Raw genomic sequence first — 72,089 nt, forward strand, 5'->3', positions numbered from 1 at the left:
TCCTGGTCGATGTTTTCCAGTTTCAGGATTTTTGGCCCCAATTTGCGCCAAACTTGTTTTGGGTATAACGTTCTGCTCGGGACTCGATTTTTGACGCTATTTCTTCCGTTGTTCATATTTTTTCATTTTGAATCTTTTTTTTTCACAAAGTTTTGCCATTTGAGCACGTCTGCTCAAATTTTTACTTTTTCGGACCCGGCGGGGCCCGTTCGGGGCACTTTTTGAGATTTCTATAAAAGGGGGTGAGATATTTCATTTTTCATCTTCTCCCCTCTTTATGCACGACTTGGAGCTCCCATGGCAGCCCAAGGGGTGCTGCCATCTTCTCTCTCCTCTTTTGGTTCACTTTTCCTTGATGGAAAGTCTTCGGCCTTAACGTTTGTTGTTTCCCTCGCCGTGCTCTACCTTTCCCCCTTATTAGAATTCAGTTTTGACCATTTCTTGAGTTTGGTTTTGAGGTCAAGTTATGATCTTGATGGGGCTTTCATGGGGGTTATGTTCACGGCGTTGTCCCCGACAAAACCTAGTAGTTTCGTCGGATTCGGAGCCGTTCCATTTTGATGGCTTTTGAGATTTTCATCTCAAATTGAGGTAGGGAATGTTTTAGGCTTTTGTGTGTGTTGTATTGAGTGTTTATCATGATTATACAACTTATATATATGCCTTGTATCAAATCTTGAAAGTTATTAATTTTTATTTCTTTGTATAAGATTTAAAATTCATGATGATATATAACTTTGATTTGAATTGTGGCATGCTAGAAAATCTAGTTTTAATATGTTTGTTAACATATATTAAATTAGGATTAATTAAATAAGAAATGATCTTTTTAATTAATATTTATCTTTTGTGAAAGATTAAAGTGCATGGCCGTACCTTGCATGAAATTAAGTTGTAGTATGCTTCTAAATTAGGTTTTGGCATGTTGTTTAACATACTTTAATTTGAGAGCATTTGGACAAGTATGAAAATCTAGAGATTTTAATTAAAATCTAATTAAGGGTTCCGTTGGCCTAATTGAGTGTTTAGCTTGATATTTGTGATAACTATGACTTATGTACTAGCATATGTTAATTTGGGACCATTTAGAGTTGTTTTAGAATTGAGAGATTTAATTATCATGATGTAATTAAATTCTACCTTGTTGCACCGTTGATTGAATCATGTAATTGACATTGATAATATGTTTAAGGCATGATTTTAGACTTATAATGGAATTATGAGTTTATGTTCCAATATTGAATTATATTGTTATAGCGTGTAACGAATCGCACACTGAAGATTGGACATGTGATATTATTATAGTGCGTAACGAATCGCGCTCTGAAGATTCGACATTGTCATCCTATAGTAGTTGTAGATTTAGAGCATGTATTGTGTGGTTACAACCTACTTGTGCATAAATGTAGTTTCGTGTATTGTTTAATACGTATATAAGTTGTTAACTTATTTATTTTAGAGTTGCTTGGGACATTGTTAAGCTGTGATGGCTAGGGTTTGGCTCTAGTACGGGGACAAGAGTCCTCTAAGTCAAAAGTTCGCGTGTTGGGTAGGCTGCCTGGGGGTTAGTAGCTCCAAATTAGCCCTATAAAGTTCGCGTGTTGGGTAGGCTGCCTGGGGGTTAGTAGCTCCAAATTTGCCTTGTCTCAACGGAAATTCGAGCTGTGATGTCCAAGTATTCCACTATTTGATTTCGCATTCAATTCCAAGTTGACAACCAATGTTTAATTGTGACTTGTGGTTTTGGTAATTGGCGATTTGATGTTGTTAAGTACATCCATACTAAATTGATATATTTAGTTGATTTCACACTTTTAGATTGCTAGTTGATAACCTAGAGAATCTATGTCTTGATGTGTGGTATTAGATATTCTAATTATGCTAAATTGTTATATTTAGTTGATGTTGCATTTTAGACTTCAAGTTTATAACCTTGAGAACCACTGTGTTGTTATAAGGTGATTGATACTAGAAATGATCTTAGGTAACTAGGATGCTCCCTGAGTCTCACCTTGACATAGACGTTAGGTGGAATGAACCACAATAACTAAATCATGCAACTTATAAAACTTTAGGTCGATGCATGCTCATTTCCTACGAGTTGCTTTATGTTACTCTCCCCTACGATACTAGGGCATATTTCAGGTACAGGATACAAGATTGGAGATTGCAATTGCTTGGGTGATTTGTTGAGTTGAGCTTCTTTAGAAGCATTCTTATGTCACATGCAAGTGTTAGCATGTTCATGATTTGTCTATGAAATGTAATTTTTCTAACTTGGAGGTTTGACATGTCAAATGTTGTAAATGTATTGTAATGAGGCCATAGGCCATTGTAGCACATCTATTTTATCATATTACATACACTTGCATGCTCACTTTGGCAAACAATACCTTATTTGATGAAACAAAAACCTAAAGTTGCATATTTTTTAGTTTGACCCTATTATGTTACAGGGGCATTTCGGGTATTTCACAATATATTTTTTTTTTCATTTTTCCTCGCGAGTCACGTAGAAAACTTAATTTTGAGGGGGGTTTATTTTTTATTTTTTTCCAGAAAACATCATCTTGGCCCACAAAAATCTATATTTTTCCAGAAAATCCTTGCTGCCAGGTTTTGCAAATTTTTAGTACAAATGTAGTTGGTACTATTCATCGACTTTTTTTTGAAAATCGTCACGACAGATCCGAAACTTCCGGAAGTCTTGTGGGTGCATTTTAAGATTGCATTTTCAATTTAGGAAATTTAAAAACCTTCCGAAGCCCTATTTCTAAAACTTGGGCAGTAGCTCGGATTAGTTTTTTTCCTCTTGACCTGATTTTCTTGGGGGCATTCTGGGCATTTTACAATGCATTTTTTTTGTTTCAGTTTGCGATAGGGGTAGGAAACTTGATTTTACGGGGGTTTCTTCTTTGAGTTTTTCCAAAAAATTCTGTTTAGCTGCCCGTTTTTACTCTTAATTGTAGCAGTGGTGGGTTGTCCTCGTCGGGCCGCCACGACATCATTTTTGTTTTTGACCTTTCTTCCCCGTCCGGACTCCAAATTAAGTAAATTTTTTTTTGAACTTGGCTAATTTGTCATTGTCTTTCCAGTAGTATGCTCGATAGCACCTGAATCCACTTTTTGCAAAATAACCATTTTGCCCCTAGGTTCCTTTTGTCCGTTTTTGAAATGACACTTCTGCATTTGTTTCCTTTGGGTTCCGTGACCTCATTGAGGATCACATTGGTGTCTTAGAAACGCATTGTATCTCTAGAAGCCGTTGTTTCACCTTTCGCTTCCGCATTTCAGATCCATTATCGGGTCATCTTTTGGTCATCACTGTCGCACCGGGTTTATAAAACATGGGCCATCATATATGTAATGAGGCCAAGGGCCAAGCATGTCTACTTTTGTACTTAGACACTTTTGGTAACAAAGTTTTGCTTCAAATGTCTTTTAATCAAAATTTGAGGTTTGAGAAGTCAAAATCTTGTAAATGAAGTGTATGAGGCCATGGGCCATTGTTTTATATTCATTTACTCATATCAAAGTTGTTGACATGTTCACATTCATAAAACTCATTGAAAATCAGTTTTGCACATCCATTTTGAACCATTTCATGAAGGGATTCAAAGTAGAAGTTGGATCTTAGCACCTTAGGCTGTTAGCAGGTTCATCAGTAGATTTTTGTGGTGTTTCGGTCGACCGAAACTCCATTTCGGTTGACCGATGGCATATGGTTTTGTATTTGCACAGTAACATCACATTCTAGTAGCCAAAAACACTGTTCAAGGGTCATTTCGGTTGACCGAACCCTTATTTCGGTCTACCAAAATAATTGAAACCTTTTCTTCATGATTTCAGGTCTCAACATCTTCATTTTGGTCATTCAAAACTTCATTTCGCTCGACCAAAATAGCTAGAACCCGAGCCTTGCTTCTGTTGAGTTTCAGCACTGAACTTCCAACTTCAAAGGGTCATAACTTCTTCGTTTCTAACCCAAATGGGGTGATTCTTGAGCCTAAACTCAATGATTTTGAGTCAGATTTCCAATAGTACTAATTACATTCTCAAATTCCAAACACAATGGGAGTTATGTATGTTTTAGTGAAGTAGTGTCTGTTTTCACTTTAACCGGGACGGTACATTTTGTGAAATTCTTAGCCAATGTTCATGGAACCTCTTAGAATGTTTCAAAATGATTAGAGTAGGTTGTATTAACCTTTTTTGACTTGTTTAGAGTCAAGTTTCTCCTTTTAATAGTGAATTGACCTTTTTGCCCCTTGGATAGCAAATTTTGTCCTTTTTGACCTTTGTTTCCGTTTTTGTCCTCTTTAAGTTCCGTGACCTCATGGAGGGTCACATTTGTGTCTTAGGAGTGACTCCTATCTCTAGAGACCTTGGTTTACCTTTAGCTTCCGCATTTTGGATCCGTTATCGGATCACTTTCGGTTCATCACTGACGTACCGGGTTGGAAAACTTGGGCCGTCACAGATCTATTCCTCGGTGTGACCTTGTGTATGATCCTTGTTTGGTTTTTCTAGGAATGTTCCTGATTTTGGGGATGAAATCTCTTTAAGGAGGGTAGGTTGTAATGACCTAGTCATTTCCCTCCTTTCCCTTTTCCTCAGAATTTTACGGATGAATTTTTATCGTTCAAATTTCTTTTTTGAGTTCAGTTTCTCGTCATTTAGTGTCGTCTCGAGTGTTCGAAAATGGTTTCTAAGACTCTTTCCTTTGGAGTGACAACTTCCTTTGAGGATCGAGTCATTTCCATATTTTTCGTTTTTCGATACTATTCACTTTTCGTTCTTTTCCTTGTTTTGTCCTCTTCCCTATTTTGTCTTTTCCCTGTTTGTCACTTGGTTGGTATAACCTCACTCTTTGTGTTCAGAGTTGGTTTTTGACTTAACATATCTTCATCCTAAGTGGTTTCCATGAAATACGGATCTTTACTTTTGCAGAAAAGTACTCTAGTTGCTCCCGGTGTCCATAGGGGCATGGATGCACAGTTCTTTAGAATCTTTTCCTTTTCTTGGGGTGTTTTTCATAAATATATTTTGAAGATATTTTATTTCAGGGGTATCTAAGAAAATATCTTTTAGAAGATCTTTTAGAAGATATTTTTATTCTGGGGCAGTTTTGTAGTTAACCCTTTTTGCAGGGGCCATTGTGCAATTAACTAAAATTATTGCAAAATACCTTGTTTTGAGCCTGGATTCTCGTACGAGATTCATTTTCACATTTCGTCGAGTCGTATACTCATAGAATTTCCTTCTGGTCATTTTTCTCCAGTTTTAGGGTTTTTGGACCAAGTTGCCGCCGAACTTGTTTGAGGCATATCTCTCTGCTTGGGACTCAGTTTTTGACGTTGTTTCTTCAGTTCTTCATATTTTCTCATTTAAAATCTTTTTTGTTCATAAAATTTTGTCATTTGAGTGTGTTTGCACAAAATCCACTTTTCCGAACCTAGCGGGACCCTTTCGGGTTACTTTTTGAGATTTTCTATAAATAGGGGGTCTTAAGTCAAAAAGTTAGATTTCCATCATCTTCTTCACCCTCTTGGCCAGAAGCCATGGGAGCCCAAGGGGCTTCCTTCATTCTTTCTTCTCCTCCACTTGATTTCCTTAGTGAAAACTCTTCGGCCTTAACGTTTATCGTTCCCCTCGACGTGCTCTACCATCCCCCCTTATTAGAATTCATTTCTAACCATTTCTTAAGTTTGGGTTTGAAGTCAAGTTGTGATTTTGATGGGGCTTCTTGGGGGTTCATGTAGATCGTGTTGTCCCCGACAAAACCCTGAAGTTTCATCGAATTCGGAGCAGTTTCATTTTGGTGGATTTTAGGATTTCATCTCAAAATAAGGTAGGGGATGTCTTAGGTTTATATTAATGTTGTATTGATTTTTATATGAGCATATACAACTGGTAAGCATGCCTTTGTTTAAGTTTTAGAATTTAATTTAATTATTTTCTATGATTAAGATTTAATTCACATGGATGTATGTTGCTTAGAATTAAATTGTGGCATGCTAGTAATTTAGGCCTTGGTATACTTGTTGACATATAGTAAATTGGGAGCATTTGAATAAGAATTGCAAAATTTATTTAATATTTATCTTTTGTGAAAGATTAATTTACATAGTTGTATCAAGCATGAAATCAACTTGTAATGTGATATTAAAGTAGGCCTTGGTGAGTTGTTTAACATATGTTAAATTGAGAACATTTGGATATGTTTGAAAATGTAGGGAAAAATTAATTAATTAGCTTAATTAATTTTATTTTTAGTGTTGTAGCCACTTAAATTGATGTTTGAGGTAATATATGTTAAGACCGTGCTATGTCCTTTAACGTGCATTAGTTTGAGCCTATTTGGAATTGATTTGAAATCTAGAGACTTCCCATATTAGGTAGAAAATCTACTGAAATGTTGTATGTTTAATTACCTTGTGAGCATGCTACTAACTTGTTGTAGAATTAGTACTTGTGGCCTTTAAAGATGGTAATTTGACTTAGCATGATATGTGATATCCTTGTCTTGCATAGCTTGTTTAAATATATCTTAGGTAGGTATATAGCTTATTAGAATATTACAATTGTTTACCTTGAAAGCTTGCTGCTAAATTGAAGCTTACTTAGTACTTGTGGCTTAGGAGGGTAATGTGGTTCAATTGTTGTAAAATATTATTGCTTTGTGTATAAATTGCATATTAAGGACATGACATGTCATATGCTATTTAGACTTGAATTCTAGGACATGGTTTGTGTGGATTGAACCTTACTTGTGCATGAAATGTGATAACTTGCATTTGATTTTGTATAAGTTTTGGACTTATTGGTTTTGGAAAGTTTGTGAGGACATAATTTATGTGATGGCTAGGGTTTGGCTCTAGAACTGAGACAAGAGTCTTCTAAGTCATAAGTGCGCACTAGGTGGTACCTTGTGGGTCGTAATTACCCGAAAATACCTGCTTGGTCTAGCAACTACATGTCCTAGTTTTTTCACTATTTGATTTTGCATTTAATTTCAAGTTGTTAATCGTGGATTACTTCTAGCTTGAGAATTGATGCTTACCTTGGGTATTTGAATCCTATTTTGTATACTTGAAACTATATACTTGTTTTGTATATTTAGATCATAATTAGTATACTTGAAACTGTATACTTGTTTTGTGTATTTAGATCTCATTTAATATACTTGAACTTGTATCCTTGGTTATGTATCTAAATCCTAATTAGTATACTTAAGCATTGTATGTTTGACTTCTGCAATCGGACTTCATTATGTATGCTTGTATGTCATGCATGCTTGTCTTATACGTACTTCATTTAGCTTAGTATACTTGTGTCTGTATATTTGATTCATGAGTTTTCCACGTAAATTGTATGTTTGTATATGCATGCTTAGACAATGCATAACTTGTTTAAAATGACTTAGTGTACTTGAGCATGTATACTTGTATGTCATCGTTCATTTCAATTACATGGGTAGCTTAGGATGATTCATAAGTCTCACTTTGACATAGACGTTAGGTGCATGAGCCCCTTTAACATGTTTCACCTTAAGGTGATAAAATTGTAAAATGCTAGGTCGATGCATGCTCATCTCCTACAAGTAGTTTTATGTTACTCACCCACGTAATGGGGACATTTTTCAGGTTAGGGACCTTGATTTGGGATGGACACTACGCCATGGAAGTTTCATAGACTTGAAGTATCATTTTCATAAAAATGTTGGCGTGAAATCCTATTTGTAGCTTTGCATGAAAAAACTTGTAATTTTGTTCTAAATGTGTAAAGTGTACATAAGTACACCTTTTTGCAATGTATTTGACATGTTTGACACGAGGCCAAGGGCGAAGCATGTTCATTATTGCCCTTGTACTCATTTGACGCTAGATTTTGTCTAGAAATGTAATTTTTCTAATATTTGGAGGTTTGGTATGTCAAATTTTGTAAATGAATTGTAATGTGGCTGGAGGCCATTGTAGCTTGTTTAAAATGTTATTTTACACTTGCATGCATGTTCACATCATCACACAATATCATATAATGTAAATTGATCATGCCATGGGGGATTCCAGTGAGACTTAAGAACTCCTCTTTAATTTTGGTGCATAGCAGGTTCATTCTCACATTTTCGACCTGTTTCGGTTGACTGGTGGCTTGTTTCAGTCGACCAATGCCCTTTTGAATTGTAATTGATCAGTAAAATCTCAATTCCAGTAGCCATTTTCAGTTTCGAGCCACAAACCGGTTGACTGGTTTGTCATTTCAGTCGACCGAAATGAAGGGTCATTTCCCTTCTTCTCTTGGCTCACTTCGGTCGACCTAGGCTCCATTTCAGCCGACCGAAATGGGGCTGCCATGTGGATTTTGTTTGGTTTATTGCCTAAATAGGTTAGCTTCGTTTATTTGTTCCCACAAGACCTTATTTATCTTGTTGGAGCCATTCTGTTGCGCACATGGTCTAGTTTGAACTAGATCTTCCTCTGGTTGTCATTGGGGCCATAGGGTACCAAGTGACCCCTTTTCATTCTAGCTTTCGCTTCTGGTCATTCCTTTGGGTTCCGTGACCTCATGGAAGGTCATCTTAAGGTCTTAGAGGTGTTTTATGCCTTGAGAGACCATTGTCTTGTTTCTTTTGCTTCCGTATTTGGATCCATTATCGGGTCAATCTTCGGTTCATCACTGACCCACCGGGTTGAATAAAAACTCGGGTCGTTATATGAAGCACTGGTGTTTAACGTCTCTAGCAAGACGTTAGGCTTTTTTTAGCCCAAATCAAAAATCTTATTATGCATCCCCTCCTTAATGGGGTGATTGGAACTTTGAACCCCATCTAACAAACCATTCCCTAAGGAACTTGTTGGATTTGGTTCAAATGAAATTGATGTCCCTTTATCAACAAAACTTTTGGGCTTCTATGCCTTTCTAACACTTGATTTGAAACACTTTCTTTTGAAACCTTTTTAGAATATAAATCAATTGAAGTTTCAACATCAAGCAAAGACTCATTATTTTCAAATTCATTTGGAAAACATTTTTCAACAACACAAATATCTTCATGTTTGTCGATAGAGTTAAGGGGTTGGATTAAAAATGTTTAACTTCACTTTCATGTGACTAAGTGAGATCTTCATTATCCCCATCCTAGAATTAATGTTGGCACTGGTGGTAGCTAAGAAAGGACGGCCAAGGATAATGGGAATTTGGCTCTTAGGATTCGGCACCAGTCCCGTGTCAATGACAACAAAATCAACCGGGAAGAAGAACTTGTCAATTTTAATCAATACATCCTCAATGATACCCCGGGACTTCTTAATTAATCGGTCGGCTAGTTGCAAAAATACTGACGTCAGTTTCAAATTACCTAAGCCCAATTTAACATAAACCAAATAAAGGAGAAGATTCACACTCGTTTCTAAATCCAAAAGAGCCCGATTGATAAAATGATCACCAATAGTGCAAGGAGTGGTTGGTAAACCAGGGTCTTTTAATTTTGGGAGGGTGTTGTGTTGCAAGATTGAGCTTACTTGCTTGGTTAAAATAATCTTTCTTGGTGCTTGGTTTCTGTTCTTCCTCTTAAGTGTGTAAAGATCTTTAGAAAATTTGGCATAGGCTGAAATTTGTCGAATTGCATCCAAGAGAGGAAGATTGTTTTTCACTTGCCTAAACACCACAATTATTTCATTAGCTTTGCTTTGTTGCTTTTCAAAAGAGCTGAATGCTTTTAAGGCATCTAGAAATGGAGCTTTAGGCTCAAAAGCTTTTTCAAAATCATTCTTTGCAACATTTTTAACAGTAGATTCTTTCAACTGCAATAAAGGAGGAATAGGGTGTGAGACGGGACGGGTGTTAACTTTTGGTTGCACTGGTTCACTATCTTCATTTGATTCACCAATTTGATTATTAATAATTTTTTTAGTTCTCAAAGTGGTCACCACATTCACATGTTTAAGTGTGTGACCTTCCGAAGAGGAATTGGTCTCTACAACAAATTATTTCTTAGGTGATGGATTCAAAGGCATTGGTGTGTGCCATCACACCAAAGTGGAAAGGCGATCATGTGAGTGTGTGACCAAGTTTAAATTTATAAAGAACTATAACTACCTCTAACTAAAAATATAGCTAGGGTGAGTAGGGATCGTCCCAAGGGAAATGAGGTATGTTTGTGACGGAAATTAATGTTTGATTAGTAGGTTGAGTGATCAAAGATGATTAGTGGTTTGTTTAATTAAACTACAATGCAATTAAAGATTAATGCAAGTAAGAAGAGCAATCTAGAAAGTAGGGAAAATATATGGAAGAGAGGTCTTGGGGCATAGAGACACCACTAAGCTTCACTTCATCAAACACTAGTAATTATTTATTAATGGGGAAATTTAGATTGTAACTTGTGTGTGTGTGACATCAATTGAAACTAACCATGGAATGTAAATAAGTATAGTTTATCTAGTTAATTAAATGAATAGCACAACCTATCAAATGAGACCAAAATCCATTCAATTAAACCACAATTGATACACACACAAATATCTAGAGATATACACTATTTGCATTCAAAAGTATGGAACACCAAGAAACAAGTATGGATTGTTCACCTACCTAAGAAATTAAAGCAATTACACTACAACTAGGCTAGAGACATGAAATTAAGCTAATTAAACTAGAGATGTGACACAATCTGTAATACCCCTAATTTTAAAAAGATAGTCTCGGCATTTTATTGAATGTTTTATTGCATTTTTGGCTTATTTGCTATTGCCTATTTGTTGGGTTGTGGTTTTATTTAATTTAATTATTTGTGTGTTTTTGTTTAAATTGAATTATTTGTTTAATTATTTTTATTTAGTTAAATTATTTGTTTTAAACTATTTGTTTTCATTAATGTATGTTTAGGTGGTAATTTAATAGCCTGTTTTCATTAAATGTTTAATTAGGGTTTTATTTTCTATTTAGGTAATTGAGTTTTTGGCCGACTAGCCTTATTTGTTTTTAGTTTTCTGTCTCTTAATATGATTAGAATTAGGGTTAAAGGATTGGCCTATAAATATATTTGTATTAATTTGCCAAGGGTTTTAGAACCTTATACACGTACTGGAAGCAGAGAGAAAATAGAGAGAGACTTGAGAGAAACAGAGAGAGGAAAACTAGGGTTTAGCTGGGACTAAGGTTGAACCAAGGAAAGATTGAAAGGGTGTCATACGTGTGTGGAACCAAGGAGAAACAGAGGGATTAGAACGGTGAAGGATCACTGGAAAATCTAGGAAGACAGCGTAGAGATTTTAATTCAAAATCTTACAGGCAAGTTATTCCTAACTCTCTCTCTTTGACTCGTGTTCTTTACATGCCTAACACAACTCCAGGACTAAATAGACATTAAAGATTAATCTGGTTCGCATGTTAATTTCAATTATAACAGTATGCCTTTACATGAATTGGTGTTTACTTGTTTGTAAATTTCCTTGCATAATTCATGTTTTAATTGATGTTAATTGATGCATAATGAATTTAATAAATTGTTGGGACTGTCTGGAACCTAGAAAGAGGGTTAGGAACCTTAGCAAGGATAATCAAAAAGTCAGAAAACAGCCGGCGACGGGGAAGACGGAGGCTGGGAAGAGTGGAGGCGGTTCCATTGAAGTGGAGCCGGCTCCACATGATGTAGATGCGGCTCCAAGGGGAGTGGAGCCTGCTCTACCTAAATTTGGAGCCTACTTTACCTAAAATTGGAGTCTGCTCTACCTTAAATTGGAAAAATTGGAGCCTGCCCTACCTTAAATTGGAGCCTGCTTTACCTTAAATAGGAGCCTGCTTTACCTTAAATAGGAGCCTGCTCTATATCTTTTTGGAGCCTGCTCCTTTGTGGATTTTAAATTTGTTTGGAGCCTGCTCCTTTGTGGATTTTAAATTTATTTTTAATTTCAGCAATAGATTTTACTCCTGTACTTGGATTTTGATGTTCCAGTTTAATTAAAAGCTATACTGGAAGTTCTCAGAGGTGTCCTAAGCTTATTTAAAACTCCAAAGAGCCTTGTTAATGCATAATTAATCACCTTGTATTATAGTTTGAAACATTATAAAATTCTTACACAAATTGGTATACTGTTTTAGATGTGGAGGATTAAAATTGTTCATCATTGTTTTAGCAATTTTTTGAAAATGATTTTATAGTTTAAATCATGGTCTAGTGTTATAAATAAGCATGTGAATTTATATATTCTATTATGCTTACTTGGAATTAATTGATGTTTACATGTAGGATCTGTATTATCAATTATTGGACTGTGCGGAGTTGTATCAAATCAGCCTGTTAAATTACAGAATTCTATCATGCTTAGTATGGAACAATTGATATTTATATTTAATATTTTAATTATCAATTGTTGGATGTATGGATTAGTTGATATTTACTTTCATTATCTGTATTATCAACTACTGGATGGATGGACTGTATGCACTGGTATAGGACGGTGGCATACTAGGGACGGATTAGTTTTAAAATACTAAATCCTACCTATACGGAATAAGGGAATGGATTATAAAATAAATCCTACTTATATTTAAGTCAGATCAGCTGAAACAAAGTTGAATGACTAACTCGATTACTTGCTATGGATATGTAAGTCAGAGTAGATGAACAAGTTGAACGGCTTACTAGATTTCTTATGGATGGATAGGATAGGACTTTAATCTATTTTTATGGTATCGCGATATGAGCTTAAGTCTCAAAGTTGACGGTTAGGGAGCGTATATGCAGTAGGATGCGTAGCTGGCTATGTTGGTTGAGGTATACCCTGTTAGGCTTAGGTAGTCATGCCCACTCAGATGCGTTTTGCATGTTGCCTTCTACTCAGGTTGAGACCCTCATCATAGTCCAGTGAGAGTCCCATAGTGTGGATATATATATATATATATATGTTCGGACTACATAGTTATTGTTGAGTTGGTTAGGATGTACATGCGTATCGAGTCTCTGTTGGATTGTAGTAGGATGGAACTTGTTCATGGGCCTGACCCACTTCTATTTTTCAGGTATTCGACAGTTCTAGTCTTAGGATTGATCGTTCTGAGCAGAGACTATCAGTCACTCTTCTGACGACGTAGGATTTCTCTCTGTGGTTGAACTTTAGATGTCTTTCAGTTTGGTTTTAATTAGGGGTCCACTAGAGATGGATTCCCGAGTTGTTAATTATTGGAGCTTTTATGGAGGATTGGATTTCTGGATTTTAATTTTATTTATTCAAGGATTTTTAAACTTAGATTTCTTTCAACTCTTAATTATTTATTTCTTATTTCATTTTTGTATTCCGTGTTTGTTTTAAATATTAATTGTTTGATATTTCCTCGGGTTTGGGCTTGGGCCTGATCAACCCGTGTCTCGGATCCGAGGGGTATCAGAGTTGGTATCAGAGCACTCCAGGTTGAAGTGTCTTTAGGGTGTTGTGTGTTAAGACTTCCGCGTAGTGTTTTCTCTTGATTAGAGCTTAAGTTTAGGATTCATTGTATTCATTCACGGTTCACTTAGAACGTACTGATGTCAATCTTATTCTGTAATTTCAGAATGTTTGGCACTAGGAAAAGGATGTGGTCCACAATGAAAGCAAAGAAGGACCCAAGGAAGAAGAAGGTTACTCCGACGATTCCCCTGCGAAGGCCGACCAAGAAGGCAGAATTGGAGACCAAGGAATTGGTTCCAATAGGTGTTGTTTCAGAGTATAAGTCAATGATGGTTTCTGGTGTGCAAGATTCGCCACTATACTATGGACCTAACACAACTTCGGTGGTACTCGAAGCTGAGCCAAGTGGAGAGGAAGACCCCAAAAAAGATCAGGATGGAGGAGATACCAGAGCATCCAAGATGGAGGGCACCGGTGTTCAAAGATGAATGCTTTTCTAGGAGTAATTTTAATTACTTGTAGTAGTGGAGATATTACTAAAAGCGTAGTATGGATTTAATTACGTACACTAGTATTTTGTTAAGGAATATCTTACGATTATTTGTTTGACAGTTTATAGTTTGGAAAAGTTCTAAATAAAGTAAACTAGCGGTTTTGGCTATTTTTATTGTGTTTTGTGATAGCATTTTTGTGATTTATACACATATGGTTTTATTAAATTGTATTGGAATATGTATATTGTGATAATAAATGATTATCACAGTGGAGTGATTTAGTTTTTGGATAGGCAAAAAAATATTTGTTTGGGGTACATTGTGTTGAGACAGGATGATTACCAAGAAGTTTATAAACAAACTTGTGTAAGTTGATATGGTAGGTCAGTTTTTGAAAGAGGAATTCTTGGGATAACACAATAATCTAAAAGGGAGTAGCTTCGGAGTATTTTGGTTACCTTATGTGTTTTGCTCTCCGGAGTATTCAGCATTCTGGTTTGGATAGTTTAGTTGGTGACACTAGATATTTGCAGGCTCAGATTTCTAGCCAATCTAGTGGTCCTGGACATGCACACTTATGATATGATACTTGGGATGGACTGGTTATCGCACTACCACACCCAAGTTAATTGTTATAATAGGTCTATTGTATTTACCATACCTGGTCAGGATATGTACGTCGTCGCTATGCCACGTTCTAGTGGGGCCACTAGCACTTATTTGTTCCATATGGAGGAGGAAACGGAGGAAGGGATTACGGTATCTTTGGATTGCATACCGATCATACAGGATTTTTTGGATGTATTTCAGGAGATTCTAGGGTTGCCACCTAGTCGCGAGATCGAATTTGTGATTGACTTAGCTCCAGACACTACGCTTATTGCTAGGGCACCGTATAGGATGGCACTAGTGGAGATGCGAGAGCTGAGGGATCAGATTCAGTAATTATTTAGCCAGGGTTTTATTCGTAGAAGTACATCACCCTAGGGAGCACCAGTGTTGTTTGTGAAGAAGAAGGATGGGTCACTTCGCATGTGTATAGATTACAGGGAGTTGAACAAGGTTACTATTCGTAACAAGTATCCTCTGCCTAGAATTAATGATCTTTTTATTAGTTGAAGGGAGCTACGTACTTCTCTAAGATTAATCTGCGTTCTGGATATCATCAACTTCGGGTTAGGGAGCAGGATGTTCCAAGGACAGCATTTCTCACTAGATATGGATCTTATGAGTTTTGTGTTATGCATTTTGGACTGACTAATGCACCAGCAATTTTCATGGACTTAATAAACAGAGTCTTCAGGGCTTATTTGGATCAGTTTTTCATTGTCTTCATTGATGATATCTTGATCTATTCTAAGTCAGAGGACCATCATGCTAGACATCTTCGCATAGTCTTGCAGACGCTTTGTGAGCACTAGTTATATGCCAAGTTAGAGAAGTGTGAATTTTGGCAGCGGGAAGTGAAGTTTCTAGGTCATGTAGTGTCCGAAAGGGGAATAGTGGTATATCCAGCCAAGGTTTCAGTAGTGGTTGAGTGGGGACAACCTACTTCACCTACCGAGATCCGGAATTTTCTCGGATTGGCAGGATTGTAATGACCACTGAGATCCAAAGTTTTCTCAGATTGGCAGGATTGTAATGACCCGGTTATTTGACTCCCTTTCATTTTCTGAAATTTTACGGATAAATTTTCTTTTTTCCGTTTAATTTTCTTTTTTGGGTTCTGTTTCTAGTCGTTTAGTGTCATCTTGAGTGCTCGAAAATGGTTTTTGAGACTCTTTCGTTCGGATTGACAACTTCCTTTGAGTACCGAGTCATTTCCACATTTTTTGTTTTTCGACACTATTCACTTTTCGACCTTTTCCCTGTTTCGTCCTTTTCCCTATTCTGTCTTTTTCTGTTTGTCACTTTGTTGGCAAAACCTCACTTTTCGTGCTTGGAATTAGTTTTTGACTTCACGTGCCTTCATCCTTAGTGGTTTCCACGAAATACGTATCTTTACTTTTGCGAGAAAGTACTCCGGTTGCTCTAGGTGTCCATAGGGGCATGGATGCATAGTTCTTTGGAATTATTTTCTTTTCTTAGGGTGTTTTTCGTAAATATATGTTGAAGATATTTTATTGCAGGGGTACCTAAGAAAATATTTTTGGAAGATATTTTCATTCTGGGGCATTAGTGCAGTTAACCCTTTTTACAGGGGTCATTGTGCAATTAACGAAAGTTATTGCAAAAATACCTCGTCTGGAGTGTGAATTCTCATACGGGATTCATTTTCACATTTTGTTGAGTTGTGCACTCTTAGAATTCCGTTCTGGTTGTTTTTGTCCAGTTTCAGAGTTTCTGGCCCTAGTTGCCGCCGAACTTGTTCGGGGCATATCTCTCTGCTCGGGACTCAGTTTTTGATGCCGTTTCTTCCGTTATTCATATTTTCTCATTTTAAATCTTTTTTTTGTTCATGGAGTTTTTCCGTTTGAGCGTGTTTGCTTAAATTCCACTTTTTCGGACCCGACGGGGCCCTTTCGGGGCACTTTTTGAGATTTTCTATAAATAGGGGACTTAAAGGAGAAAAATGAGATTTTTCTCTTCTTCTTCCTCTCTTGGCTGGCAGCCATGGATGCCCATGGAGCTGCCACTTTCTCTCTCCTCCTTTGATCCACTTTTCTTAAGTGAAAAGTCTTCGGCCTTAACGTTTATTGTTTCCCTCGTCGTGCTCTACCTTTTCCCCTTATTAAAATCCATTTTTGACCATTTTTTGAGTTTGGGTTTGAAGTCAAGTTGTTATTTTCATGGGGCTTTCTTTGGATTCTTGTTCACCGTGTTGTCCCCGACAAAACCCTTCGGTATCGTCAGATTTGGAGCACTTTTATTTCGGTGGGCCTTTGAGGTTTTCATCTCAAATTGAGGTAGGGGTGTTATAATTTACTTTCTTGTTATATAGCATACTATGGATGCTTACACAAGTTGTTTACATGCTAGGATATGAAATCTAGAACTTTTGATTATTTATTTTCTAGTATGAGATTTGATTTTCCCGGTTGGTCATAGCTTTGTTTAAACATGTGGCATGATAGAATATTACCCCTTGATATGTTGATTGACATATATTAAATCTAAATCATTTGGATAAGTAACGAAGATTTTATTTAATATTTATCTTGAATAAAATATTAAATCATGTGGCCTGAACTAGCTTGAAATCAATATGTGTTAGTATATTATATTAGGCCCTAGCATGCTATTCAACATAGGTGAATTCGAGAGTAATTGGAGGTATTTTAAAATCTAGAGAATATTTAATTAATTGATTAATTAATTTATTCTATGCGTACTATTCACTCCATTTGAATTTCGACTTGATATTCTTGATATGCATGTTATATAGTTTCGCATATATTAAATCTAGAATATTTGATTAAGTTTTGAAACTTTTCATTTATTATTTTTCTAGTATTAAAGTTTAATACCCATGACTGTACATTGCATGGAAATCACTTGTATCGTGCTAGTAAATCAAGTCATGACAAGTTGCATAACATATATTAAATTGAGATCATTTGGATGAATTTCAAAACTTAGAGATTTTAATTACAATGATTAATTGAAATCAATTCAATGGCTCCTTAGTCTTGATTAAGTTTCTAACTTAGTATCCATTCTTTCCTTGACAAGTTCCTTCAAATGTATCGAATTGAGAATAATCGGATAAGTTTTGAGACTTGCATTTATTTATTTCCTTTGTATGGAATCTAATTCACACGGTTGTATCTCGTAGGAAGTGAACTTGTAACTTGACATTGGACTTGCCTTGTAATCTTGATGATTTAATCCATTTAGTAGATTAAATTCCCTTTTATGCTTCCATCGATTTAATCATGACCCTTGTAACTTGGTTTCATTAAAGTACTTCATAGACTTGCACTTTTGTCTTAGAATGATTTGATCACTCATGTGTTGCTTAGTAGGTAATTGAATCATGTATCTTATACTTGTGGTATATGTACTTCAATGGAATTCTTATACTATATATCTTGATTCTAATCTATATAGATGCATACTATGATTTCTTAACATTTCACATGCCATTATAGTTGATGAACTTAGGGCTGACTTGTATGTTCCAAAATCTTGGTTGTGCATGAAACGTGGTTACTGTATTTCTTGTATTTTGGTACTATCTTAGTTTGCACAACTTGTTAATTTTGGGACTTGGGATATCAATCAAGAATTGACATGGCTAGGACTTGGTTCTAGTACGGGGGAATGTCCTCCTACACTATAGCGCGCACTAGGGGAAAGGTACCTATGGGTTAGTAGCCCTTAAGTGATCTCAAGAGTACGGTTTTTATCCGGGTGATATCCAAGTTTTCCACATTAGTTGATTTCACTCTTTAAATTTCAAGTTGCTATTCCTTGAAGATTTAAACTTTTCGTGTATGTGAAATGCTCCAATCTTGTTTACTTGCATAGATATTATGCCTTGTTCTTGATCTTATATATACCTCTTTTCGTGTTATATGAGATATTCCATCCTTGTTTAATTGCATAGATCTTATGTCTTGTCCTTGATTACAAGTATACTTCTCGTCGTGTTAATTGGATTATTCCCATCATGTCAAATTGCATAGATATTATGCCTTGTTCTTGATTTTGTGTGTAACTCTTGTCTTGTTAATTAAAATGCTCCAGTCGTGTTAATTACATTGATAATGTAATTCTTATTAACTTGTATCTGAGTATGCTTCTTGTCGTGTTGTATGTATTATTCCAAACCTTGTTTAATTATATTGAAAATGCAATTTATATTGATCTATTTTCAAGCATCTGCCTTATCATGTTCTTTGGATTATCCCAAACCTGATTCGTTGCATATATGTATGTATATCATGATTTTTGTTAACATTGTTCTAAGGTAGCTTAGGATCCTCCCTGAGTCTAACCTTTGATATAGACATTAGGTGGCATGACCCTTTTGAACTATTACATGTCAGTATAAAAATCTATAAAGAAATCGAGTCAATACATGCTCATTCTCTACGAGTAAACTTATTTAGTCACCCCGAAGTTACTGGGGGATTTGTTCAGGTATGAAGACTTGGTTCGTGATGCTTAGCGTTCATTGGGATGGCTTGTACCTTCAGGTTTCCATTTCATGCAAGTGTTAGCATGAGATGTCATTTGGTAGCCTTAGGAATCAAAATTGTATTCTTTGATTCCATTTATGTAATATATACATAAGTACACTCTTTTCATTGTATTCAACATATATAACATGAGGCGAAGGGCCAAGCATGTTTATATCTACACTAGTACTCATTTGGAGCCACATTTTGTTTTGAAATGTATATTTTATCACATTTGGAGATTTGGCATGTCAAATCTTATAAATGGAATGTAATGAGGCCGTAGTCCATTCTAGCATGTATAAAATGTCATATTACACTTGTGTGTATGTTCACATTACCACACATTAGCATATAGTTAAGTTTGATCATGCCATGGGGGTTTCAAACAAGACTTAGAGTCTTTTCTTCATTTAAGTGCATAACAGGTTCATATGCACATTCTCGAGCCATTCGGTCGATCGAAATGCCAGTTCGGTCGACCGAACCCCTTTGGATTTCAGTTGTTCATCAAAAACTCCAATTCCAGTAGCCTTTTCCACTGTAGAGGCTTATTTTGGTCTACCGGTTTGCCATTTCGGTCGACCGAGCTGAAGGCTCATTCCTTCTCTTTTCTTGGCTCACTTCGGTAGACCGAAGCTCTATTTCGGTTAACCAAAATGGAGCTGCCTTGTGAGTTTGTTTGGTTTGTTGCTTAGACAGGTTAACCGTGTTTCATTCGTTCCCACTTGATCTCGTTGATCTTGTTCAAGCCATTTAATGGCGTACATAGTCTAGATTGAACTAGACTTTGTTCCCTTGGTTGTCATTGGTACCATAAGGTGCCATTTAACCTTTTCATCCTAGTCTCCGCTCCTGGTTATTTCCTTGGGTTTCGTGACTTCATAGAAGGTCATATTGCGTTTGAGAGATGATCTATATCTCGTAAGGCTTTGGTTTATCTTTTGTTTCCACACATACTTTCTTTGAGTTCCGTGACCTCATGGAGGGTCATCCTAGGGTCTTAGAGGTGTTTTGTGCCTTGGAAGACCATCATTTTGTTTCTTGCTTCCGCATCTGGATCCGTTATCGGGTCAATCCTCGGTTCATCACTGTTTCTCCGAGTTGAATCAATACCCGGGTCACGATAAGGATATTATCAGAGGTTCATCCAGGAGTTCTCCAAGATAGCAGGACTACTTACTCATCTGACTAAAAAGGGTGTAAGGTTCGTGTGGGATGAACACTGTCAGAAAGCTTTTGATGAGCTAAAGACTAAGTTGACTTCTGCACCGGTTCTGTCTACTCCACAGAGCAGGAAAAAGTATTTTGTCTACACAGATGCTTCTTTGCAAGGTTTTGGATGTGTTTTGATGCAAAAGGAGCGACCGATTTCATATGGGTCTCGAAAGGTTAAGCCTCATGAGCTTAATTATCCAACACATGATTTGGAGTTGGCAGCTATGGTTTTTGCCTTACGTATTTGGAGGCATTATCTGTTAGGAGAGTCATTTAGATTGTTTAGTGATCACAAGAGTCTACAGTATTTGTTCACTCAGCGGGAGCTGAATATGAGATAGCACAGATGGTTTGAGTTTGTAAAGGACTGTCATTTCTCAATACAATATTATCTAGGGAAAGCGAATGTGGTGGCAGATGCACTCAGTCGCCGACCCGATACTAGTCTTTCTACTTTATTCAGCATTGAGTGGAATGCTTTAAAGACGATGGATGAGTTATCGGATGCTTTCATGGCTTGTATGGTGGTTACACCTTCTATTATTCATAAAGTTTTGAAGGCGCAACTTACGGATTAGCAGTGTATTGACAAAATTGCAGAGATAGCTTCCGGGAAGGTTCCATTTTACTATGTTGGGACAGATAGAGGTTTAAGGTACAAGGGGACAGTTGGTTGTACCTTATGCTGAAAAATTTGAGGAAGGATGTGATGACTGAGACTCATCATTTTGAGTTTTCTGTTTATCCAAGAGGAGACAAGATGTATCAGGATATGAAGTGGGAGTTTTGGTGGGCAGGTATGAAAACGGACATTGCTCGTTTTCTTTCTCGATGTAGTACTTGTCAGATGGTCAAGATTGATCATCAGAGGCAGCCAGGGGCTCTACAGCCACTATTGATACCGGAGTGGAAATGGGAGAGTATTTCTATGAATTTTGTGGAGGGATTGCCTAATTCCTTTAAGGATCACAATTCCATTTGGGTCATTGTGGATAGATTGACTAAATCAGCTCATTACCTACCTATTCGCACTGACTTCACTTCGGAGCAGTTGGCAAGACTTTACATTACAGAGATAGTGAAATTGCATGGCATTCTGTTGTCCATTATATCAGACAAGGATTCGAGCTTTGTGTCAGGATTTTGGAAGAGTTTTTAGCAGGCTTTGGGTACAGAATTACATCTTAGCACTACTTATCAACCTCAGACTGATGGACAGACTGAGAGGGTTAATTAGATCACGGAGGATATGCTTTGTTCATGTGTTCTTGACTTTAAGGACCACTGGGAGGACTATTTTCCACTTGTGGAGTTTGCGTATAACAATAGTTTCCAAAAGACTATTGGTATGGCACCATTTGAGGCATTATACGGTCGACCATGTCGATCGCCTGTTTGTTGGATAGAGGTTGTTGAAAGCAGATTCTTGGGTCTTGAGTTCATTAAGGATACTTCTGAGAAAATTGCTCTTATTAGGGATTGCATGTGCACTGCCTAGTGTAGGCAGAAGAGTTCTGCCGATCAACGTACTTGTGCATTGGAGTTTCAGGTTGGGGATCAAGTTCTACTTAAAGTGTCTCCTATGAAAGGAGTAATGCGATTTGGGAAGAAAGGGAAGTTGCCGCCGCGGTTTGTCAGTCCATTCATGATTACGGATCGAGTTGGAGCTATAGCTTATCGGTTGGCACTTCCGAATAATTTGGGTCGTGTGCATAATGTGTTCCATGTTTCCATGTTACGGAAATTTCTACGAGATGAGGATCGGTATTAACATATCGATGTTGGGGAGATTGAGTTACAACCGGATGCAACATATTTGGAGCCACCGTGTCGTATTGTCGACCTTCAGGATCAAATTCTTTGTAATAAGGTTATCCCTTTAGTGCGTGTTCAGTGAAGTCATCACAATAAGGCTGAGTCCACTTGGAAATGGGAGGATGTAATTCACTCGCAGTTTCTTGAAATATTGGAAGGAAGGTAAGAAGGAATTCCGAGGACAGAATTTCTTTTGTTAAGGGGGAAGAATGTAATACCCCTAATTTAAAAATGATAGTCTTGGCATTTTATTGAATGTTTTATTGCATTTTTGGCTTATTTGTCTATTTGCCTATTTGTTGGGTTTTGGTTTTATTTAATTGAATTATTTGTGTGTTTTTGTTTAAATTGAATTATTTGCTTAATTGTTTTTATTTAGTTAAATTACTTGTTTTAAACTATTTGTTTTCATTAATGTATGTTTAGGTGGTAATTTAATTGCCTGTTTTCATTAAATGTTTAATTAGGGTTTTATTTTTTATTTAGGTAATTGAGTTTTTGGCCGACTAGCTTTATTTGTTTTTAGTTTTCTGTCTCTTAATATGATTAGAATTAGGGTTAAAGGATTGGCCTATAAATATATCTGTATTAATCTGCCAAGGGTTTTAGAACCCTATACACGTACTGGAGGCAGAGAGAAAACAGAGAGAGACTTGAGAGAAACAGAGAGAGGAAAACTAGGGTTTAGCTGGGACTAAGCCTGAACCAAGGAAGGATTGAAGAGGTGTTGTACGTGTGTGGAACCAAGGAGAAACAAAGGGATTAAAACGGTGAAGGATCGCCGGAAAATCTAGGAAGATGGCGTAGAGATTTTAATTCAAAATCTCGCAGGCACGTTCTATTCCTAACTCTCTCTCTTTGACTCGTGTTCTTTACATGCCTAACACAACTCCATGAGTAAATTGACATTAAAGATTAATCTGGTTCGCATGTTAATTTCAATTATAACAGTATTCCTTTACATGAATTGGTGTTTGCTTGTTTGTAAATTTCCTTGCATAATTCATGTTTTAATTGATGTTAATTGATGCATAATGAATTTAATAAATTGTTGGGACTGTCTGGAACCTAGAATAGAGGGTTAGGAACCTTAGCAAGGACAATCAGAAAGTCAGAAAACAGCCGGCGTCGGGGAAGACGGAGGCTGGGAAGAGTGGAGGCGGCTTCACCCTTCAATGGAGGGGGTTCCATTGAAGTGGAGCTGGCTCCACATGATGTAGAGGTGGCTCCAAGGGGAGTGGAGCCTGCTCTACCTAAAATTAGAGCCTGCTTTACCTAAAATTGGAGCCTACTCTACCTAAAATTGGAGCCTCCTCTACCTTAAATTGGAGCCTCCTCTACCTTAAATTAGAGCCTACTCTACATCTTTTTGGAGCCTGCTCCTTTGTGGATTTTAAATTTGTTTTTAATTTCTGCGATGGATTTTACTCCTGTACTTGGATTTTGATGTTCCAGTTTAATTAGAAGCTATATTGGAGGTTTTCGGAGGTGTCCTGAGCTTATTTAAAACTCCCAAGAGCCTTGTTAATGCATAATAAATCACCTTGTATTATAGTTTGAACAGTATGAAATTCTTACACAAATTGGTATACTGTTCTAGATGTAGAGGATTAAAATTGTTTATCATTGTTTTAGCAATTTTTCGAAAATGATTTTATAGTTTAAATCATGGTCTAGTGTTATAAATAAGCATGTAAATTTATATATTCTATTATGCTTACTTGGAATTAATTGATGCTTACATATAGGATTTGTAATATCAATTATTGGACTGTATGGAGTTGTATTAAATAAGCCTGTTAAATTACATAATTTTATCATGCTTAGTATGGAAAAATTGATGTTTATATTTAATATTTTAATTATCAATTATTAGATGTATGGATTAGTTGATATTTACTTTCATTATCTGTATTATCAACTACTAGATGGATAGATTGTATGCACCGGTATGGGACAGTGGCATACTAGGGACGGATTAGTTTCAAAATACTAAATCCTACCTATATGGAATAAGGAAATGGATTATAAAATTAATCCTACTTATATTTAAGTCTGATCAGTTGAAACAAAGTTGAATGACTAACTCGATTACTTGCTATGGATATGTAAGTCAGAGTAGCTGAACAAGCTGAACGGCTTACTGGATTTCTTATGGATGGATAGGATAGGACTTTAAATATATTTTTATGGTACCGCGATATGAGCTTGAGTCTCAGAGTTGACGGTTAGGTAGCGTATATGCAGTAGGATGCGTAGCTGGCTATGTTGGTTGAGGTATACCTTGTTAGGCTTTGGTAGTCATGCCTACTCAGATGCGTTTTGCATGTTGCCTTCTACTCAGGTTGAGACCTTCATCATAGTCCAGTGAGAGTCCTATAGTGTGGATATATATATATATGTACGGACTACATAGTTATTGTTGAGTTGGTTAGGATGTACATGCGTATCGAGTCTCTGTTGGATTGTAGTAGGATGAAACTTGTTTGTGGGCCTGACCTATTTCTATATTTCAGGTATTCAACAGTTCCAGTCTTAGGATTGATTGTGCTAAGCAGAGACTATCGGTCACTCTTCCGACGACGTAGGACTTCTCTCTGTGGTTAAACTTTGGATGTTCTTTCAGTTTGGTTTTCATTAGGGCTCCACTAGAGATGGATTCCCGAGTCGTTAATTACTGGAGGTTTGATGGAGGATTGGATTTCTGGATTTTAATTTTATTTATTCAAGGATTTTTAAACTTAGATTTCTTACAGCTCTTAATTATTTATTTCTTATTTCATTTTTGTATTCCGTGTTCATTTTAAATATTAATTATTTGATATTTCCTCGAGTTTGGGCTTGGACCAGATCAACCTGTGTCTTGGATTCGAGGGGTATCATACAATCCATCAAGAAACAAGTGTGAACCATCAAATAAATCTCAAAAGTGTTTAATTTAGCACAATGCCTTGACCATCACTAGATTAACATCATCAACACACATAGACATGCATCAATTCTGTTAACTCTAGAGGAAAACACATGAACATCAATTCTAGCATACATAGACATATGACTAGAGCTAAATGATCAATTGAAAGCATTAAATCATATAAATCAAGTAAAGATTACAAGATATATATTAATCCATGGTCAAAACATTCATTACAATTAAAATCCCCAAAAATACATAAAAGCTAAGTTTGAGAAGTAAGCGTAGGGTCATCTCTAGCCCCAAGAGAAGGATTTAGCCACTCATGGTAGTGGACATGGAACCCTCAATGGCTAGCTTAGAGGGTGGCATCATCATCTCCATCCTTACTTTCTTCCCAAAACCCTAGTTCTAGAGAGGAAAATTTTCTATTCTATAATTGGTAATCAAAAACTATCTAGCTATTACAATTCTTGTTTAATGATATCAATTACACTCCTTTAAGTACGGACCAAATCGATATAATAGCCTCTGATTGGAGGAAATTTGCAACTATGCATGGTACGTAGAAAATGGCGCGCTCTGGAATTAAACAGCTCACTGCCAGCAGCATTTTCAATCGATCGAACACTAGAGCTTCGATCGATCGAAGCTGACGTGGCACCCAAAATATCTTCCAGAGTCTATCCCATTGGCTGAGCTGGCACCGCCTTCATTTTGATCGATTGAAGAGCATTTCGATCGATCGAGACTCCCCTTCAATCGATCGAAGTTGCCCTGATGCATTTTTTTTGGCTTATTTCCAACTTTGCTCCTTAACTCCAAAAATGATCTAAATAGCTCTTGTTAGCCTGTTTGAACATTATTCACCTGAAATAGGCAATAACACAAATAAGTATCTAAGACATGAAAATAAGACAGATGATTGGACTAAAATACCCTAGCTTAGGTGTTAAAATGAGTCACATTTGAACACTCATCACACCCCCAAACTTAGATATTGCTAGTCCCTAGCAATGAACTGTAAGGAAAGGAAAGAAACAAACATCTATACAACTATAAACTAGAAAACAATAAAAGGATAAAGCCACTTTCATAGGGAACACGATTGCATTTAGCATATGCAACAAGCCTTTTAAACCCCTAAGTTACCCCTAGTGGACAAGTGAAGTCTCGTGAGGGTTTCCAGAAACGATGCCCACAAACATTCAGCTCTTTCTCACAAGAGAGGAACCAATATACAAAACAAACATTGGGAGAAAACTACCTCAAGTATGCAATTTTTCAACCCTTTCCATGCAATCTCCCAAAATCTCAACATCAAACAAGCAAGTATCACTACAACAAAAGTGACCTTTACCAACGTTTTTTTTTCGTCACAAAAACCTAAATTTTTGTTACTAAAAGTTTTTAGTGACGAAAAATCATTTGTCACTAGTTTGTTGCTATATAATCGTCTCGGTTGACCTATAGTGACGAATGAGAATTTCATCACTATTGCCTTGGCTTTTAGTGACAAAAAACTTTTCGTCACGGTTGCATGACTTTTACTGATGAAACTTTTCGTCATGTCTGTTTCCCTTTTAGCGACTAAAATTTTCGTCACATTTTATTAGGCATTAGCAAAAAATGTTTTCATCACTAACTAATGGCTTTCGTTGCTAAAAACTAATTATTACATTCTTTCTAAACTTCTTATCGTTGTTGCTAATATTGAAAAAAGTCTAAATAGCAACACAAATTCAGCTGTACACATTTCAAACTCCATATAGCAACACAAATTTAAACATAACATTTAATTTTATTACGAAATACATAATAATTTTGTATACAAATACAAATTTATCATAAATTTGAATAAATTTCTACATTTGTTCAATTCTAAGGCAAAATATAAACTAAACTTTCAATTGTCTAATACAAAAGACCAAACTAAAACATAAAAGTAAACTCCCAACTCTCCATCTATGGTAACACTTCAAAGTTCTTTTTATCGAATCTCGTCACTTTAGTTCGTCGTTTCCCTGAGCACTTCGTTTTCTTCATGTCATCCCCAATCAATCACTCTACAATTCAAAAAGATAGAGGTCATTAGAATATTGTGTACAACTTATAAGATTATATAAGCTTTTTCTCTAATTATGTGTAATTTAATGGATGAATAAATCGAGAATGTAGCATTGCATAAAGTGACTATCAGAGAATCATGCTCAATTTTCATTTTTGTTTATGCACGATAATTACAATAATATGTTTTTGATCAGCTCTATTGGTATATTACTCAACTTCTATATAAAAAAATTACTACAATGTGTTCATATCAGATTCTCCAAGACTTGCTACCTTAAAGAGAACTTTAAACATGAAATAAAATATATATATATGTTAAAAAAAAAAACCATCCTTAATGAATTTAGATTGGCTGAGCCCAACAATACATCAATCTCTTATTGATACACATACGCTAACTTCATTTTACTTTAGTGTGAAACCAAATAATAGTGGAGAATTTAACTTCGCTTACTAAAGGGCTACTTTTGCTAACCAAATATGTTTGTGAATGTCATAAATGTGAATTAAGGCAAATAATTACTATGACTAAATGAGAGATTTTATGATATGCAATAAGGAATTTAAAAGTTCTAAAGTTCTAAAGTAAAACGCATCATTATTAATATAAAAAATAAGTTACAAATATGAATAAACCTTAAAAGAACAAAACTAATATATCCAACTGCGAAAGAAAAAAAAAAGTTTCAAACAAAAGGTAATAGAAATGGCAACAATATAACCCAACTTTAGACTTTCTTACCAGAGTATGATCAGTAAAAAGCCTCGTTAATTTAAGAATTATCAAGCCTACAAAAACAATAAAAAAAAATAAGTTACAAATTTGAATAAACCTTAAAAGAACAAAACTAATATATCCAACTACGAAAGAAAAAAAAAAGTTTCAAACAAAAGGTAATAGAAATGGAAACAACATAACCCAACTTTAGACTTTTTTACCAGAGTATGATCAGTAAAAATCCTCGCTAATTTAAGAATTATCAAGCCTACAAAAACAATAATAAAAAAAAGAAGTAAAAAGAATAATGTTAGTGTCTTTACCAAGTGGTACAAATACAATATATAAGAGATAAGAAAAACTTAAAATAGTGACTCTATTGTGGTGAATCGTGTGAATTAAAATGTGGTGATTGCACTGTTAGTAACACTGCCCAAATGATCAGCATCGCTTAATTAGAAAAAGAGAGACAATTGTTGAAAAAAAAGGTCAAGGACCTTAAGACTAAAAAGATTCTCAGTAAAGAACTTCCATCATTGGAAAACAAAGGGCACTCATAGACTAAAAATCTCTAATATATAAGGGAAACAAGAGGCGGCCACATTAAAGAGAATATTCAAGGGTTTTTAAGATTTTCAGCAAGTTCTTCACAAAAATCATACAGAACTATTAAATTTTGTAATAGTCTATTGGGTTGATATGGGAATTCGAGTTGGTTTGAATGATCATTGCTAGTCAATCAACTGTTTTTGGGACTAATATTTATCTTGCACTTTCCTTGATGATACTGTTGTAGTGATTTAGTAATTTCAAATATAAAGTACAGAGTTTACAGAAAAAAAAAAAAAAAAAAAAAAATTTATCGCAACTAATTACTTGGAAAAAAAAGAATTGAACCCATACTATTTTACTAGATAAAATTATAGAAATTATTACTCTTTATATACCCAATAAAGATCCGGTTATTTTGAAATTTATAAATGAAAAAAAATAAAAAAATAAAAAAACTTTCAAAAACAGCATGAGTGAATAAATAAATATGAATCACCATGAAAATGTCAAAAATAGAAAAGAGATGGGGATAGGGAATTATCACCGGAAAACATAATAAGAACACAGAAATCGTCAATTTCTTGTTACTAATAGGCCCCAATAACATTATTATGATTAGAGTTCAAAGTTTCGATTGCTTAATCTCCACTAAGAAATATATGTCATAGTATATGTATATATGTCAACGATGAAAACCCTAATACGGAGGAAAGAGGAGGGAGAGAGGGAAGGTACCTCCTCAATACGAGATAGATTGAGCTGAAAGCCTGGCATTGATCCAAGAGAGAATCTCACCCCTCCCAACAAAGTACGCATTATCCATCATCCCTATATTCATCGCCATTCTCTCTACCCTTTTGTGTGGGGGCAATTATATATTGAAGATGAGAAATCGTGTGTAAATTAGGCGCGATGGGAAATCAAAGGAAAATTTTTGGGGGTCATTAGGGTATACCAGTGTTTTTTCATTATGAGGTAATTAAGATTAGATGTGATTTTTGTCTTTAAGATATAATATGGGGATGGGTTATTTTTAGAAAGTCTAATTCTTAGGGATACGACCTAGTATAGAGAAAAGGGAGACGATATAATCTTTAGCCATTAAAATGTAACATGTAGTGACCAACGTTATATTTCGACACTAAAGTATATTCTTTTTGTGACAAAGATTATGGTCGTTACTAAAGAGCTACCTTTACTCACAAAATCAATTTTGTTGCTAAAATTTTCATCACAAAGGGTCACATTTGTTGTAGTGTATGGTCTTCCACACATCAAGAGAATGATTATGCAAATCAAAAAAACATTAGAATCCTTTTTGAGTGAACTGACATCAAATATGTTGTTATCTAAGCCAACTAAAGAAATGATCACATCTTTACCCTCAAACTAGCACACAAATCTAGTCCCGATCATCAAAACAAAGAGTGGACCTTTTATTAAAGCTTATTCAACTAGGTATGCTTATTCTTTTCACTCGATTTTTTTTTTTTTACTATCCTAAGGATCAAAGATGGTAGCATGGTGCAATGTGTTGATCTATTAAGCTTTCTAGCGATCCATGAAGTCGAGCGTTAGGTCAATGACTCCCAAACCGGATGGCTTTAGGGCATTAGGTGTTCAAACACCCCTAAGGACTTATAAGCTCAAATCAACTAAGCTACATATATAAAAAAACCTCCATCTAATCATTTCCCACTTCTCACCTTTTGGGAGAAGTCCTCACTTTTTTATTGCTTTTGTAACTTTTTTTTTTTTTTTTTTTTTTAAGTTCAATTATTAACCTAGAGTTTGGGTCCTCCACCTTTCGGCGCAAGAAATTCAGTGCTTGATGAGGCTAGAATCCCTGCTACTCAATGAAAAGGGATTATTATCTACTTTTGTCAAAATGAAAGCTTTCAATGCACTATTAGCCCAATTGGGATATAACCAATTCAATAATCAACATAGCATGTTCCCCACAAATGAATGCTATTGTGCGCTTATGCTAGTGTAGAATCCTAGAGTGCATCTTAAAACAATCACAAAATTAGAATAATGTGGACCACAAATGCGAACAAGATATCAATCTTTCGAAAAAATTTTCCTAAATGGCATCCACAAGGCATACAAGGAGTATTGGACTCTCAAGTCAAGCAATTTCTTTAAATTCTAAGTATCATGGCCCTCAAAAGATCAAAATCATAGCCCAGACTCTCAAATCATACCACACGCATAGAAATGAAGTACAACATGTAAGATATGTTAATACACCCCCAAACTTAATCTGTACATTGTCCTTAATGTACAAAGAAGCAATAGATAATGGAAAGAGTATACCAAATGGGTGAAGCAAAAGGGACCCGGCAACGAAAGCTTAGCTTTGGAAGGTGCACCCCCAAACTTAGATTCCAAAAACCTGTCTGAAAATGGTCACACTAACAACTGTCAAAGCATATGCATCAATGATATATTTGAGAAGTAAAACTGAGAACTGGGCAAAAATCATGGCATATAGCAAGATATGGCTCATAACATACAAAACTGATATCAAATATCCAAAAATCCATATATAAAAAATAAGTGCAAAACCAACTATCCAGAAAGCATCCAAAACAACCATATAAAACAATATCCAAATATCAAATATCCAAGAATAAATATCCAAAGCAGTATCTAACAGAAATATCCAAATAAGTATCCAGGAAAATATCGAAAACCAGTGCAAAAATCTAAATATGATGGAGAAAAATCACAGTCAGAGCAATAGAGATAATGAGTATGAGAGAGAGAAAATGATGGCATCAAACAGAGGGGTCTGGAGTAATTATGTCAGAAATATGCTGCAGCATGGCAGACATCTCGGTGCTATGGCGAGTGAGCGAAGTGGTAAGATCGGTCCTTAAAGCTCCAAGCTCATGTCTCACCTTAGCTAGGCGAGTGAGCGAAGTGGTAAGGTCAGTCCTCAAAGCTCCAAGCTTATGTCTCACCTTAGCTACCTAAGCACGCAGGGCATTTGATCTCCGAACTAAATCATCATGTCTCCCTACCAGATCGTCGTGTCTCCTCACCAGGTCATCATACCTCCACGAAATATCCTCATATCGACCAGTCATGTCAGCTCTGAAGGATATGAAATCTGTATGCAACTGAGCTACCTCTGATCTGTAGCTAGAATCAGTGCGGGAGGATGGTTTGCTGTGATGCAGCCAGTACATTTGGCTGGGGGGTGGATCCGGAAATAGTAACGCGACGTCTTTGTCTAGGAGGAGATCTATCAGCTGTATCATCCTCTGGAGCATCGCTTACTGCTACTTCCTATGCTACCTCTCTCTGTAACTGTGCTTGTAATCTCTTCATGTCCCTATTGGCTTTGTTTTTGCGGCAAGCATTGAAAGTCTTATTCCACTTGGTCAGATCATAAGCTCTTTTTGCCCTGTCATTGTCGGGCTCTGGGATCTCTTCAGGGTCAAACTGGTATCCTTGGTCGATGAGCAGCTGTGTGATAAGATGGCTAAAAGGTAACAGCTAGGTCTCAGCTCTGGTGGTAGATGTAAAATGCAAGTTCTTCCAGAACTTGTGGATAAGCTCCTAGATGAGCGCAGGAATGGAGATCCAGTATCCCTGATGTAAACAATATAAAGCCTAAAATATGCCCTCTCTCCTCTAAGTGCCACGACCGGTAGGGAAGGTATTGAGGTGAAGCACGGAGTTGAAGAACTAGTACTGGGGATCTATCTCAACCCGGTCTAAAAATTTGTGCCCCTCATATACCACCTGTGGTGATAATATGGCAACCATGGTCTGCTCAGTAGGGAATGGTGGATGATCAGGGTAGAGAGGCTCCTGAGTATCCTCATCTAGTGGAGAAGTGTGGGGGCAACGGCTGGCAGCAGCTATGGCCGGCAAAGAAATGTCTATCTCCTGACCATTGATGGTGGTGTGCAGTAGAATTTTGTCGTCCTCATCCATCCGGAGGTGCTGATAGAAGAGAGCAACCAACCGGGGATAGACAACTATGTCTGCAGGAGTCATAATGGCTGTGCTACCCCGTCTCACAAACTCATCATAAGACCATCTAGTCTGGTCCAATGTAGCAAATGTAGTTATATCAAATCTATGCTCGGTCTCCAGGCTCTACTAGCATAAAACTCAGTGGGGACCTCTCTAACAATGGCATGCTCGATATCCATGGCAGATGTATTAGAATGAACTGATGCCGAGGAAGAAGAAGTTGAAGAGGGAGACTCTGCAACTGGAGGTACAGGCTGTGGCACTGGGGGAACTCGTTTCCTGGCAAGAGTCTTTCTTCGATGCTACATCTGCAAAACAATTTTAAATTAGTGCACATGTTTAGGATAAGGTAAGCAACTGATAAGAAAACACAAAGCATGCCTGAATCAAGTAAGACTAGATAGGGTAAACAGATAGGATCATGCTTGTGCAAGAAATGAATAAGAAAGCTTCAGAATCATTATTTAACATACCTTATCTAAATAAAATAGATCATATATGCAATGATGGCATAGAGGGTAGAAAAGTCACATATAGAACAATTTGAGCAAAAACATGATCAACAAAATAAGCATAGGCTATGATGTGCATAAATAAAGCAACGTGCATTCATAAAACTAAAACACAAGAAAATGCTGCAATGATGTGACAAGTAAACTCTAGGATGACATCGTATCAATTCTTAGCAAGAATGTTTACAATTGCAATAATGAAGATCAAATGCAGTGAACAGGATAACATGGAGTGTATAAGTATGGCAACTGTCAACCTAGGAATCAAGAAACAGGCATGTCATGCAATAAAGACTAAGTCTAATGCACAATTGCAAGACACAGTAATCCAAGGCATGTTATGATAGGCAAGTTCAAGAAAGAATCTTGGACATGGTATGCAACTAGATGGCACATATCTGAATGATGCACAAATAAGAACAACTCCAGACAAAGAAATATCTTGTACTGCAATGCAACAAAATCAACATCCTATGATCACGTATGACTCCTGACCTCCTCTAATACTTAAATGAAGCAGAGACTGAGTAAATATCAAGAATACAAGAAGCTTACCCTCTAGATGTCAAAATCTGGACCGGAAAGAACCTCGGTCATTAAGAACAGATCATAAGTGGAAGATATGAAGCAAATGGCAATGAAACAGATATACATCAATATCAAGTCAACACAGTCCTATCTTGGTTCACATTATAGTTTAAAAACACAACTAAGGCCAAAGAATAAAGACAACATCCAAATCATGCATTTTAAATTCCAAGAATTCATATCATACCCCCAAACTTAATCAGAAATCAATTCCAAGAAGATAGGCTTAAGAGATGCATAGAAAATCTCAAAAACTGTCAATGTGAGATAAGTGTGTACAGAATGGTGTATATACAAGCAACAGGTCGCAATTATTCCATGGAGCACATAATTATTCGAAAGGAATCACAATTGACAAATTTCAAAGTCATTAAGTACCAGAGAATCAAAACCATGATGAAGAAGGCCAAAAGATATCAAATTGGGCTCTAGAATGGCAAGAATCAAGAATTGGATCACATACAAGATCAAAGGCACTTAGAACATGCAAATAGATGCAAAGGAATCAAATGGAACAAGCTTGAACTCAATCAAGGGCATTTTGGTCAACTATGGAATTTTTCAACACTTTTGGGATAAAATTGGAATTTTTGAAAATTTTGAGGTCAAGACATTCAATTGCACTGTAGAAAAGCTTCATGACAAGAATTATGCAATGAATAAACAATTGTAGAAGGAATTATGCAACTCAACTTCACATTTTCAAACAAAGTTCAAATTTTTTCCTTTTTAAGTATGTGAAACCCAACAAGAGTGATCACAAAATATTTCAACAATTAGAGATCATTTTACCAAAATAATGCGCTCAATCCAACTGAAACGTTGCAAAGAAGTCCATTTGAAACATTTTATGCATTGAAGACAAGACTTATTATTATTTTTTAATTTAAAAACACAGAGTCAAGTCATGCTTACAAGCAATGTAGACAACTTGGAATAAATCCATGCAATTCATTTTCAAGACAAATAAATGGGACAAGGAGGAACTATGCTCACAACAATTCAAACTTTGCAATGCCATTTCAAAATCAACATCAATAGCTCAACTTGGAAAACATTTAAAAATTTGCTTTCTTTGCTTTCTAAAATCAACTTGCAAAATCCTTTCAAATTCCAATTCAAAATTTTTGAATCAAATCTCATGCCGTGTTTTAAAAACTAAGTGTAGAAATTTTGTAAAAATCCGGCATGGTTTCCCCTTAAAAATGGACATCCCAAAAATTACAAACACAACAATTCATTAATTAAATCAACTTCAACAATCCATTCAAGCAATTTCAACAATTAAGAGGGACATCACCCACAACCAAACTACAAATCCAATGAAATTTGCCCATTCTCCTTCTAATAACTACAATCAACAACTACAATCAGCATCCACAATTTATTTCAATTGTTTTCAACAACATTCAAAGAACATCAGAATTCAGTCCCAAATTAGTTGTTTCCAAATATATATTTTTTTGTAGCAACAACTTTCACAAAATTTTTGTTTAGTTTTGTTATTTTTCATTTTTCATTTTTATTTTTATTTTTATTTTTTTTAGTTTGTTTTCAATGATTTCATATGCACAAGAATATATACAAGATGAAAATTAACATGCTAAAATAAAATGAAAACAAAAAGCAAAAGACAGTAAAAAAAAATGTAAAAATAAAATGATGCAAAAATGAAAACTTGGAAATTTGAAACTCACCCGAAAATCTAGATAATAGAGAAGAGTGGAGGAAGAAATCAGGATCAAAACTGGAATTTTTTTCAAGCTCGCCAGTGTCGAAGAAGATGACCGGAGACTCACTAGAGTCTAGCAGGAAAATGCAGGAAGTCGTCGGAGCTTGATTTCGAATCCTCCTTAGCCATGTATAAGATGGAATCCGAGGGAGAAAAGAGAAGATAGAACTAGTTTTGGCCACCTTTGGGCCAAAACTCGCCGGTAAAAATGGAGGGATGGAATGAGAAGCTTTAGCTTCTTCTGGAGATGAGAGGAGGTTGGATGGTGATGTGAGGGAGTGAGATTGAGAGAGATTAGAGAGAATGAGATGGGAGAGTGAGGTTGATTTGGGGAGGAAGAGAGATGAAGGTGGCGGCGGCATAGGGTTTGAGTGAGAGAGGGGGAAGAAGATGAATAGGAGAAGGAAAGAAAAATAAAAAGAAAAGAAAAAGGGATTTTCGAAAATTTTCAAATCTCATATTTTCAGTCGATCGAAGTAATACGATCGATCAAACACTTAACTTCGATCGATCCAACTTGGATTTTGATCGATTGAACCTGCCCTTGATCGATCGAAATAGAAATTAAAAAATCCTCAAAATAAGTGATTCGATCGATCGAAGTGGGACTTCGATTAATCTAACTTAAGTTCGGTCGGTCGAAATGTCCCTGACAGTACTCAAAATGCAGAAAATGGCTCTCAAGCCGGATTTTTCAATTCAACTCATATCCAAATGATGCAGAAACATATAAAAATAGAAATGAGGGAGGAATAGGGTTGTCAAACCCTACGAAATACACTAGTCTTTAATGTCTCTAGCAAGACGTTGGGCTCCTTTAGCCCGGATCAAAAATCTTGTGATGCATCCCCTCCTTGATGGGGTGAATGGTATTTTGAATCCCTCCCAACAAATGGCTCCCTAAAGAACTTGTTGGGTTTGAATCAAAAGAGATTGATTGTCCTTTGTCAATGCAATTTTTGGGCTTCCATGCCCTTTCAAAATTTGTTTTCAAATCAACATTCTTTGAAATCTTTTTGGAAGGCAAACCTTTTGAAATCAACTAACTGAATAAATCAAAATAACTAACTGAATAAATCAAATCAGCTAACTGAAACAATTCAAGTAAAGAATCAATTTTTTCAAATTCATTCTCAAAACACTTCTCCACAACACACATTTCTTCATACTCGTCATTCAAACTTGGGGTTGAATTAAATATATTCAATTTCACCTTCATATGCCCAAATGAAATTTTCATTATCCCCGTCCTACAATTAATGTTGGTATGTGCAATTGCCAAGAATGGACGACCAAGGATAACAGGAATTTGATTCTTGGGATTTGGGACCAGTTCCGTGTCAATGAAAATGAAATCAACCGAGAAAAAGAATTTATCAATTTTAATCAACACATCCTTAATAATACCCCGGGGTTTTTTGATGGATCGGTCGGCAAGTTGCAAAACTACCGACGTCAATTTCAAGTCTCCTAAGCATAATTTGACATACACTGAATATGGAAGAAGGTTAACACTTGTTCCTAAATCTAGAAGAGCCCGATTAATGACATGGTCACCAATGATGCAAGAAGTAGTAGGTGAATCGGGGTCCTTAAATTTTGGGAGAGTGTTGTGTTGGAAGATACAATTCATTTGCTCGGTCAAGACCACTTTCTTTGGTGCTTGGCTCTTATTCTTTCTCTTTTGGGTACAAAGATCTCTTAAAAACTTGGCATAAGCCGGAATTTTCTTAATTGCATCCAAAAGTGGAAGATTGATCTTCACTTGCCTAAACACTTCAATTATTTCATTCACTTTGGTCTTTTGCTTTTCAATAGAAATGGATCCTTTTAAGGCATCCAGAAATAGAGCCTTTGGTTCAAAAACCTTTTCAAAGTCTTTTTTCGAAACATCTTCAACACAAGAATTTTTCAAATAATCCTTCAAAACTTTGTTCAAATCATTTTCCATCACTTTCTCAACAAATGGGTCATGCACATGCAATGAAGGAGGAATAGGATATAAAATGGGACGGGTGTCAACTTTTGGTTGCACCGGTTCACTCTCTTCATTTTGGACATCAACTTGGTTATCAATAATTTTTCCACTCCTTAAGGTTGTCACCGCATTAACATGTTCAATTGTGTGACCTTCCGATGAAGAATTGGTCTCCACCAAAAATTATTGCTTTGGTGGGGTATTTAGAGGCATCTTCCCTTTCTCTCTAGCATTCAAGGTACTAGCTATTTGCCCGACTTGGGTTTCTAGTTTAGCAATGGATTGAGAATAGGAATGAAGCAATTGAGTATTGACCTCTAAAGTGCCCAATGCGGTCAACACTTTTTCCTCAAAAGCGGGACTCCTAGAATTTCCTTGGGAGTAAGATGATTGATTAGGAAAATGAGAGTTAGAAATTTGGTTTCAATGTGATTGAAAAGGTGATCTATAACCTTGGGAATCTTAGCCTTGCATTAGAGGTGGAACATACTTTCCTTGAAAACCACTTTGGGGAGGGTTTTAGCCTTCCCCTTGGCTTTTCCAAGAGAAGTTTGGATGGTTCCTCCATCCGGGATTGTAATGTGAGCCATATGGATTATTCCCTTAGTGAACAAAAATGGCATTTACTTGTTATTAGTGCTCATTTTGCACATGTCTATGAGGACAATTGGAAGTAGAATGTAAACACTAGAACAAGTCATGCAACATTCATTTGAATTATGATGATGAACATGATTAGGGGAGGAAGACACTTGATTCATCGAATTGTGGTTGATCAAAAATTGATCAAACCTTTGAGATAAAGATTTCACCTCGGCAGTTATGTCATTGGAATTGTCAACTTGATATAAGCCAACATTCTTCCTTCCACCTAAGTTTCTACCATTTTTGGAAGATAAGAATCTATACATTGAATTTTCACTCATACTTTCATAAAGATGCCACATATCATCCTCATGCTTATCAAGATAAGAACCACCCATAGATGCATCAACCATACCCTTGTGACTATCCGGAAAACTTTCAAAGAAGTATTGAACTAATTGCCACTTAGGCATGTCATAATGTGGACACTTCCTAAGCAAGTCATTGAATCTTTCCCATGCCTCATAAAACAATTCCCCATCCCCTTGAGAAAATTCTCTAATTGAAGTTCTCATGGCATTGGTCTTTGAAACCATATAGTACTTTTTCAAGAACTCTTATTGCATTTCTGTCCAAGAAGTTATCGAAAAAGGCCTAAGATTATTGAACCAATATTTTGCCTTGTCCTTAAGGGTGAAAGGAACAAGTTTAAGCCTTAAAACCTCTTTCAACATGTTCGTGTATCTTACGGTGGAACACACTTCAAGAAACTCATCCAAATGCTTGTAAGGTTCTTCACTTGGAAGTCTATAATAGTTAGGAAACATTTGAATAGTTTGCGGTTTAATCTCATAATGATGTGCTTTAAATGGGGGCAATTGAATGCAAGTGAGTGCATTATATTCATTAGGCACATAATGGTCTCTTAAAGCAAGAAGAGGATTCCCAATAGGTGGTGCAACATAAATACCTTGATTCCTTTGAATAATGGGAGGTTGTGGAACAAAAATTGGCCGAGGCATTCCCAATGCAACTTGGCCTTGTTGTTGTAGAAGAAATGGTCTTGGCATGCCTAATGGTACTTGAATATTATCATAGTGCTCATTAGGGTAGAGGATACCTTGTTGGTCTATGTGACCAAGGTCCTCCACATGGTCCTCATTTTGCTCTTCCATTGATGAAATGGAATGATTAAAATTACCCCTTCCCTTAGAATTACGAACAATGGTTTCAAGATTCAAATGAAGCGGGACAAGAGTGGGATTTAGTTATCTACGACCATGCATGCACAAATAAAACAAAAACAAGTAACAAACACTTCTCTTTCACAACAAATTAACAATCAACAAACTTCCTCCACATACAATGATCCCATACTCCCATGCTTTGAACAATATCTAAGGAAAATTAAATTGCCTCCACGCGGGCTGACAATCTATCTAAGAAATAAAAAACATGCCTCCACATGGGCCAACAATTTAACTATAGATTGAGTTTAGAAAAGCTCACAAAGGGTCCTTAAGCAACTTCAAGTTGTTTTCCAAAAAAAAAAATTCTTTGCCATGCTTGCTTTGCAATTTCATTTTTATTTTTTGAGCTTTTTATGCTCTTGCTTAGCTTCACTTGGCTTCTTTGCTTCTTTAATTCCCTTTACTTTGCCTCCTTGGCTCGATGTACCTAGCCAATCAAGAACAAACACAATAAGTAACAAAAATAAAATAAAATAAAATAAAAAAATAAGATCAAAAGAGTACTAATTCCTAATTAATTTCCAAACACGATGGTGCCAATCCTCGGCAACGGCGCCAAAACTTAGTGTGTGCCGTCACACCAAAGCGGAAATGTGATTATGTGAGTGTGTGGCCAAGTTTAAATTTATAAAGAACTACAACTACATCTAACTAAAAATATAGCTAGGGTGAGTGGGGATCGTCCCAAGGGAAAGGAGGTGTGTTTGTGACGGAAATTAATGTTGGATTAGTAGGTCGAGTGATCAAAGATGATTGGTGGTTTGTTTAATTAAACTACAATGCAATTAAAGATTAATGCAAGTAAGAAGAGCAATCTAGAAAGTAGGGAAAATATATGGAAGAGAGGTCTTGGGGCATGAAGACACCACTAAGCTTCACTTCATCAAGTACTAGTAATTATACATTAATGGGGAAATTTAGATTGTAACTTTTGTGTGTGTGACATCAATTGAAACTAAGCATGGAAAACAAATAAGTATATTTTGTCTAGTCAATTAAATGACTAGCACAACCTATCAAATGAGACCAAAATCCATCAATTAAACCACAGTTGATACACACATAAATATCTAGAGATATACACTATTTGCATTCAAAAGTATGGAACACCAAGAAATAAGCATGGATTGTTCACTTTCCTAAGCAATTAAAGCAATTACACTACAACTAGGCTAGAGACATGAAATTATGCTAAATAAACAAGAGATGCGACACAATCCATCAAGAAACAAGTGTGACCATCAAATAAATCTCAAAAGTGTTCAATTAAGCATTATGCCTTGACCATCACTAGATTAACATCATTAACACACATAGACATGCATCAATTCCATTAAATCTAGAGAAAAATAAATGAACATCAATTCTAGCATACATAGACATATGACTAGACCTAAATGATCAATTGAAAGCATTAAATCATACAAATCAAGTGAAGATTACAAGATATATATTAATCCATGGTCAAAACATTCATTACAATTAAAATCCCCAAAAATACATAAAAGCTAAGTTTGAGAAGCAAGCCTAGGGGCCATCTCTAGCCCCAAGAGAAGGATTTAGCCACTCATGGTAGTGGACATGGAACCCTCAAGGGCTAGCTTGGAGGTTGGCACCATCATCTTCATCCTTGCTTTCGTCCCAAAACCCAAGTTCTAGAGAGGAAAATTTTCTATTCTATAATTGGTAATAAAAAAAACTATCTAACTATTACAATTCTTGTTCAATGATATCAATTACACTCATTTGAGTAAGGACCAAGTAAGAATAATAGCCTCTGATTGGAGGAAATTTGCAACTATGCATGGTAGGTAGAAAATAGCATGCTTGCGAATTAGATAGCTCATTGCCAATAGCATTTTCTGTGACGACCCAAGTTTTGTAAACCCGGTGCGTCAGTGATGACCAAAAGATGACCCGATAACGGATCCGAAATGCAGAAGCGAAAGGTGAAACAACGGTCTCTAGAGATACAATGCGTCTCTAAGACACCAATGTGACCCTCAATGAGGTTATGGAACCCAAAGGAAAACAAATGCGGAAGTGTCGTTTCAAAAACAGACAAAAAGGAACCAAGGAGCAAAATGGTCATTTTGCAAAAGAGTAGATTCAAGTGCTATCAAGCACACCACTTGTAAGACAAAAAAAAAAAATAATCATGATGGACTCAAGAATTTCATTATTCGGATTCCGGACGAAGGAGAAACGACAAAACAAAGAAAAACGAGCAATAAAGCTAAAAGGGGTAAATTGGTAATTATTCAGAAATATTTGGGTGCAACCGAGCACACTGTTGGATAGACAATAAAAAATTAATCAACTTCAAAAAAAAATTTCACTTGATTTGGAGTCCGGATAGGGAGAAAGGTCAAAAACAAAATCGACGTCGAGGCAACCCGACGAAGGCCGTGACAGCTACAGTGTCGTCAACCCACTACTGCTGCAACTGAGAGTAAAAATGGGCATCTAAACGGACTTTTCTGGAAAAACTCAAAGAAGAAACCCCCTCTAAAATCAAGTTTCCTACCCCAATCATGAATAGAAACGAAAAAAATGCATTGTAAAATGCCCAGAATGCCCCCAAGAAAATCTGGTCAAGGGGGTAAAAATTTCTCCGAGCTACTGCCCAAAGAAAGGAAATAGGGCGTCGGGAGGTTTTAAAATTTCCTAAATAGAAAATACAATCTTAAAATACACCCATAATACCCCTAGAAGTTTCGGATCAGTCATCACACTTTTCAAAAAAAAAAGTCGATGAATAGTACCAACTACATTTGCACTAAAAATCTGCAAAACCTGGCAGCAAGGATTTTTCGGTCAAATATGGATTTTTGAGGGCCAAGATGGAATTTTCTGGAAAAACACAAAGAAGAAACCCCCCTCAAAATTGAGTTTTCTACGTGACTCTCAAGGAAAAATAAAAAAAAATGCATTTTGAAATACCCGAAATGCCTCTGGAACAGAATAGGGTAAAACTCCCTAAAAATGCTACTTAGAGTTTTTGTTTCATCAAGGATGGTGTTATTTGCCAAAGTGAGTATGCAAGTGTATGCAATATGATAAAATAGATGTACCAACATGGCTTAAAGCCTCTTTACATTCCATTAACAAGTTTTAGCATACAAAGCCTCCATAGTTGATAAAAATACATTTTCAAGGAAAATATGGCACCAATTGAATATAAACTTGCTTGGCCCTTGGCCTCATGTCCTATATGTCAAATGCATTAAAAAGAGTGTACTTATGTACACTTTACATATATAGAATCAAAGAATACAAGTTTGATACATAAAGCTACCAAACGATCCAAGGCAATGAAATCTTCAAGTCTTGAGTCCTGCACCTGAAATATGCCCCAGTATCGTACATGAGAGTAACATAAAGCTACTCGAAGGAGATGAGCATGCATCGACCTAGCATTTTACAATTTTATCACCTTAAGGTGAAACATATCAAAGGGGTTCATACTACCTAACGTCTATGTCAAAATAAAACTCAGGAAGCATCCTAAGCTACCTTAAAACATTTCTAGCATAATCACATTGTTCATACAATTCAAACAGCATGGAAACATGTTATACAAAGCAACAAGATATAGATTGTCAAAGTTTTCAACTTGAAATCTAAGATACGAAAACAATAAGAGTGGGTCATGCCACCTAACGTCAATGTTCAAAGTGAATCTATAGGATCATTCCTAAACTACATTTGAACATCAAAACACAAATTATGATATCGATGCAATTTAACCAATATTGGAACTTCCAATACAACGCTTAAAGCATGATTTCTCAAAGTTAACATCTTGCAACTTAAAATGGGAAATCAAATAAAGAACAAGAAGTTACGATATCATCTAGTTATCAACTTGAAATGAAATACGAAATCAAATAAAGTGGATACTCGGACGTCACGCCGGATAAGACCGACAACATAGTTACTTTAGGGTTACTAGCCTATGGGTAACCTCCCTATGTGCACGCTGGACTATATAGAGGGACAATCCCCCGTACTAGAACCAAGTCCTAGCCGTAGCCAACAACGACATCCCCAAGTTTCCAAAATTAACAAATTGTGCAACAACGCATATATATCAACATGTATATACAAGATATCAACCATTTACTAAGAACAACCCAATTTTGGAAACATATACAATACATGCTCAAAGTCTACAACTACTATGGCATGAAAGATGTCAAATACAAAGTGTGCAATTCCTTACATACAGTAACAATATATTCAATAAGGAAAAACATATTCTCCTGAATATAAAAGTAACAACTATGTTATCCAATACTCAAAAGTAATCAAGTGAACATACACCAAATCCAAATCCATGATTTAAATATAAAAACAACTTCCAAAATGCAATTAAATCCATGGAGTAATAAAATAGAATTTAATTAGACATAAATAGTTAAATTCTCTAAATTCCAAGTTAATCCCAAATAACCTCAATTTAATATATATTGAAGGACATGTCATGGTCATCACATATATAACATCGAATGACAATTTAAGTGATTAAAGCACTTAAAACAAAATTAATCAAGCTAATTAATTAATTTTCTCTAGATTTTTAAACATTTCCAAATGCCCTCAATTTAATCTATGTTAGAGAACATGCCAAGGCCTATTTAAATACCACATTAAAACTTGATTTCATACTTGATACAACCATGTGAACTAAATTTTAACTAAAGATCAATATTAAATAAAAGTTGTAATTCTTAATCAAATGAGCCAAATTTAATATATGTTAACCAACATATCCAAACATAATTTCCTAGCATGTTATAATTCAATTCCAAGTCATATATATCCTTGAGCATTAAATCCTTTACAAAAAAATTAATTAAAATTAAATTCCAAGATTTATACAAAACATGCATACAAGTTGTATAAGCATATATAATCATCAATACAACACAATATAATCCTAAGAGACCCCCAACCTCAATTTGAGATGAAAATCTCAAAAGATATCAAAACGAAACGGCTCCGAATCCCACGAAACTCCTAGGTTTTGTCGGGGACAACACGATCTATATGAATCTCCAAGAAGCCCCATGAAAATCCAAACTTGGCCTAAATCCCAAACTCAAAATTTGGTCAGAAATGGTTTCTAATAAGGGGTAATGGTAGAGCACGACGAGGCGAGCAACAAATGCATAGGCCGAAGGATTTTCACTTTGGAAAAGTAGGTTAAAGGAGGATAGTGAAGATGGCAGCTCCATGGGCATCCATGGCTGCCTTTGGTCATGCAAGGACAGGAGGAAGAAGAAGAAAATCTGATTTTTTCTTCTTTAAGGCACCTATTTATAGTAAATCACAAAAAGTGCCCCGAAAGGGCCCCGCCGGGTCCGGAAAAGTGGATTTTGAGCAAACGAGCTCAAACGGCAAAACTCCATGAACAAAAAAGATTCAAAATAAGAAAATATAAACAACAGAAGAAACGGCGTCAAAAACTGAGTCCCGAGCAGAAGGTTATACCCCGAACAAGTTCAGCGACAACCGGGTCCAGAAACTCTGAAACTGGAGAAAAATAACCAGAACGAAATTCTATGAATTTACAAGTCAAAAAAAAGTGAAAATGAGTCCCGTACAAGGATCTAGGCTCCAAACGAGACATTTTTCAATAACTTTCGTTAATTGCACAATGGCCCCTACAAAAAGGGTTAACTACGAAACTGCCCCAGAATGAAAATATCTTCCAAAAGATATTTTCTTAGATACCCTTGAAATAAAATATCTTCAAAAGATATTTATGAAAAACACCCCAAGAAATGAAATTAATTCCAAAGATTTATGCATCCATGCCCCTATGGGCACCGGGAGCAATCAGAGTACTTTCTTGCAGAAATAAAGATACGTATTTCGTGGAAACGACTCACGATAAGGATACGTTAAGTCAAAAACCAACTCTGAGCACAAGAAGTGAGGTTGTGCCAAAAATTGACAAACGGAGATAAGACGAAATAGGGAAAATGACAGAATAGGGAAAAGACGAAATAGCGCATAGTGTCTAAAAACGAAAAATGCGAAAATGACTCGGTCCTCAAAGGAAGTTGTCAATTCACATACGAAGAGTCTCAGAAACCAATTCTGAGCACTCGAGATGACACTAAGCGATGAAAAACCATCCATAGAAAAGAAACGACAACAGAAAAAAATTTATCTACAAAATTTGAGGAAAAAGGGAAAAGAAAGAAAATGACCGGGTCATTACAACCTTCCCACCTTAAAGGGATTTCGTCCCCGAAATCCAGCCCCAACAAAACAAAAGGCAAAACTAGGATAACTATGGAGTACATCTCCAAGTACCCCAAACAACATGCAACAAAAACAACCCCAAGGCTGAAAGACAATGCTTAAGCCAATGACATTTGCACCCACGTGCTTATGACTGGACAACCTCTCAAAAGAAAAATGACCACACGGCCATACGATAAGTCAAAGGTCACTTATAGAACCCAACGCCAGATAAAGGAACAGAAGACAACAACCGTAAGCATTTCTCCTGATGAACCATCATACCGATCCAAAAAGAACCCAAAAAGAACTCCAAGATCATCACAGTTCAAATCAAAGTACAAAACAAGGACAGCGTGACAGTACGAATAGCAACCAGAATACGCCCACACTTATTCGTCAGTAAGGTAGCATGATAGTATACGGCACTAATTCATAACCTGCCCCCCACTAGGTCTACCCATGAAACCTCTCAATACAAATGACATCAATGTCGTGAATCATTATTACCAAAAGCACTACAGGAACCAGGCATCTTGTGAGAGTTGGGGTAGCTAATCCTAAAACTCTAACAACAATGTCATAGGCACCGTTAAGCTTAAGGTCCTAAGTCCTTAATACAACAAAACCAACAACTCCAACGCCTCAAAATACTCCTATTAAGAATTTCAATCAAGAGTCTAAAGTCTAACAAGCAAAACATCATCTCTAAAATCCCAGATATCATCCTGAAACAGATCAACTACGAAACCACACTGAAATCAAACATCGGATCAAAATCCCTACTACGGATGACCAAAGCCTCGAAATACAAGTCCACTAAGTGGTACACACATCAAGTCCTGACAACCAAAGTCACAAAACGAATCTCTCAAACCGTGCTTAACATCGCCAAGCTAAATCAAAATCCTTTAATTTCAAGTCACAATCAATCACTGGAACTACAATTCCTCAAAACTATGCCTAGCCATAACTAGGACAAGAAAACTCCATAAACAAGCCAAATCCAATGGCGATCTTTCAAAACTTCTCCTAAGGGTCAACCACATCTAAGTCTCCAAAAAAAAAACAAAACAAGTCTCCAAAGGACATTCCCAAAAGAGTAGCGAATTCACCTCACGAATTAAATAAATCCTCAATGATTTGGACGCAAGTCCCCGTAAAATGATCTCACATCAATCAACTCACTCTAATCATCACAACTTCTTCAACAACCACGGTAAAACTCCTCAAGGAAAGACACGAAGGAAAGGAAACCACCAGTCCTAAGAAGGATAACACCACGACTCCACCTCTGAAATGAATGACAACAAGGTCAAAGACTTCACCCCCTACATAAAAATAAGTCGACCAAAATCCATCAAATCCTAGCTAAAGACTTAAAATGACAACGATGATCCTCACGGACCAACCAACCAACCCCAAAACTACGCATAAGGCGACGAAGAGAAGAGACTCACTCCTTGTGAAGTCCCAACCACGAACCAAGAAAGAAGAAGAATCCCATTCTCCCACTTCCCACCTTAAAGAAATGGACAGCTCAAGACCAAACAAATGTGACAACTCCTCTACAAGGAATCTCATAACAAAATCGGACACACTACGTACGACTGAGGGAAACAGAAAGGAGAATCAAATACGGAAGTCATGCATATGACAAGGAATACAACTACCAAATAAATAAATCTATTCACATAGATAAAACCAAAGGTACATGCGGCACGTCTCCACGTAAGCACAAAAGTCATGTCACAAAAATGCAGTAATAACATGGCATCTCTAAGCATATAAAGAAGGCATGCTAAAGCAACATAACAAGAAAACAAATGTGGATAGACCTCCATCTACTCATGCATCACAATAACATAAATCATACTACTAACATGGTAGTAAATGAAACTGTAGAAAACAAAAGTGATGCAAGAATGAACCCTATGGACACCGTGTCCTAGAGTGTCTAGAGTGTCTAGGTAGAAGGAATGATCAGCCCTAGCCATAACTGTCTCCAAAAACCAACGCAACAATAACCTTTTTCAAAACAAACATGAGCCCTTACCACGATGGTAAGACTCTAACAATCCATTTCCAGTCTAAAGTTGACACTATAAGTGACACTAATGGTGCAATGCTCTCACCAACCCTAAACATCAATCAATCAACTTGATCCCAAAAGCGTTATCACGCAAGGTGAACTTAAATGAAATGGCCACTCTAGCCATACAATCGAACAATCAAAACGATTTCCAAAATCATCCTCAAAATGACCATCAATCACTGACCAAAAGGACTACACCTGTCGGAACAAAACCCAACACTGATTCCATCCAAACTGCACTCATAACTTGCCAGTACGGTAGCATGACAGTGCCATGCACCCGCCCACAACGTACCCGCCCACAAAAATTACAATCTCAGAGGAACCTTCCAAAATAACCAAGGATCCCAAAAGGTCCAAAACCTAACCATGGCCTAAAATCAACAAATCTAGTACTACGGTTGTGCCTAATGGCTCACCCCACGAGAGCCTAAACAAAAGGTGTCTCTCCACCTACCTCAAAACCAACTCTAGGTCAATAACAACCTAAACTACAATACAACCGTGACTACAATCATCATCAACCTCAACTCGTGCCTCAATGACCAATCCCGTGTCATGCCAAATATGCAATGTATATGCGAATCTAATCTAGCATACATCATATGTCATGCTCTTTATATTGGAATCAAAACAAGTTAAACAGATAGTATACCATGTATAGCACATAAGCACCTAAACATGTTATCAAACCAAAACATGTTATCATGAAGCATATAAGCACGTAAAATAAAGCAACAGAAATGTGATATGCACCCAAAACCCATCGTCCTAAGGTATTCAAACCTGGGAGCTCGGATACCACTTGTGACAGCCCAAGTTTTATAAACCCGGTGCGACAGTGATGACTAAAAGATGACCCGATAACGGATCCGAAATGTGGAAGCGAAAGGTGAAACAACGGTCTCTAGAGATATAATACATCTCTAAGACACCAATGTGACCCTCAATGAGGTCATGGAACCCAAAGGAAAACAAATGTGGAAGTGTCGTTTCATAAACGGATAAAAAGGAACCTAGGAGCAAAATGGTCATTTTGCAAAAACGTGGATTCAAATGCTATCAAGCATACCACTAGGAAGACAAAAAAAAAAAAATAATCATGATGGACTCAAGAATTTCATTATTCGGATTCTAGACGAAGGAGAAACGATAAAACAAAGAAAAACAAGCAATAAAGCTAAAAGGGGTAAATTGGTAATTATCCAGAAATATCTGGGCGCAACCGAGCATGCCATTGGATAGACAATGAAAAATCAATCAATTTCAAAAAAAAAAATTAACTTGATTTGGAGTCCGGATGAGGGAGAAAGGTCAAAAACAAAATCGACGTCGCGGCGGCCCGACGAAGGCCGTGACAGCTACAGTGCCGTCAACCCACTACTGTTGCAACTGAGAGTAAAAACAGGCATCTAAACGGACTTTTTTAGAAAAACTCAAAGAAGAAACCCCCCCTAAAATCAAGTTTCCTACCCCGATTGCGAACAGAAACAAAAAAATGCATTGTAAAATGCCCAGAATGCCCCCAAGAAAATCTGGTCAAGGGGGTAAAAATTTATCCAAGCTGCTGCCCAAAGAAAGGAAATAGGGCTTCGGGAGGTTTTTAAATTGCCTATATTGAAAATGCAATCATAAAATACACCCACAAGACCCCCGGAAGTTTCGGATCGATCGTCACACTTTCCAAAAAAAAGTCGATGAATAGTACTAAGTACATTCGCACTAAAAATCTGCAAAACCTGGCAGTAAGGATTTTTCGGACAAATATGGATTTTTGAGGGCCAAGATGGAATTTTCTGAAAAAACACAAAAAAGAAACCCCCCTCAAAATTGAGTTTTCTACGTGACTTGCGAAGAAAAAAAAATGCATTGTGAAATACCCAAAATGCCCCTGGAACAGAATAGGGTAAAACTCCCTAAAAATGCTACTTAGAGTTTTTGTTTCATCAAGGATGGTGTGCCAAAGTTAGTATGCAAGTGCATGCAATATGATAAATTAGATGTACCAACATGGCTTAAAGCCTCTTTACATTCCATTAACAAGTGTTAGCATACAAAGCCTCCATAGTTGATAAAAATACATTTTCAAGCAAAACATGGCACCAATTGAATACAAGTGCAAATATAAACTTGCTTGGCCCTTGGCCTCATATCCTACATGTCAAATGCATTAAAAGGAGTGTACTTATGTACGCTTTACATACGTAGAATCAAAGAATACAAGTTTGATACATAAAGCTACCAAACGATCCAAGGCAATGAAATCTCAAAGTCTTGTGTCTTGTACCTGAAATATGCCCCAGTATCGTAGGGGTGAGTAACATAAAGCTACTCGTAGGAGATGAGCATGCATCGACCTAGCATTTTACAATTTTATCACCTTAAGGTGAAACATATCAAAAGGGTTCATGCCACCTAACGTCTATGTCAAAATGAGACTCAGGAAGCATCCTAAGCTACCTTAAAACATTTCTAGCATAATCACATTGTTCATGCAAATCAAACAACATGGAAACATGTTATACAAAGTAACAAGATATAGATTCTCAAAGTCTTCAACTTGAAATCCAAGATACGAAAACAATAAGAGTGGGTCATGCCACCTAATGTCTATGTTCAAAGTGAATCTATAGGATCATTCCTAAACTACATTTGAACATCAAAACACAAATTATGATATCGATGCAATTTAACCAACATTGGAACTTCCAATACAACGCTTAAAGCATGATTTCTCAAAGTTAACATCTTGTAACTTAAAATAGGAAATCAAACAAAGAACAACAAGTTACGATATCATCTAGTTATCAACTTGAAATGAAATACGAAATCAAACAAAGTGGATAGTAGGACGTCACGCCGGATCAGACCGACAACATAGTTACTTTAGGGTTACTAGCCCATGGGTAACCTCCCTATGTGCGTACTAGACTAAATAGAGGGACAATCCCCCGTACTAGAACTAAGTCCCAGCCGTAGCCAACAACGACATTCCTAAGTTTCCAAAATCAACAAATTGTGCAACAACGTATATACATCAACATGTATATACAAGATATCAACCATTTACTAAGCACAACCCAATTTTGGAAACATATACAATACATCCTCAAAGTCTACAACAACTATGGCATGAAAGATGTCAAATACAAAGTGTGCAATTCCTTACCCATAGCAACAAGATATTCAATAAGGAAAAACATATTCTCATGAATATAAAAGTAACAACTATGTTATCTAATACTCAAAAGTAATCAAGTGAACATACACCAAATCCAAATCCATGATTTAAATATAAAAACAACTTCCAAAATGCAATTAAATCCATGGAGTAATAAAATAGAATTTAATTAGACATAAATAGTTAAATTCTCTAAATTCCAAGTTAATCCCAAATAACCTCAATTTAATATATATTGAAGGACATGTCATGGTCATCACATATATAACATCGAATGACAATTTAAGTGATTAAAGCACTTAAAACAAAATTAATCAAGCTAATTAATTAATTTCCTCTAGATTTTTAAACAATTCCAAATGCCCTCAATTTAATCTATGTTAAAGAACATGCCAAGGCCTATTTAAATACCACATTACAACTTGATTTCATGCTTGATACAACCATGTGAACTAAACTTTCACTAAAGATAAATATTAAATAAAAGTTGTAATTCTTAATCAAATGAGCCAAATTTAATATATGTTAACCAACATATCCAAGCATAATTTCCTAGCATGTTACAATTTAATTCCAAGTCATACATATCCTTGAGCATTAACTCCTTTACAAAGAATCTAATTAAAATTAAATTCCAAGATTTATACAAAACATGCATACAAGTTGTATAAGCATATATAATCATCAATACAACACAAATATAATCCTAAGGCACCCCCTACTTCGATTTGAGATGAAAATCTCAAAAGCCATCAAAACGAAACGGCTCCGAATCCGACGAAACTCCTAGGTTTTATCGGGGACAACATGATCTATATGAATCTCCAAGAAGCCCCATGAAAATCCAAACTTGGCCTAAATCCCAAACTCAAAATTTGGCCAGAAATGGTTTCTAATAAGGGGTAATGGTAGAGTATGACGAGGCGAGCCACAAATGCAAAGGCCGAAGGATTTTCACTTAAGAAAAGTAGGTTAAAGGAGGAGAGAGAAGATGGCAGCTCCATGGGCATCCATGGCTGCCTTTGGTCGTGCAAGGAGAGGAGGAAGAAGAAAAAAATCTGATTTTTTTTTCTTTAAGGCACCTATTTATAGTAAATCACAAAAAGTGCCCCGAAGGGGCCCCGCCGGGTCTGGAAAAGTAGATTTTGAGCAAACACGCTCAAACGGAAAAACTCTATGAACAAAAAGATTTAAAATAAGAAAATATGAACAACGAAAGAAACGGCGTCAAAAACTGAGTCCCGAGAAGAAAGTTATGCCCCGAACAAGTTTGGCGGCAACCGGGTCCAGAAACTCTGAAACTAGAGAAAAATGACCAGAATGGAATTCTATGAATTTACAAGTCAACAAAAAGTTAAAATGAATCCCGTACGAGGATCCAGACTCCAGACGAGACATTTTGCAATAACTTTCGTTAATTGCACAATGGCCCCTACAAAAAGTGTTAACTGCGAAACTGCCCCAGAATGAAAATATCTTCCAAAAGATATTTTCTTAGATGCCCCTGAAATAATATTTCTTCAAAAGATATTTATGAAAAACACCCGAAGAAATGAAATTAATTCCAAAGATTTATGCATCCATGCCCCTATGGGCACCGGGAGCAACCAGAGTACTTTCTTGTAAAAGTAAAGATACGTATTTTATGGAAACCACTCACGATAAGGATACGTGAAGTCAAAAACCAACTCCGAGCACAAGAAGTGAGGTTGTGCCAAAAACTGACAAACGGAGATAAGACGAAATAGGGAAAATGACAGAATAGGGAAAAGACGAAATAACGCATAGTGTCCAAAAACGAAAAATGCGAAAATGACTCGGTCCTAAAGGAAGTTGTCAATTCACATGAAAGAGTTTCAGAAACCAATTCTGAGCACTTGAGATGACACTAAGCGATGAAAAACCATCCACAGAAAAGAAAAGACAACGGAAAAAAATTTACCCGCAAAATTTAAGGAAAAAGGGAAAAGGAAGAAAATGACCGAGTCATTTCATTTTCGATTGATCGAAGATGTTCGATCGATCGAACACTAGAGCTTCGATCGATCGAAGCTGACGTGGCACCCAAATATCTTTCAGAGTCTATCCCATTGGCTAAGCTGGCACCGCCTTCATTTTGATCGATTGAAGACCACATCGATCGATCGAGACTCCCATTCGATCGATCGAAGTTACCCTGATGCATTTTTCTTGGCTTCTTTCCAAATTTGCTCCTTAGCTCCAAAAATGAACTAAATGGCTCTTGTTAGCCTGTTTGAACATTATTCACCTGAAATAGGCAATAATACAAATAAGTATCTAAGACATGAAAATAAGATAGATGATTGGACTAGAATACCCTAGCTTAGGTGCTAAAATGCGTCATATTTGAGCACTCATTAGGCATTTTCCCTTTTTCCCTAGCATTCAATGTACTAGCTATTTGTCTGACTTGGGTTTTTAGCTTTGCAATCGATTGAGAATGAGAATGAAGCAATTGGGTATTTGCCTCCAAGTTACCCGCCTCTACTGTGACCTTTTGCCACTACCGGTGCCTGCTCCCTGATTAGGATAGTCTCGAATCAGATAGCCTTTATGGCCACTGATGAGCGCTGAATATTTCATATTCGAGCCCCTAAATATACGTATGTTAAGACCTAAAGTGATATATCTATGTTGTTTTCTACTGATTTATGTTTATTTCATATTTTTAGGTGATTTCCCAAAGAAACGGTTAAAACCGGGCTTTTATGTTGAAAAGAATGATAAAGAAGTTTACCGAGTCATTGCTGATCATCTAAAGCAAGCTTGGAGTAAAAATGATGAGAATTCTTTACCTACTTCAATATTTTTGGTATAACTTTTCACTCAAAACCCAAATTGAGCAAACTTAGCAGCTTTGGAAAGAAGACTCGAAGCCCGATGTTTTTGTCTCTAATAGCCATCTCCAAATTCGCACTCTAAATGGGTCAAAGTCGCTTAGGCTCGAGGTATATTTTTGAAGGCTAGAGCCTTAGGTACCAAAGGCTCGAGCCTTGACCTGAAAATCAATGATTAAGCACCATGAAAGGGGATCGAGCACTATTAAAAGGAAAAACCCAAAAATATTCTAAGTGTTGATGGAAAAGACGCTTCAAAAAATATTGGAAGAAATTTGGCTAAGTATAGAAGTAGGGATCGAGTATTATCCCTGAAAGCTTAAGCCCTGTACAAAAAGCTCGAGCCTTGTACCCAAAGCTAGAGCCTTAGGTACAAATAGCTCGAGCTTGAACTCCAAGACTCGAGCCTTGGCATCCTGGAAGTCAAATATACATGCAGGAATTACCAAAAATCGTCTTTCTTTATTTCTTTAAGAGCCCAATTGTTACCAAAAGCTGTAAAACCAATCTAAAGGGGATTGGGACTTGTTCTCCACTATAAAAAAAGAGGAGAAGGCCACAGAAAAGCTCTCTCTCCCATCCATCTATCTCATATCTCTCTCTCATGGTGGCTCTTAGGGTTTTGAAGAAGAAGATCCAAAAAAAGTTTTGGCGGTCCATGGCGATGAAGACCACAACAATACAGATGATATCTTGCGTCATCATGAGTATCTAATTCCTCTCTTAGGGCATTAATATAGCTTGAATCCAAATATTATGGTTTGATTGTTTTGTACTTTGGGAATTTAATATATTATGTATTTTGATTGCATGATTTTGGGCAATTGCTAAATTATATTGGTGTTTTAATTATTAAATAGTTTTTGAATGATTAATACCTTGTCTTAGATTTAATTATTCTTAAATTATATTTAACCCATTCTTATTGGACAATATATGGCGAAGCCCTTTTAGACATAAGAATGGAGATCATGCAATAGTGTTCAAATGTTTTTCATGAATGAATGTTTTCATAGTCTATGCCTAGGGAAGACGAGTTATACTGCAAAATTAGTTAGAAGTAGGTAGGTAGATAATTTGTGCCAACCGAAGATAGGTTCTTATTAATTGAAATTCATGAAACATCTTTCTTTAAATCTGAATTAAATGAATGTTATTGAGTTTAATTCTATATGATACATAATTATGGAAATCCCAAGGTTGAACAGTTGACCATAGTATGAATTTCGTAGTGAAGTTAATCCCTAAGTATTTCTTCTCTTTATCTCAATCCTTTTATTCCGTTTATTTTCTTTTATGCTATTGAATTGCAATAGAACACACAAAATCAAATCCTCTTTCTAAATTAAAATAGTATTAATTGAAGACTCGATAAGCCACCACAATCCTTGAGGTTCGGCACCCTCAATATAGCCCTATCCTACAAGGATTCGTTCTATTGCGAATGGTATTTTATTATTGATAAATAAAAACACACATCAATTTTTGGCGCTGTTGCCAGGGACTATGTTACGATTTTGTTGAGTTCGAGATTAATTCTAGTTTAATTTATAGTTTTAGGAATTTCTACTATCTCACCTTATTTCTTTTTCTTTTCAAGTACAGGAATCAAGGAGAAAGGGCAACGAAGCTTAAGAAGAAGAAGCTACGGTTTCAGGACCTTTTGTGAGTTCTTTTAAATTTATTTCTTTGCTTGAAAATTTTCTTTTTACTTGTTACCATTAAACTTAGCCTAAATTATTAGGAGAATTCTTTAAATTAGACATGCCTAATAATGGTGATAATACAAATGGGGCACATGTGCCACAAGCACCTGTTCCTCCACCACAACCACAATTGAGGGATCACTTCATTCCCACCTCATATATATCCTCTTATTGCTTCCAATTTAAACAATCTGAGGTAACCCACTTTGAGATCAAGCCAGCTATGATCCAAATGCTTCCAACTTTCCATGGGTTTGCTACTAAGGATCCTTATAAGCACATAGATGAATTTATAGGATTGTGTTCAACTACCAAGTTGTCTACTTTTTCTAGTGATGCTTTTAGGATGAGACTCTTCCAATTTTCTCTTAAGGACAAAGCTAGAACTTAGTTGCACTCCCTACCTCATAATTCCATAAGCACATGGGATAAGTTGCAACAAGAGTTCTTGAAAAAATACTGCACTATGGGTAAAACCACACAAATGAGAAAAGAGATCATGGCATTCTCTTAAATCCCGTGTGAACAACTTCATGATACTTAGGAGAGATACAATGATCTTTTGAGAAAGTGTCCACATCATGATATTGCCAAATGGCATTTGGTGCAAATCTTTTATGATGGATTACATGATCCACATAGGAACATGGTAGATGCTTCTAGTAATGGTGGTTTCCTACATAAGAGTCCAAATGACGCTTGGGAAGTGTTTGAGGCCCTAAGTTAAAATTATGTTCAACATGCTTCTTCCTCTAGGTCTAGGTTGACTCTTGGTATCCATAAGGTTTAAAGTTTGTATGAAGCAGAAAAATCTAGAGAGGTTACCACTCAAATGGAAGTGTTAAATCGAAAGTTTAACCAAGTATTGTCAGTTTTCAGTGTTATTAGTTCTTCTTAGCACTCCTCTTTGCCAAAGGAGGTGTGTTCTCTCTGTGCTAAAACATCTCATTATGCTAATAGTTGTTTTTCTTGGGTCAATCTTTTGAAAATCCATAAGTGCAAACCAACGTTGCATTCTCCAATTCGGGTTACAATCTGAATTCCAATACTTATAATCTTGGCTGGAGAGATCATTCTAATATATCATGGCAAAATTAAAGCTAAGGCAATACTGTTCCCAAATATCAAGGACAGTACCATAATTCATCTAATCCTCTACAAAATAATTCTTTCAATCAATCTTTCATCTATTATCCTCCTCAATTTAGGATTTAAGCTAATCCTGATCCTCTTCCTAGGTACTCGTCTGAATTTGAAGAGAAGGTTTTGGCTGCAATTAATGATTTTAATTCCACCACTTAATTGCTACATTCCTATTCCCAATCTATAGCTAAGATAGAAATTCAAGTTGGGCAAATAGTTAAAGTGTTGACTCAAAGAGAGGACGAAAAGTTGCCTATCAGCCAATTGCAAATCCAGTCAGGTAAACTTACATGATTGATGAGACTAATCCTCCAAGTTCTCGTCATGAGCAAGTTAATGCCATCACTACTTTGAGGAGTGGAAAGATCATTGATAATCAAGTTGAGGAAAAAGAGGTAGAAAAAGAAAGGCATAGGATTTCTATCAATCACATTCTTCCAACTCCACATCCCATAGATGTTCCCTCACATCTTATTCTATCAAGCTCCAAAGGAGTTAAAGGTAAAGTCACTTCTTCATCTACTCCCAACCTTGAGACAGCTTATGAGCCAATAATGACCTTTCCTAAACGTCTCAAGGGACCCTCTTACTTTGGTAAGCAAGGAGAGAAAATCCAAGACATAATGAATGTCTTCAAATAGGTAAAAGTCAATATTCTTCTCCTTGATGCTATCAATCAAATCCCTACCCATGCTAAATTTCTGAAAGACTTGTGCACTCAAAAGAGAAAATCCAAAAGCTAAGTCTTTAAGAAAATCTATCTCACTAAGCAAGTCAGTGCAATCATTTAGTATAACACTCCTCCTAAATTCAAAGATCCTGGTGCTCCTACCATATCTTGCATCATTGGAAACAATGTGATAGACAGAGAACTTCTTGACCTTGGAGCGAATTTTAATCTTCTTCCTTACTAGGCGTATGAGCAATTAGGATTGGGAGAGCTTAAACCCACAACAATGGTGTTACAACTTGTTGATTGATCTATGAAGTAACCACATGCGATCATTGAAGATGTTCTCATTAAAGTGTATAAGTTCTATTTTTCGGTTAACTTTCTTGTCCTGGATACAGAACCTGTCCATGATCCCAATCGATGTACTTTTGTGATCCTTGGTCGTCCATTCTTGGCTACAGCAAATGCCAACATTAACTATAGGACTAGGGGAATGGATATTTCTTTTGAGAACATGAAGCTCAAATTAAACATCTTCAATGCCACTCCATATTCCTCAGAGAAAAATGAGTGCTTCTTTATTGACGTCGTTAGTAAAGATTCAGTCACCATCTTTCCAACAAAAGATCCTCCTCCTTTGATTTCGAATCTTTCTTGTCTTTCTTACGAGTCTTCTCATAAACTTGACCCTAAGCCACCACCGGATAAGCTTGAGTATTCTTTCTTAGGTCTTGATGGAACCATATTGGTTTCTCTTGTTTTGAATTTCATAATTACCCATAGGATTGATTTTGGGATGAGGGAGGTAGTTGAATTGTTGGATACAAGCTGAGGAGTGGTGTATAGTCGAGCTAGCGACGTTAAACTTAGCATATTGTCGAGCTATCGACGTTAAACTTAGCATTTGTATGTTTGTACCATTGTTTATTGTTATTTTTTTTAGTTTTTTTAGGTTTTTAGTTTATTTGTTTATTTTTCTTTTATTTTTAAATTAGGTTAGTTTAGGTTTGTTTTGATAAAAAAATAAAATAAAATAAAATAAAAATTAGGTTAGTTTATTTGTGTATTTTTCTATTATTTTTAGATTAAGTTAGTTTAGACTAATTCACAAAAAAAAAAAAGAAAAAAGAATAGCGATAAAAAATATATAAAAAATTGATTGACTTGTGCATAATGATATATCCGTTTTACTCCATATACTTGATACTCTGATGTGTGTTGTGGAGTCTGATTATTTTGTCAGGTACAAAGGACTAAGTTTGGGGTTAGGTGACGATTTCATTCCTTTGAACTATCAATTCTTGATCCTTGTTGGTTCTGTGTATTTGGTAATATCTTTCTAACTCTACATCTGTTTTCACACATTGAGGACAATGTGCATTTAATTTTGGGGGTAAGCGTGCCTTTTAAAATTTATTGTTGATATATTATGCACAAGAGGATGCAATTTAATTGTTTAAGCATGATTTTGAGTCTGCTGATTATTATGATGTCCATATATTGTCTAATGTTGGTTTAAGATGGCTTATATGCTGAATTCATGCTAAATAGGAATTTTTGAAATTTTTTGATATCAGTTGGTGGTCTGTGGTCCACTTTGTCAAGATAGTTACAATTTGATAATTTTAATTCCTAGAATACTTCACTTTGCACATGTTCATACTTACATGCATTCTTTGGGGTATAACCTTGAAATCTTATTCTGATTTGTGTTAAACTAAGATGAGCAGGTGAATTTGATGATTTTGAGAACCAATGTATTAAAAAAAAAATACGATGAAAGAAATAATATGGTATGTATGCAATGGAAAAAAAGAAAAAAAAAAAATTCTTCACCAATGTGAAAGAAAAAAAAAATGAAAAATAAGTGAAGAAAAGAAGTAGAAAAGGGTCAAGTTCAGGTCTGTAACTAGATTGTTTGAGCAATTAAGTCCTTAGGGGTGTGTTCTAACACCTAATACCCTGAGACCATTTGGTTTGGGAGTCATTGGCTGAAAGCTTGTTACATAAGGGGTTTAGGTTGTCTAGATTACTTGAACAATTAGGTCCGGAGGGGTGTTTTATCATTTAATGCCCTAAAACCATCTGGTTTGGGAGTCATTGGCCAAAAATTCATTACAAGGGTGACTTAGAAAGCTTAATAAACCTGAGCATCGTACAGTATCCTTTTTAAAAAAAATGCTTATTTATAGAAAATTAGGAAAAATACATTGGGGATCAGAATTTGAAAAGTTTACTTGTGAATTGAGGAATAGTATGAGGTAGATAGTAAGCCATATGTTTAAATTGTAAGTTCACTATTAAAAAAGATTTTAGGGATCGAGATTGTTAAACATGTGATTAAACTAACATATGGGGCCATGGCTGCTGATATGATATTGAGAGTTAAAATTTTTTCCTGTTTAATATAGTTCCTTATACTTGTTGTAGTTGACTAATTGATGCATTACTGGGATATTATGATATGAAAACAGGTTTAAATGAACTTACTGTGCAATTAAGACACTGATTTGAGAAGTTTGTGGGTATCTTCACTAGAAACCCTCATGAGACTATAACTCGTCCACTAGGGGTAACCTAAGGGTTTAAAGGCTTGTTGCATAGGCTAAATGCAACCATGATTCCCACCAAAGCGGCTTTTTAGTTCTGTATTGCTAAGAGACTAGCAACATGTAAGTTTGGGGGTATGATGAGCGCTGAATATTGCAAATTCGAAACCCTAAATATACGTATGTTAAGGCCTAAAGTGATATATCTATACTGTTTTATACTGATTTATATTTATTTCATGTTAATAGGTGATTTTCAAACGAAGCGGTTAATACAGCTTTTAAAATGAAAAGAATGATAAAGAAGTTTACTGAGTCATTGTCGGTCATCTAAAGCAAGCTTATAGTAAAAATGATGAGAATTCTGGACCTACTTTAATATTTTGGGTATAACTTTTCACTCGAAACTCCAAATTAAGTAAACTAAGTGGCTCTGGAAAGAAGACTTGAAGCCTGATATTTTAGTGTCTAATAGCTATCTCCAAATTCGTACTCTAAATGGGTCAAAGTTACTTAGGCTTGAGGTATGTTTTTGAAAGCTCAAGCCTGTACCAAAGGCTCAAGCATTGGGTACCAAAGGCTCGAGCCTTAACCTGAAAAACAAGGATCGAGCACCATGAAAGGGGATCGAGCACTATTAAAAGGGAAAACCCAAAAATATTCTAAGTGTTGATGGAAAATACGCTTTGGAAAACATTAGAAGAAATTTGGCTAAGTATAGAAGTAGGGATCGAGCACCATTCCTAAAAGCTCGAGCCCTGTACCAAAAGCTCAAGCTTTGTACCCAAAGCTCAAGTCTTGGGTACAAAAAGCTCGAGCCTAAACTCCAAGGCTCGAGCCTTGGCATCCTGGAAGACAAAAATACATGTGGGAATTACCAAAAATCATTTTTCTTTATTTCCTTAAGAGCCCAATTGTTACCAAAAGCTGTAAAACCAATCTAGAGGGGATTGGAACTTGTTTTCCACTATAAAAGAAGAGGAAATGGACACAGAAAAGCTCTCTCTCCCTTCCATCTATCTTATATCTCTCTCTCACAATAACTTTTAGGGTTTTGAAGAAGAAGATCTAAAAGGAGTTTTGGCGATCCATGGCGATGAAGACCACAACAACACAGATGATATCTTGCGTCGTCATAAGTAGCTAATTCCTCTCTTAGGGCATTGATGTAGCCCGATCCGAATATTATGGATTGATTGTTCTGTACTTTGGGAATTTAATATATTATGTATTTTGATTGCATGATTTTGGGTAATTGCCTAATTCAATTGGTGTTTTAATTATTAAATAGTTTTTGAATAATTAATACCTTGTCTTAGATTTAATTATTCTTAAATTATATTCAACCCATTCTTATTGGACGATATCTGGCGGAGCCCTGTCAGACATAAGAATAGAGATTATGCAATGGTGTTCAAACGTTTTTCATGAATGAATATTTTCATAGTCTATGCCTAGGGAAGACGAGTTATACTGCAAAATTAGTAAGAAGTAGGTAGGTAGATAATTCGTGCCAACCGAAGATAGGTTAATATTAATTGAAATTCATGAAACATCTTTTTTTAAATCTGAATTAAATGAATGTTATTGAGTTTAATTCTATATGATACATAATTATGGAAATCCCAAGGTTGAACAGTTGACTATAGTATAAGGTTCGTGGTTAAGTCAATCCCTGAGTATTTCTTCTCTTGATCTCAATCCTTTTATTCCGTTTATTTTCTTTTATGTTATTGACTTGGAACACAACACACAAAATCAAATCCTGTTTCTATATTAAAATAGTATTAATTAAAGACTCGATAAACCACCACAGTCCTTGAGGTTCGACACCCTAAACATAGCCCTATCCTACAAGGATTCGTTTTATTGCGAATGGTATTTTATTATTGATAAATAAAAACACACATCAGCCACACCCATAACAAGCTCTCGATGTTGCAGAAACTGCAGATGGATTCATAGGACATTTGGACTAGTAATATCTAGGTTGCTGACACTGGTAACAAACAACTCCACCTTTCTCTGATCCAGCTGGCATAGATGTAGTAGGAGAGGATCGTGCAGACTGCTTTCCCTGAATCTGAGATGAACCACCCTTATTCTTTTTCCATGATGGTCCCTCTGAAGATGATTTGGCATTCCTCTTTTACTTCCACTGTCCCTTTCCTCCATTTCTATCTTTTGTTTCTGCTTCCAACATCAATACTTTTTCCACTGCCTCCGAGTAAACTTTGAAATACTATGCCATAATCAACTGCCTCATTTGGTAATGGAGGCCGGAGATGAACTTCCATGTCTTATCAGCCTCATTTCTCACTATTTCTAGAGCAAAGTGAGAAAGATACGTGAACTTGTTCTCGTACTCTGTCACCGACATATTGCCTTGAATGAGGTTATCAAACTGCTTCTTTAACTCCCATCTCTTGGTAACTAGAAAGTATTTCTCATAGAACAGCTCCTTAAACATGTCCCAACTCATCTCCAATATCTTGTGTTGATTAGTGACTGACTTCCACCAAAGCTTAGCATCCTAGGAAAACTTGTAAGTGGCTAGGATGATTCTTAAATGATCATCCATCACATCCATTGAAGTCAAGTGGTTTTCCATTTAGTCCATGTAGTCATCCACTTCCATCGGGTCTGCACCATTCTCAAACATCATCGGCATTAATGATAAGCACTAAAAAGTGCGCGTTTAAACCCCTTAATCTTGAATGTTTTAGGACCTTATTCTATCTTATTTTCTCGTTTTAGTTTAATTTTGTGTTATTTCCCTTTTCAGGCACTTATCCCTAAAATAAGTCAATTCAGCTGAATTAGAGCATTAAAAGAAGCAATCTCAAGCCTAGTGGAAGAAAATAGCAAAGTGACAGCAAAGTGGTGAAAAAGTCTTCTATGATCGATCAAACTGAGCCATGATCGATTGCACTGCAACCGTTCCAACCATGCCATGATGGATTGAACCCTTGTCCTTATCTTTAGGAAAATTTCCTATTCGATCAATCTAACCTTTCCTTCGATCGATTGAACCTTTTGATCTTATCCTCACCTACCACTTTTTTCCTATTCCCATAAATATCTCAGCCTTGTCCTTATCCAAATAAATGTGCCACCTTACTTCGATCGATCAAAGCAATCATGCGATCGATCGAACTGCCTTAAATTACGAGCAAAATAGATTTCAAGCTGAACTAAAGGTGTGCTCGTAGTGCAATCATTTAGAGGTCCTAGTGCACGAGATCTAACCATTGGTGTAATAATCCTGAATTTTATCATTTTTCAATTTCTGAAATTTTTTTATTTTTGAGGGTATTTTTGTTTTTTCTCATTTTTCGAACCGAACACCGTAGGGTGTGCCGGATGTGTCAGAGAGTGGTTTGGGACATCTTCTTGGGTTTAGAACTCTTAGAAATGTACTGGTCGCCATTTCAGCATTTTTTTGTTTTTCGGCCTAGAAGGTCCCAGTTGGGACCCGCTACCAGAATCGTTGTGCACGGGAGTTGTGTCATGGGTCCACTACATTTCATGCATAATAATTATAACGACCCTGGATTTTTCAACCCAGTGTGTCCTATGATGAACCAAAAGATGACCCGATAATGGATCCAAAATGAGAAAGTAAAAAAAGCAAAATGGTCTTAAGAGATGTACGTCATCCCTAAGGTACCAAGATGACTCCCCATGAAGCCACGGAACTTAAATGAGCCAACAAATGAAGCAAGAATGCCAAACTTGATAAGAAATGAACTAAGGGCAGAATGGTCATTTCACACTGGAATGGGTGCCACCGTGCACACTATTAGAAGGATAACGAAAAATGAACAAAGTTAGACTCAAGAATCGCTTGATTCTGAGTTCGGACAGAAAAGATATGAAATTAAAACAAAGTGGCCTTCGCCGTTGAAGAGTTACCATGAACCTATCTCACTAAAACTGGAATAACTTACACTATATATGGAGTTTTGATGAGTGGTTGGTACCATTAAAAAGCAAACTTCAAGCTCTTGAACTTAGACTCTAGAATGACCAGATTTGGATTAGAAATGAAAGAGATATGATTCCCCAAAGTTGGAATAACAAAGCTGTCCAAGGAAAAGATGAAGAAGATGGTCCCAAGGAGGATCGGTCGACCAAAAATGCAACAATTAGTCAGCCAAAACTCAACCATTGGTCGGCTGAACCCCAACCATCTGCCGGCTGAAACGAGGTTTTTCCTAAAAAGCCTACTGGAGTGGTCTCGAGAGTTTAGTCAGCCGGCTAATGGGCCTTCATCAGCTAACCGACACATCTGCTGTAGCAAAAAAGCTATTGCAATGTGTGTGTGAGGTAGTTGGGCCAATCCCAGGGTTCTACATGCATTCTACTTGATCCGAACAAGTTAAAAAACATTCCTTAGTGTCATACAAGCATCCAAAACATGCCAAAATAAGAAGGAACTCTAAATGATACCCCAATGCATGAATTTGCATAAAAATTCATCAAATCATTCAAAAATAGGTCAAAAGTTAAAATTTAAGAGTTTTGTAAAAAGTGAACATGCACGCAAACATAAAAAGACATTTAAGATGCGTCCTAATGGTCCGCGGCCTCAAAATGTCCTAAATGCAAAATATGACCTCTCAACGGCCAAAAAATGCCTAAAAATGCGATAAATGAAACAAAATGTGAAGCCTAGAACAAAATGGTGTTTAGCCCTTAGCCACACCTCATACATGATCATAGAGACTCTACGAAAGAAAAAGAATGGAATTCCCACACCCGATGCAACCATGGTGAGGCAAAGACTTTAACATTTTTCAATATATTCATAGTGAACCTTGAAAATAAAAGTGCATAGAATACAAGATACATGTCATTGGCCTCCAACCTCATCTTATACATGTTAAATACATTGAAAAGAGTGTACTTATGGTCACATTACATACATAAAACCAAAGATACAAGTTTTGATACACAAGGCTACAAAAAAAATGGCATTTCATGCTAACACTTGCATGAAATGGAAACTTAAAGCTACAAGTCATCCGAGGAATGATGAGCATCATGAACTAAGCCTTCATACTTGAAATAAATCCCCAGTAACTTCGGGGTGAGTAAACAAGTTTACTCATAGGAAATGAGCAAGTATCAACCTAGCATTTTACAAGGTTATCACCTTAAGGTGAAACAAATCAAAGGGGCTCATGCCACCTAACGTCTATGTTAAGATGAGACTCAGGGAACATCCTAAGCTACCTGAGATCATTTCTAGCATAAATCACATCATTCATGCAATTTAAACAGCATAAAAACATGTTATACAAAGCAACAAGATATAGGTTCTCAAAAGTATCAACTTGCAACTTAAGATACAAAAACAATTAAAGTGGGTCATGCCACCTAACGTCTATGTTTCGAATGAATCTATAAAATCATTCCTAAGCTACATTTGAACATCAAAACACAAATTATGATATCGATGCAATTTAACCAACATTGGAACTTCTAATACAACGCATAAAGCATGATTTCTCAAAGTTAACATCTTGAACTCAAAACGGGAAATCAATTAAAGAACAACAATTTACAATATCATCTAGTTATTAACTTGAAATGAAATGCGAAATCAAACAAAGTGGATACTTGGACGTCACGCCGGATCAGACCGACACCATAGTTACTTTAGGGTTACTAGCCCATGGTAAACCTCCCTATATGCGCATTAGACTGTAAAGGGACAATCCCCTGTACTAGAACTATGTTCTAACCATAGTTAAACAACGACATTCCCAAGTTTCCAAATCAACAAGTTATGCAACAACGTATATATCAACAAGTATATACAAGATAATCAACTATCTACCATGCACAATCGAATTTGGAAACACATACAATACATGCTCTAAGTCCACACTACTAAGGCATGACAAATGTTGAATCTTCAGTGTGCGATTCGTTACACGCTATGGCAATATCATTCAATATTGAAAACATAAACTCATAAATCTAATACAAGTCTAAAATCATGATGTAAATGTACAACCAACGTCAAATACATGATTAAATCATTAACACTATAGATACAAAAATTAATTAAATAAACTAATTAATTTCTCTAAGTTTCAATCTCAATCAACTGACCCCTAATTAACATATGTTAAACAACATTGCATGGTCATTACATAAATTCATTCAAAATTTAATTAGGCTAATGGAATAACAAAGTAGAATTTAATTAAATGATGATAATTAAATCTCTATTTTCTAAAGCAACTTCAAATGGTCCCAAATTAATATATATGCTAGTAAACAAGTCCTAGTCATTTCAAATATCAAGTTTAAAACTCGATTAAGCCAATTGAACTCTTAAATCGATTTTAATTAATTCTTTTAATTAAAATATCTAGATTTTCATACTTATCTAAATGCTCCAAAATTAGAGTATGTTAAAGAGTATGCCAAGACTTAATTTAATAGCCTATCACAAGTTAATTCCATGCAAGGGAGTCCAAAATGTGGCTCAAGGGAGTCCAAAATGAACACCTTAGGCAACTTCTACTGAGATTTATGCTCACCCTTTTATTAATAACATTTTTCACATTATGGCAAAGAAGTGACGGACGACAATCCACCACCAGTTTAGTCGGGTTGACGAATTTGAACTCTTTTGTGCTTAATGTGTATTTTAACCCTTTTGTTGTAAATAATATTAGGGATCAATTTGTATCTTCCATATGGTTAGAAATGGTCTTGAGACCATTTTCTTGTATTTTGTGGTCTCATTATGATTTTCAACATCCATGTAAGGCTTTAAGGCCATATTTTTTTTTATGTATGATGGATTTGCTTAATTTTAATGATGTATCGGACTCATGTATGGTCTTATTCAATTTCAGTACCACGTAGTAATGTTAGTTTCAACATTATATGGAAGATTTGGGATAGGTTTGGGCTTTGAGTATGGTCACCAAGGGACCAAATTAGTGCCAAAGTGCACAAGATCACAATTTTAGGCTGTTTGGGGCATTTTTGAGGTTCTGGGCATCTTGAACCGGTTCAGCCCCATTGAACTTGTTCAAGGGGGGATCTTTGGTTTGAGAATGGGCCACTACCCATCTTGAACCAGTTTATCCCCACTAAAAGTCCCCCAATGCACTATTTTGTCTTCTTCAGTTGTCAACTTGGAACGTTTGACTTCGGACGGTCATAGTTTCTTCATTTTAAACCCAAATATCATTCTTGCGTCCATTTTCAAGGATTTTGAGTTAGCATTCCAATGAGACCAACCTCATCTTCAAATTCCATCCATGTTGAGAGTTATGATTGTTTTAGTGGGATAGTGTAAGAATTCCCTTTGAACCGGGTAAGGGTAAATTTGGGAATTCATATCCGGTGACCGTAGAACCTCACCAAGCATTATGGAATGACTAGAATAGTTGTTTTAAAACTCATTTGACTAGTTTTAAGGATGGATTATTCTTTCATATTATAAAAGACCATTTTATCCCTAGTATGTTCTCGGATTCGAGTAAGGACCCGGTTAGCGATCCGGACCCTCGGTTTAGGTTGTTATAATTGGGTGTGACATTTGACCAACCTATATTAGGATTTTGGCTAATTTTAGTCGAGAGAGGTTGGTTAGTTTAGAGATATTGGCTAGAGATTAGAGAGAGACACATATAATTTGGGAAAGTTCTTCCACTTATCTAGGGTTTCTACCAAAAAAACAAGAGGATGAGGATGAATTCTACCATGGAGATAGCCCTTGAGGGTTGGATGACAACATCAATGAGTGGCTAAACCATTCTCTTGGGGCTAGAGATAGCTCTAAGCATGCCTCCTAGACTTTGATGTTTTGTAATTAATGGAGATTTGTGTTGTAGTTCTTGTCTTGATATCATATATATATAAATCTTATTTCTACAATGATTTATGTAGTTTAATACTTCCAATTGATCATTTAATTCTATCCATATGTCTATGTTTGTTAGAATGAATGTTTATGTGTTTACCTCTATATTTTGTGACATTGATGTATGTCTATGTGTGTTGATATTATGAATTTAGTGATGGTCAAGGCATGGTGCTTAAATGGATTACTCTTGTGATTTATTTGATGGTTCATACTTATTTCTTGATGGATATTGCCACTTCCTTAGTTTAATTAGTTTAATTTTCATGCCACTAGCTTAGCTATAGTGTAATTGCGTTACTTTTTTTATATAGGTGGACAATCCATTCTTGTTGTTTGATATTCCATGCTTATGAATGCAAGTGGTATATTTCTTTAATTTAATGAGTGTGCATTAATTATGGACTTATGGAAGAAATGACTTAATTTGATATGTTTTGCTATTCACTAGATTGACTAAATAATGTATGCTTACTTGGACATCCATTCTTAATATTTCAACTAATGGCACACACTTTCATTTACAATATAAAAATCCCCCTAATCCATCAAATATTGAATGTCTAGAAAGGTAATGCTTAGTGGTGAACTCTATGACCCAAGACTCCTCTCTCATATTCTTTACACCTCATTTGTTTTAGTTGTTTTACATTGCATTTCTTTATTTTAAAGTATAGTATAAGTCAACCAAGAAACTATCTTTTAATCATTCGACCTACTAATCCAACATTAATTCCAAACTGCCGTTCCTTTCCCTTGGGACGATCCCTACTTACTCTAACTACATTAATAGTTAGTAGTGGTAGTGGCATTCTATAAATTCAAACTTGGCCACACTTCACATTTTACACCACATTTTGTGCTTTGGTTTCATGACACCACTAAGTTTTGGTGCTGTTGTCGGGGATTGGTAACGCCGTATTTTGGAACCAATTAGGAATTAGTACTCTTTTGATCTTGTCTTTATTTTATTTTATTTTGGTTACTTATTGTGTTTGTTTTTTATTGGCTAGCTGTATTGAGCCAAGGGAGTGAAGCAAAAGAATGTTAGAGCAAAAGAAGCAAGCTAAGCTAAGCATAGCGAAAGCATAAAAAGATGAAGCTAAAAATAAAAAAATTGCAAAGCAAAGCAAGGCAAAGAAAAAAAAAACTTAAAAATAATTTGAAGTTGCTTAAGGACCCTTTGTGAGCTTTTCTAACTTTCTCTAGTTAAATCGTCGGCCCACATGGTGGCAAGTTTTATTTTTTTAGATAAATCGTGAGCCTGCGTGGAGGCAATTTATTTTTGGGTTAATTCCACCTACACCCCCTGAACTTTGCCAATATTCCACACACACCCCCTCTACGTTTCATAATGTCACCTACAACCCCTGTCAGTAACAGACATTTAGTTTACTAACAGAAATGTGCGATATTACTGTTTTACCCTTGAATCATATATTAAATTTAATAACTTAAAAGGAAAAGACTCTAATACCCTCTATGTCTCTCTTTACTCACATACGCATATATACACACACTATATATATCTTTTTTTTTATTTTTTCTTTTTTTCTTTATTATTGTCGGCGACGAAGAAACTATGCCACCGATAGCAACCACAGAAAAAGATGGCTCTTATCACAGCCAAGCCATTCTCCTTACTGCCCACCATTCAATTAAGAGGACAGTCGTCATTCAATTGCAAGGACACATCGTCGTTCAAGCTTCAATCCTTACTGCCCGTCGTTCAATTGCAAGGACAGTTCGCTGGTTTTTATCACAGCCTCCGTTGCGAGCTTCACCGGATTGAACTGAACTTCACTGAAGTAGGGACCGCCAGACTGAACTGGGTGAAGTGATCTCCTGAGTTACAAAACCGATCTCGTCATTTCTCCACCTAAACCCATCACGACGATGACTAACCACCCACCACGTACATGTAGTAAACAAACCGCGAAGCTTCGCCGGACTGAACTAAGCTTTATCGGACTTGGGATTACCGGACTGGATTGGGTCGAGGTAGCTGTAAACTTCGCCATTTTCATTTTTGATCCATCTTACCTTGTTCTTATCCAGCATTACGAAGGTAGATTGGATGGCGACTACACAGTCGTAGATTTAATGGCTTTGAAGTCTGGCGTTTGGACTGAACTAAGGTTCCTCCTTTTTCAGACCGACTAATAGCGATTCAGTCATACCAAACCCAGTTCTGCGATTCAGTCAAGCTCAAAGTTAGAGTGAACTAAGTTCGACCAAACCCAGTTCAGTCCGGCGAGCGGCCATTCCTCAACCCACCTTAGTGAAACCCAATTCAAAATGGCCATAGACACGCCAAAGCTCTGTAGAAGAATCCGTCCTAGCTCTGTAAGTTTGTCACTATTGTTAAAACTGCAAGCTTTACCATCCTTGTCACAGCCCGCTTCATACCGGTAATTTCATTCCACCAAACAGTCTCATCAGCATCCTTCATTGAAGCATGTCTGCCGTCCTCTTCACCGCCGTTTAATCACTTCATTGCCTGTCAGTTCAGTCTCGCCGTTTCTTGCCAGTAAAAATAGCTTCATCGTCGGTCCTTGTTGGTAAATTCTGTGGCTGCAATTCCCGTTTTGCATCACCTAGTCCCCCTTGCACATCGTTCAGACTTGTTTGGTCACCATCTGTTGGTGCATGGATTAATATTGTGGGCTCAATTCCGGCGACTTACAAAGTTGAAACGATTTGTGAATGGGGGTGTTCTGGGTTCAGTGATATAAAGGCACAGTTATCCTTTTTAGTTTACAAGTTAAGGGTAATTTTGTAAATTTGCATTGGCCAATGAGGTTAAAAATGTCATTTCAAGTATTAGAAGGGCAAAATTGACCTTATACCAATTTGTTCATGCTGACATCGTCAATTGCCTAACGGCAGGGGGTAATTTGCTATATAAATCAAAACCTCAAGAGAGGTAGGTGGAATTATGAAGTGAAGAGGGGGTGTGTGTGGAATATTGGCAAACGTCAGGGGGTGTAGGTGGAATTAACCATTTATTTTTCTTGCATATTGTTAAAAACATGGGAGTATGGGATCAATGCATGTGGAGGTTTGTTGTTAATTGACTTGTTGCGGAGGAAAAGTGATTACTATTTGAATCTTAATTTGAATCTTGAATCCATTGTTCGTAATCCTAAGGGAAGGGGTAATTCTAGTGACTCCATTTCATCAATGGAGGAACATAATGAGGACCATGTGGAGGACCTTGGTCACATCGACCAACAAGACATTCTTCATCCTAATGTGCATCAGTATCATGATAACATTCAAGTACCATTAGGCATGCCAAGACCTTTCATTCCATAACAACAACGCTGAGTTCCATTTGGAATGCCTCGGCCATTTTTTGTTCCACCCCCACCTCCCGTTGTTCAAGTAAATCATGGTGCTCGTGTCAAGCCACCGGTTGTGAATCTTCCTCTTGCTTTAAGAGATCATTATATGCCAAATGAGTATAATGCACCAACATGCATTCAATTACCTCCAGTTAGTACACACCATTATGAAATTAAACCATAAATAATTCAAATGCTTCCCAATTACCATGGGCTACCAAATGAAGAACCTTACAAGCATTTTGGATGAGTTTTCTTGAAGTGTGTTCCACTGTGAAATACATGGACATGCCAGAAGAAATTTTGAGGTTTAAACTCTTCCTTTTCACCCTTAAAGATAAAGCAAAACAGTGGTTTAATAATTTGAGGCCTTTTTCAATAATTTCTTGGGCAGAGATGCAACAAAAGTTCTTGAAAAAGTATTATCCGGTATCAAAGATCAATTCAATGAGAACTTCAATTCGTAAATTTTCTCATGGGGATGGGGAATTGTTCCATGAGGCATGGGAGCGATTGAACGATTTGCTTAGGAAGTGTCCACACCATAACATCCCAAAATGGCAATTAGTTCAATTCTTCTTTGAAAGTTTGTCAGATAATTATAAGGAAATGGTGGATGCTTCTATGGGTGGTTCTTATCTTGATAGGCTTGAAGATGATGTATGGCGCTTATATGAGAGCATGAGTGAGAATTCAATGCATAGATCTTTATCATCTAAAAATGGTGGAAATTTAGGTGGAAGGAAGAATGCCGGCTTATATCAAGTTGACCATTCCAATAATATAGTCACCGAAGTGAAGTCTTTATCTCAAAGATTTGATTAATTTTTTATCAACCAAAATTCGTTGAACCAAGTATCTTCCTCCCATAATCATACTCATCATCCTTCTATTGAACCATTGCATTACTTGTTCTAGTGTTTTACATTTTACTTCCAATTAGCCTTATGGACATGCGCAAAGTAAACACCATGAACAAGTGAATGCTGCTTTTGTTAACCAAAGGAATAATCCCTATGGCACTTACTATAATGCCATGTGGAGGAACAATCCAAACTTCTCTTGGAAAAGCCAAGGAGAAGACTCAAACCCTCCCTAAAGTGGTTTCCAAAATAAGTATGTTCCACCCCCAATGCAAAGCCAAAGTTCCCAAGGTTATCGTTCATCTTATCAAGCATCACATGGTAACCAATTTTCAAACTCTCATTTTCCTAACCAATCTTCATATTCTCAAGGAAATTCAAGGAGTCTCGCATTTGAAGAAAAAGTTCTAACCGCTTTGGGTACCTTGGAGGCAAATACCCAATTGCTTCATACTCATTCTCAATCGATTGCAAAGCTAGAAACCCAAGTTAGGCAAATATCTAGTACATTGAATGCTTGGGAAAAAGGGAAAATGCCTTTGAATCCACCACCCAAGCAATAATTTGTTATGGAGACCAATTCCTCTTTAGA

The 72,089-nt window shown here is 36.3% G+C and overlaps 1 long non-coding RNA gene and 2 pseudogenes across 1 annotated transcript; 1 reads left to right on the forward strand and 2 right to left on the reverse strand.

Moving 5' to 3' along the window:
• Window positions 1-26,826: 26,826 nt before the first annotated feature.
• LOC132273587 (uncharacterized) lies at window positions 26,827-33,028 on the reverse strand. The gene is made up of 4 exons (XR_009470174.1): window positions 29,031-33,028; window positions 27,965-28,011; window positions 27,768-27,814; window positions 26,827-27,021 (listed from the first exon to the last, which is right to left on the reverse strand). It is a non-coding gene; the product is annotated as an uncharacterized LOC132273587 (long non-coding RNA).
• A 5,126-nt stretch (window positions 33,029-38,154) lies between these two features.
• On the forward strand, window positions 38,155-38,253 carry LOC132275766 (small nucleolar RNA R71; annotated as a pseudogene).
• Window positions 38,254-71,086: 32,833 nt separating this feature from the next.
• On the reverse strand, window positions 71,087-71,185 carry LOC132275750 (small nucleolar RNA R71; annotated as a pseudogene).
• Window positions 71,186-72,089: the final 904 nt, after the last annotated feature.

Source organism: Cornus florida, unplaced genomic scaffold, assembly GCF_030987335.1.
Source record: "Cornus florida cultivar Cherokee Brave unplaced genomic scaffold, ASM3098733v1 CherokeeBrave_3.0.0_Hap2_Chr09, whole genome shotgun sequence".
Classification (NCBI taxonomy): Eukaryota; Viridiplantae; Streptophyta; class Magnoliopsida; order Cornales; family Cornaceae; genus Cornus; species Cornus florida.